The following is a 53,612-nucleotide window of genomic DNA, read 5'->3' on the forward strand; positions in this document are numbered from 1 at the left end:
GGTGCAAAATATGCCTAAGCACACTCATTAGGACTCTTTTAAAATATTTGTTGTTTTCATCTATGTTTTTTTGGTTTCAAATTTTACTTTTAAAAATCATTTTAGGCAAATTTGAGGTTTAATATGTCTTATTTGGCATCGGGCATATTAGGGGGTCACGGACCATTCCCGCATGTCTTGAAATACTTATTACGTTTGCGTGTACAATCGTTTTAGAACACAACTTCATATTCGGTCAAATGAACACTTGAAGCAATTCCATTTTTAGTTTTTTTGTCAAAACTGAGCATAAGGACATTTTGGGGATTTCACATTAAAAATAATTTTTTTATTTTTTATTTTTTTATATGGTCAACTAGAAAACTTGATTTTAAGTGGGGTTTTTTCTTTGTAATTTTCCAAAAAATTCATTTAAGGGTCCAAAACAATACACTGTTTTGAAAAATAAAAATAAAAAATTAAAAAATCAAATTTGTTGTTGTCAACACGTTGGGCGTGTGCACAGCATAGGGGCACTCGCGCATGGAAGGGGGCTGCCTTGGTGCCCTTTGCCGCCTTGACTCCGCTTTTGTTTTTGTCCGTTCTTCTTCATCCGGACTCCAAATCAAGTGATTTTTGAGTCTAACTTTATTAATTTTTCGTTGTCTAACCAATGGTGTGTTCGGTGGCACTTGCATCTTTTTATAAAATTACCAGTTTGCCCCTTGGGCTAAACTTGTCTATTTTTTTTTAAAACTTCGCTTTCGCACTTTGTCTCTTTGAGTTTCGTGACTTCATGGGAAGCCACGCTTGTGTCTTAGGGATGATGTACATCTCTAGAGACTTTTTTTCTGTGTGAAAAGTCCATTTTGCCCTTGGGGCCATACTTGGTCTATTTTTACCTTTATTCTTCCGCGTTCATTCTCATTGAGTTTCGTGGCCTCATGGAAGGTCACTTAGGTGTCTTTGGAATGATGTACATCCCTAGAGACCTTGATTTTGTTTTTTCTTCTGCATTTAAGATCCGTTTAGGGTCAAACTTCGGGTCATCATAGGACGCACTGACTTGAAAAACCAGGGCCATCACAGGTGGTATCAGATCTCTTAGGTTCGAAAACCTTAGGACAACAAGTTTTGGGTGTATATCATGCTTTTTTTTAACTTGCTTTGATATGTTTACGTACTTTTTGATAGCATATTTTGATTTGATAACACGTTTGCGTGCTTATGTGTTTAAGTGCTTAAAAGCTTTATTTTAACGGCCTTAGCATGTTGTATATGCTTGTCTGCCTTAGCATGTTGTATGTGCTTGTCCTCTTTAGTATGTTGTATATGTTTATCTATCTTAGCATGTTGCCTATACATATTTGTCTTAACGTGTTGTATATGTTTGTCTACCTTAGCATGCTGCGTATGCTTTAGAATCATGCTTAAGATATGTGCCTATGTGTTGGTTCGAATGATGATAGAAATGATACATTTCTTGCATGTAAAATTTGTTTATCAGATAGATACCCTTAGTAATACGTAGTATGTTGTTGTTTACTTATATTCCTATGTGGTTTTGTGATAGTGGTTGTTGGGATTGAGATGTGTGAGCTACGTAGTAGACTTGTGTTTTGAGGATTTAGTTGTCTACAATAGGGATTTTGATCCAGCGTTTTGTCTTCTGTATGTAGCCTTACGGTAGGTCTACTTCAGATCGGTGCTTAGGCTTTCGGTTTCGTGGGGTCTGATCCATTGGCTTGAGGGCACAGACTTGACAGGTTGTGGATTCGTGACTGGTGTTGTTGTTGCAGCATTTTAAGATATATGAGTTGTTAGTTTTGCCAGCATTGAGGATTTAAGGCCTTAAGCGTAATGGTATGTATGACATTGTTGTCAGAGTTTTGGGATTAGCTACCCTAACTCTCACAAAATGTCTGGTTCTCGTAGTGCTTTTGGTAATGATCATTTTCAATATTCATGTCATTTGTATCGAGAAGTTTTTCTGCATTGACTTGGTTGGTAGCAAGTTATGAACTAGTGCCTTATATTATCATATTACCGTACAAAGTTGTATGTTGTGGGCGAGTGCTAGTTGTCATTGATGCTACCTTACTGACGAGTAAGTATGGGTGGGCACCAGACACTGTCATTGTTACCACACACTTGATTACGTTGTGGATGGGTTCTGGTCACTACACTTTCTGCCATGTCGTTCTTAGCCATCTGTCTTGATTTGACATGTCGTTGTTTGGGAGTTCTTTCGGTGATTGACATTGGGTTAATATGCCGATTCGTTTGGAGAGGTGTCTCTCAGTTCTTGGTTTCCTATTCTTCGGACGATCTTAAGGTTTTTGGAGTTGTCCTTTAACACTTTATGATTTGTCCCTTGCTTTGATCTTGCGTTCGATCTTAGTTTGGTTCTCCTCAGTATGTTCCTGATTTCGGTGACGAAATCTCCTTAAGGAGAGTAGGTTGTAATAACCCTATCATTTTCATTCTTTTCTTTTTTCCTGCTTTTGCGGATAAATTTTTTTTGTTGATGTTTTCCTTTCTAAGTCCGAGTTTTCACCCTTCGGATCATTGTGAGTGCTCAGGAATAGTTCCCGACACTTATTCTTTTGGGAGATTGGTATCGTCTTGGTGAAGACTGTGTCGTTTCTTCTTTTCTTTTTCGGACATTTTCCTTTTTCGTCTTTTTCCCCGTTTGTCACTTTTTTCGCGTAACATTACTTTTTGTACTCGGATTTGATTTCTAACTTCACGTACCTTCATTTTAATTAGTTTCCACGAAATACATATCTTTACTTTTGTAGAAAAGTACGCTGGTTGTTCACTGTGTTTGTAGGGGCATGGATGCAAAGTTTCTTCAGAAACATTCTTCTTTCTTAAGGTATTTTTCGTAAATATCTTTTGAAGATATTTTATTTCGGAGATTTTTAAGAAAATATCTTTTGAAATATATTTTCATTCTGAGTCATTTGTGCAGTTATCCCTTTTTGTAGGGGCCGTTGTGTAATTAACGAAAGTTATTGCAAAATGCCTCGTTTTGGGCCTGGATCCTCGTACGGGATTCATTTTCACTTTTCATCGAGTCGCGTACTCTTAGAATTGTCTCCCGGTCATTTTTCCCATTTTTAGGATTTTCGGCCCCGGTTGCCACCGAACTTGTTCTGGGCATATCTTTTTGCTCGGGACTTGGTTTTCGACGCCGTTTCTTCCGTTGTTCATTTTTTCTCATTTAGGTTCTTTTTCATTCACAGTGTTTGTTTGAGCGCGTCTGCACAGATTTTGCTTTCGAGACCCATTCGGGCACTTTTTGAGATTTTCTATAAATAAGGGGTAGGAGAGAGAAAAAAATTAGATTTTCTCTCTCTCCCATGGCCGGTCAGAGCTCTCTCCATGGCTGCCACCCTTCTTTCCTTCTTTTAGTCTTCTTCCCCTTTGATTCTCCCTCCTCCGATGAAGGCTTTATCATCGGCCTTGAAGAGACCGTCATTTCCCTTTTTTTAGAATCTGGTTTCGACCATTTTTTAGTTCAGGTTTCCGCAAGAAGGATAGTTGTTCCCCTCGTTGTCCCCATCGTAACCCCGAAGTATCGTCGGATTCAGAGCAGTTTTATTTTGGTGTCTTTTAAGATTTTCATCTCAAAATAAGGTAGGGGATCGATGATTATAAGTTTATGTGCTTGGTGTTTAATTGTCTTTAAGGTTTATATAGCTTGTATACATGTTTTTGTATGAAATTTCGAATTTAATTTAATTATTCTTTGGATAAAATTTAATTTATATAGTTGTATCTAGTGTAGAATTAATTAAAGACTTAGTATTAAATTAGGCCTTGGCATGTTCCATAACATATATTAAATTGATAATTTTTGGATTAGTTTTGAAATCCAGAGATTTTAATTAAATAAATAAATTAAAATCTATTTAATGGTTCCATTGATTCAATTAAGTTTTTTACTTGATATATGGAATGATCTTGACTTGATCTTTGATATATATTAAATTAGAATGATTTTGAGTTGTTTTGAAATCTAGAGATTTAATTATTTTTAAGTTAATTAAATTCCATTCAACTATTCCAATGATGTAATTAAGTTTTTGACTTGATATTAGTGATGATCTTGACATATTCCTTAACATATATTAAATTGGGAATTTTTGGATGAGTAATTGAAATATAGAGAAATTAATTATTTTGCTTAATTAATTTCTATTTAATTTTTCAATAGCTTTAATTAAGTATCGATGGGATATATGTAATGACCATGATATGATCTTTGACATGTATTAATTGAAGCTAGTTGAAATTGATTTGAAAACTATAGAATTTAATTATTTAAATTCTATTTGGTTGTTTCCATTGATTTAATCATTTATTTGATGTTATTTTTGTGCTAAAACCATTGATTTAGACTTGTTGTATATTCATGTGATTATGATTTCAAAGCACGTGTAGCTTATGAATATTGCGTAGAGGTTATTTGATTTAACAACTTGTTAATTCCTAGAAATGTATCTTGTTGTGTACTACTATATTTACCTTGGAAGTTTGTTACTAAGTTATAGAATATTTAGTACTTGTACCTTACTTAATGGTAATTTGATTTAGTTGAATTATAATGTCACTATAGCATGTAACAAATCACACAATAATGATTCGACATTGTATATATTGGCATGTGTAACGAATCATACATTGAAGATTCGACATGGTGTATGTCAATGTAGACTTGAATCCTTAGGGCATGGTTTGTGTGGTTTCATCCTACTTATGCTTGGTAGATAGTTTCATGCATTGTACTTAGGTATATGTCATGAACTTATGTTTTTGGAAAACCTGTAAGGACTTGAGTATATGTTACGGCTAGGATTCGGCTCTAGTACGGGAGATAAGAGTTCTGCCTATAACATTAAGTGTGCACTAGGTAGTACCTTGTGGGTCGTAATAGCCCGGAATAACTTGTATGGTCTTAAGACCAAATGTCCTAGTCTTTCTACTACTAGATTTCGCATTCAATTTCAAGTTGTTAATCATTGATTACTTGTAACTTGTAATTTGGTGCATGCATTTTCAATTTCAATTAGTATACTTGTGCTTGTATACTTGTTTCGGTATATTAAAATTCTATTTAGTATACTTGTACCTTGTATACTCACTTTATGTGTTTTTCAACTCCGTTTAGTATACTTGTACCTTGTATACTTGCTTCGGTATATCTAAATTCCATTTAGTATACTTGTACCTTGTATACTCACTTTAGGTGTTTTTCAACTCCGTTTAGTATACTTATACCATGTATACTTATTTCGGTATATTTAAATTTCATTTAGCATGCTTGTACCTAGTATGCTTACATGTCGCGTATTTCATTTTCAATTGCATGAATATTATGGTTTATCGTAAAAATGCTCTAAGGTAGCTTAGGATGCTCCTTAAGTCTCACCTTGGACATAGACGTTAGGTGGCATGAGCCACGTGTATTGATTTAAATCAATTTAATAAACTTGTAAAACGTTAGTTCATTTGCATGTTCATCTTTTTATGAGTAACTTTGGTTGCTCATCCTCGTTGTTGGGATATTTTTCAGGTACGGAGATCATGTTTTGTGATACACAATATCCCTTGGTTGTCTTGTAAATTTGAAGTACTTTATTCATGCACTTGTTAATATGAAATGCCTTATTTTTGGTTTTATATGTCAAAACATGTATATTTGGTTTTAATTATGTAATGTGCACATAAGTGCACCTTTTGGAATGTATTTGATGTGTATGTAATCAAGCCAAGGGCCATTTACTTTTAAGTTATTTCTTTTAGGTACTTTTGGTTTTATGAATAATTATTGAAAAATGAAGAAATTGAAAGTTTTAAGTTAGTCATTTTCAATTCGGATGGTGCAAAGTGTGCCTAAGCACACTTATTAGGACTCTTTTAATATATTTGAGGTGTGGCCAAGGGCTAAACGCTTTTTATTTTCATTTATGTATTTTTGGTTTCAAGTTTTACTTTTAAAAGTCATTTTAGAGAAATTTGAGGTTTAATAAGTCGTATTTTGTATCGAGTATATTTGGTGGTCACGGACCATTTTCCCACACGTCTTAAAACACTTAGTACGTTTGCATGCACAATCGTTTTAGCGCACAGCTTCATATTTGGTTAAATGAACACTTGAAAAAATGCCATTTTTAGTCTCTTTTTTTTTTTTTTTTGGTCAAAACTGAGCATAATGGCATTTTGGGAATTTCACATCAAAAATAAAATTTTCTTATGACATGGTCAGCTAAAAAACTTGATTTTAAAGGAGGTTTTTTTATTTGTGTTTTTCTAAAAAAATTCATTTAAGGGTAAAAAACAGTACACTGTTTTAAAAAATTAGAAAAAAAAAAAATCAAATATGCTGCTGTCAGCAAGCTGGGTACGCGCACAGCGCGTGCGGTGCGCATCATTGCTCTCGCGCAACACAAGGGCGCGCGCGCGTGGAGGGGGCTTCCCTGGTGTCTTTGGTCGCCTTGACTCCGCTTTTGTTTTTGTCCGTTCTTTTTCATCCAGACTCCAAATCAAGTGACTTTTTAGTCTAACTTTATTAATTTTTCATTATCTATCCAATGGTGTTTTCGGTGGCACTTGCATCTTTTTGTAAAATTACCAATTTGCTCCTAGGGCTAATAAACTAGTCCCTCTTTTTTTTTTTTAAACTTTGCTTCCACACTTTGTCTCTTTGAGTCCCGTGACTTCATGGGAAGTCACGCTTGTGTCTTAGGGATGATGTATATCTCTAGAGGCTTTGTTTCTGTGTGAAAAAACCATTTTGCCTTTGGGGCCATATTTGGTCTATTTTTACCTTTTTTCTTCCGCGTTTGTTCTCGTTAAGTTCCGTGGCCTCGTGAAAGGTCACTTAGATGTCTTAGGGATGATGTACATCCCTAGAGACCTTGATTTTATTTTCGCTTCCGTATTTCGAATTTGTTTCTAGTCAAACTTTAAGTTATCACAAGATGCGCTGGCTTGAAAAACCAGGGCCGTCATAGATCAAAAGCTGAAAAGATTCGAATCAAGAGTGAATTTAATGGAACCAATGATACATGCGATTGAAGCGTTTGGCAGAGAATTTAACGTTCCCGAGGAAGAAACCAAAATGTTGACCGATCGTCAGCAAGAGTCCCAAAAGCTCATCGGCAGCTCGAAAACCCAGCGTTGGAAGATCCTCATGTGAAATTCTTTCAAACCTTTGGCAAGTTGTGTAGATAAGGGACAACAAAACAGTTTTGGCGAAGCTTAATGAGATATATTCAATATTAAATAGATGGGTTTGTGGTCCAAGTGCGTATGGAGCTCCAGCTCTAGAATTTACTAGTAGATTGGATGTGCCTCTTCAGGAATTAAGGACAATGATGTGTGAGTTTATGCAGCGGAAGATTAGAAAGTTTTGTATTTTTAGAAACAGATCTGTATCTTTCTAACTTTACTTATTTTAGCAATTAATTAATTAATCACATGTAAGATAAAATAAAGCAAAGTAATAGAGTTAGAGATGACATTAGTATTTTTAGCGAGGAAATCCTAATTGGTAAAATAGACTAACTATTTGCGTAGGAAAAACCACATGGACTGTGCAGTCCAGAGTAAACAGATCCACTATGTTTGAAATAAAGTACAATGGACTTTGACTCAGGCTCACCCCATATAGTTCTACCAAATACCAATAGCTAACAATCCTCTGACTTTACGACGTCTCGTCTAACAACACTTGACCTTAGGGTTACTTTTGATCTCTGTAGAAAGATTGCTGGTAGATCAAACAATACTCCTCGAATGCTTTGACCCTTTTAAAGTGTGATCGTTTCACCTCTGTTATTCAATATCTGGATTTGTAGAAGAAGTAATAGATTTGTTTTTCTGATCATTGTAGATGCAAGACTTTGATCACGATCAGGAATTGAATAACACTCTAAACACACTCTTGTGTTTATGTGTGTGTTCTAGAAAGAAAGACAGAAAAATCAACTTTGATTTTCTGCAAAAATATCTCTCTAATGCTTTTAATAATTATAAAGTTGTATTGCAAAATTCGTACAAACCTAGATGAAAATTAAGATTTATATAGAATATTTAAAGACCTAAACATGCATAAGAAAAGGGAACTTTCGTGCATAGGATTTTTGGTAGTATTCTAAACCAACTAGGAAGTTTGAGACAGAACAGGAAACTGAAATCCTAAACTGTATCAGAAGTTGGTACTGGTAACCACATTTGGAACCAATTTCCAAAGGGCAGAATGAATTCCTCAAAGCTAAGCTTCTTAAACCAGTTCCCAAACTTGGTACCCGTTCCCACTTGACAGAATTCTGAAGAAAGGTTGAAAACTAATTTGGAAAACCTCTGTTTTTGGAAACTTGGAGAATATACCATATAGGTATAAATGGGAAACAACTTCCTAATATGTTGTTTATTCCTGTTTTGTAGATCTCAGTATGAACAACCTTCCAATTCCGCAGCCAATCTCGATCTTGATATGGTAACTTGAAATTACAACCCAATCAGACTTGTTTTGACATCAAAATTTTTCAATTACAAAAATTATATCTCACAATCTCCCCCTTTGGTAATTTTGTGACAAAACTCTAAAACAAATATAATCTATCCAAGCAGAAAAAATAATAGATTACAAATTGTCAAGGACACGGAATTTTTCTTCTCTGTTCTCTTCTTCTCTTGGACAAAATTTTTACCTGATTTCCTGCACATGGATCAAGCAAAACTACCAGTAAAAGTTTAATAAAATAATTTATAAAAACTCCCCCTAAATAAATTATCCATTGTTCAAATTTTATCCCCCTTAATTAGCCATTGTTCTCCCCCTTTTTAGAACAAATTGACAAAGCAAATAAGAATGATTAAAGTGAAAAATATAGAAGAGAAACAATCAAAGCAGTTTATAACATGTCATTAAACCAAAAGAATAATATCCAAAAATAATGACAATGTATGAACTGAACAAAATATGATGCATGTATAATTAGAAAGTCAAGCATTAACATCTCCCTCAAAAGGAACAACAATTGTCGGAATATCCTCAGCATCACCACCATGACTACCACTACCATCCTCATCATCATCGTCATCGTCATCACCATCTTCAGTCTCATCATCATCATCCTTAGGAAGCTCAGACTAATCTAGAGGTGCAGGTCTGTAGACTTCCTGATAAGTACCACTTCCCTGCTATTCACGAAGAAATCTCATCTCAGCCTGAAGATCACATATGGCGTCAAGCATAACCTTCTGATTCTGAAGAATCAGAGAATATAATAGATTCCAATCATCCTTTGTGAAATTCCTTTTGGAGGGAAAGATCTGAGTAATCTGTGGAAGCTGAGAAGTAGCAGTTAATTAGAAACTTCCTATAGAGTCCCATGGTGATCATAGGGAACAGAAAGGACTTCCTCTTAGTATTGTTCTTGTAATGAGCTACCATCAAATTCACAATGGAAGAAACAATATGGATCTTTTCTCTAATAGCAAGAAGATATAATACTTGAGCCTGATCCAGCGTAATCACGTCATTCTTCCCAAAATAACCAAGATTGGCCATAACAAATAAGTTCAAAAACGCCGCCTCATCAGTGAGATAGCGAGAAGGGATGTGGTTGGCAAATCTCAGAGAACCCGAAACATATAAAGAGTCATAAATCTCTTGCCATTTAGGCCCTGACTCTGTAAGAGGTAGAACATAGCATGTACTGCTCACCCTCTTTAGAACGCCCAGGATACCATAAATAACATCTTCATTCATAATATAGTTAGTCCCAAAAATAGAAACCTCAAAATACTCATCGTCATGAACTCGACAGATATTGGAATAGAAATAGTGTACCATGTTAGGAGAGTAGCTGTGTTCCATGGTAGAGAAGAAAAGCCAACTGTTCTTCTCGATGTACTCAACGAGCTTATGACTCGCACTATTTCTGAGCTTCTTCAGATTCACATTCCTTTCAGATTTTATCAGCCTGCCTTTGTAAACTTTTGTGTACGTCTTCCAATCGTGCTCATTATAGAAGTGATCACGGGAGAACTCTACCTTCCCAATAGCAGAAACTGAAGGATACCCAACTGCTACCTCAACGATAGGAGAACTCGAGTCCATAGGAGACGATGAAGTGTCCCTAGGAGCATTTGAACCTCTTGAGGTTCACGGATATAGATCCCGGTTCTAGCTCTCTTTGGAGCCCTTGGAGCTTCAATTCCTTTTCCTTTGGCATCTTTAGAGATTCTCGGTGCCATGTGTAGTTCAGAAAAATTTGGTTTAAAGTTTCGAACTTCACTTGGTAATTGTGTCGAATACTTGGCGTACACCCCACAACTTGCTCTAGAGAAGGCTTGGATTGAATCTTCAAACTCCCCAAAAATTGACAAGACAATGATGCAATGTCATGACCAGAAAATTCTAATAAAATCCTCAATTTATACAAATCCAAATACATCAAATACAAAATCAATTTCCTCAAATATACATAAAAATTCTCTAAATAAATAAAATAAATCTTGCAACGCCAGCTCTTCCACCTAAGCCCAAATCTAGCAAATTCCGTTCATCTTCGGTACTTGAAACTGGAGGGTGGTGAGACAGAAAGTCTCAGTAGAAAAAACCATAACAAGAATTTTATGGAGGTTTAACAAAACAACTTCACAAAACATACATATTCATGTAAGGATATAAATAATACATATGCATTTAATTAAAACATTTAATAAAAAAACATTGAAGCAAAACCATCCCATGCCATTCAAGGTATAGAGAACCCTATACTGAAAAAGAATTTCCTCACTGGATCACCAAGTCTTCAAACCTCCGGCCTCCTCTGCAGACTCTCGGCTCACTCTCTGTCCCTCCTCAATCTCGGCCCTCTCTGAAATCTCTCTAATTTTCCTTCTGTCTTTGCATTCACTTAATCCACACACACATGAAATATATAAAGCAAATCCACCGACCTCACATAAATATCAGCCAACAAACCCACATGCGCATAAATAATTTTGGCCCAAAAAGTCTTCTGGTGGACCCCACTAAATCATTACATTTTTCTTTCTTTTCTTTTCAATTTTGTCAACCACTTGCCTTATTATCTCCTTTCTTCTTTCCATCATATCAAACAAACAACTAATAACGATATACACCACCAAAATAAGGCCACGTGAACAATTCAAAGCCAAGAAAAATTAGCCAAACAAATCCTAGTGGGTCCCGCCCCACTTTCTCTTTTCTTTCCTTCATTTGCTCCCTTCTTATCTCTATTTGGGCTGCACCCTTTTCCCCATCTAATAGATGCAATATATATATATATATATATATATATATATATATAATATATGCAACAAACTAATCAATTCCTTAAATATCAAGTGAGCCCACCAATACAACACATCATCACAATTTCATTTCCTTACCTACTTCGGCTAGTCCTTCCCATCATTAGACAACAATATATATATATATATATATATATATATATATATATATATATATATATATAATGTAATAAAACTAAACCAATAAGTATCCCTTTTGTGGGTCCCGCAAATACCCATTTCCATTATATATAGATACTTATTGGTTTAGTTTTATTACATTATATATATATATATATATATAAAATACGTAATCAAAAAATCAAATCAAATAAACTGAAACCCAAAATCTCCAATGGGTAAGTCTCTAATTAAAACAAAATAATCAATTTTGTCAACTTAAAAACATGAAATAAATATAATTTAAAATTTAAAAAAAATCCAAGTTATCACATGGAAAACAATTGACAATGTCATCCCCCAAGTCTTTAATCAAACCCGAAGATCTTCAACTCAATCTTAACCAATCCTCGAAATTTTTGTTTAAAACCCCAAACCTTCAAATTTTAGTCTTCAAACTTCAACTCAAAATTGATTTATGCAATGTATGATTTGTAATTATAGAGTGTAATTTGAAGCTATATATGAAGATATAGAGATGTATATACGTATGCAATATGTGTAGAGAAAGAGAGAGCAATATGGAGAGAGAAATGGGTTTGTTGAAATGCCTAACAACACATAAATAAAGCATTTAAAAGTCAAAACTCGCTACCAGGAACCGGTAGCCAAGTTGGGAACCGATTCCCAAGCGGTAGTGCACAATTGTGTAATGGAAAGCAGTCCTGTACCAGTAGCCAATCTTTGGTGCCGGTAGCAAATGGCCAGAGATGAATTTTTTCAATGGCTTGCATTACTGAACTGGTAGGGAATGTCAGAACCGGTAGCCAATGAACAGTGTGGTTGGCCTTACTATCTTTGCACCTTTGAACCGGTAGAAGCACTCTGTACCGGTAGCAACTAGGTAGTGAACTTCATAGACTTGAATTTTTCAACAAAAAATTTTCTTCTCAGAATTTTTAAATATTCAATGATCAAAGGAAAAAGAAAAAATCTATAACCTAAAAATCAAACTCTTTTTGAATTTTCAGAACTTTTCAAAAAAAAAAATTTTAACAAAAACAAAACATTGAGCATTTAATCTTCAAGTCCACACATGATCCAAATTTTCAGAGAATTTTCTGAGTATCTATGAACACAAATATTTGACTCCACAGAATCTTCATTTTATTTCAAATCTCATAAAATAATTACAACATGAAATTCAACTTGTAAATTTTACTGAGACATTTTGAAATTAATCTAGCAAGTTCATGTGTGTGTGTGTGTGAAATCCAATCTCATCAATTTTTAATCAAATTCAATAAATCATTGTCTAAATAATATGGATCTAAAAACATCAAGATAAGATTATTTTTGAGCAATTTTTTCTAAGTAAGATGGCTTTCACTATAAAGATCAGACAACAATTCCCCATGACAACTTGTCTCTACCTTTCTTTTTACTCAATTAGCTCCTCTTCAGAGTCTAATGGGAGCTTTCGATCCAAACTTAATAGGTAACCTTTTCCTAAACAAAGAATTCAGCAAAAAAAATTTTATGCTCCTATTTTTTTTTTCAGACAATAACTTTTATAGCGTTTATGATCAATATATCCTAGTCAATAATTCAAAGATAGTCAATCAAAATTTTCAGAGATAGACCAGTGCACAAAAACTATAAACTCAAGAGATTTAAATCTAAAACTCTCCTAATCAATGCAAATTATCTTTCATTGTATAGATTACAATCCAAGAATCTATTTTTATCAAATCATCATGTGTCATAATTTGAATTCAAAGATAGATCATAAATTCAATAAACGAATTTTCATACATATTATCATAAAGAATATGCTCAATGACTCAAAAACCTTAACGAAACCCAAGCAAGTGATCCAATGGCAACAAAATTTTCATTTAAGCATAAAATCATGACCACTAATCATCCTAGGACTCAGTTTACTTTAGGAAACTAGTTTCACAGACTCAACTGGCATATAATTGATCAAATCTTTCTTTTTGATCCACACAGTTCTCACTCTCACTTCCTGAAATTCTCTTTCATATTTTACCTCTTTCTTAGGCAAATTTCTAGCTTTAGAATTCATAGGTGCCACAACATTCTTCTTCTTCCTATAATGCACCTTTTTCTTAGCATTAACATCATGAGAATGAATTTTGAATTTTTTTTTTCCTGTGAAAACATGAATGATGGTTATGTCCATTCTTACCACAAAAAGTGCAATGCATCAATTTAGGCATATATGACATATCATAATGCAAATCATCAATCAAACTTAGATTAGGCATAGAATTATCAATAGGCTTCACAAAAACTATTTTTCCTTGACTACTAGATGAGTCTTTTTCAAAACCTAACCTAGTTTTATCATTCATATTCTTACCTATGTTGATCATCTTATTCAATTTGACTTAACCAATAGTGAACCTTTTCAGTTTATCTTGAGCAATTTTCAATTCAAGTTCAACATAACCAATTTTTAGAGCAAGATATTCTTTTAAAAAGTTAGCACTACTTACCTTATCTTCAAGAATGATGATCTTCCTGTTGAGATAAGAGATAATAGAATCGCTTTCAAAAGTTTTTATTTTTCCTTCATCAATCTGTTTTCTTAGATCTTTATTCTTTTCTTTTGCTTGGATAAGCTCCTTTGCTAACTTATTGACAGCTAATTTGACTTCAATAGTTTCTTCGAATATCTTCTTCAATCTTTCTTCATCATTTTCATCCTCTTAAACCTGTTCATTAAGAACTTCATTGGCTTCATCATATTACAATGCTCCCAAAGTTATGAGAAAGCATTTGAATTTTGGACAACTTCACTTTTGAAGTCCCTTCATGAATAACCTGCAAAATATCCCAAGTGTCTTTAAAAGTTTTACAATTAGAAATTCTAGCATATTCAGATGAAACAACGGAATTTATAATTACATATAAAGCTTTTCATCATTATTCTCATCAGTTTCAACAACAGTAAAAGTAAAAAAATCTTTCAAAACTTTGATTTCTTTACCATCCATAGTTTTATCCTATATAGGTGGTATATAACCTGTAATGACCCAGTCATTTCCCTCCTTTCTTTTTTTTTTCGGCAATTTTCTTTTTTTACCATTTTCGTCTTTTTCCAATTATGTCTTTTTCTCGTTTATCATTTTTCCTTACATAACCTCACTTTTTGTGCTCGGATTTGATTTCGGCCTTACATGCATCCGTGATATTTAAATTTCATGATATCTATATTTTTACTTTTGTAGAAAAACATATTAAATGTTTACTTTTCTTGTAAAGGGTATGAATGTATAACTTTTTGGTAATATTCATAACTTGAGGGGTTTTAGTGTAATTATGTAAAGTAATTATTTTTCGTCTTAGGAACCATTTTGCAATTTAATTTGGAAGATATATTCAAAAAGGACATTTTTGCAATTTTTAAAAAATGTGACAAGAGTCACACTCTCATTGTGCCACTTGTTGATCTTGTGGTGGAACCACTTGGAGGCTTAATCTCTTGACACATGGAGGGTGGAGATTCACCCATTTGTTGGCCTAGGATAGGAGCACTTGTTGACATGGATGGTTGACAAGTGTAGGCTCAATGTTAAGTCTTGAAAGTTTACATAGGATGGTGACAAGTGTAGGCTTCACAATTGGTCTTGCAATTGTGTGTGTGTGAGAGGTAGTGCAAGAGCACATAGTGAGTGGAGAATCCCACCACATTTAGTTTAGGGTTGCATTTCATTTTCATTTGACCTCTTTCCTCTCAAACCCTAATCTAGCCACCATTGAAGGAAAAACTTGGTTTAAAACTTTAAGCTTCATTTGGTACCCTTCCACTCACCTAAGACCTTTAAGCTTAGAATACTTTATCTTCCTCTCACTCTCATCTACAAAACCCTAGTTTGGTTTTTCATTTTAAGCTTGGTTGCTTTGGATTATAGAGATTCAATTCTCTATTGAGGTAGGGGTGGTTGTATGTTTATCCTCTTTAGGTTTTATATATATTGGAGCTTAATATATATTGATTACATGCTTTTTAAATTCTTGTATTTGCATGTAAATAGAGATTTTATATACTTGACTTAGGATTTGTGGATAAAAGCATGTATATGACTATTAAATTGTATAGGTAGATTATTGTCTAATAATTTGCCTAATACTTGTGATTTCATTGAGGGTTTATTATGAATATCTTGAAATTGCACTTGTATTGTTAAGTAATAGAGATTTCATTGAAAGTCTAGTATGAAAATCTTGTATATAGCACTTATAATTACTTATAGGTAAATTACTATATTGCATGGTTAGTAATTGTAGCCTACATTAATATTAAATTTATATGGCATAATGTGTAGTATCATTAGATTGCCACTTTAGACATGCAACCTTAGGGCATGGTTTGTGTGGTTTCACCCTACTTGTGCTTAGTAGGTAGTTTCATGCATTGAGATTATATAAATGTCATGGACTTGTTGATTTTTGGAAGCTTGTAAGGATATGAAATGTTTGATGGCTAAGGTTCGGCTCTAGTACGGAGGGTAATAATTCTCCTAAGTCATAGTGCACACTAGGTTGTACCTTGTGGGTTATAATTACCCGAAATAACTTGTATGGTCTCGTGGCCACATATCCTAGTCTTTTCATTATTTGATTTCGCATTACTTTCCAAGTTGTAAATTATGGATTTCTTTTAACTTATGATTTGGTAATCTTAGTTTAAATGTGGTTAGTGTACTTGTTTATGTATACTTGGATGCTATGTGTTTATCATTTCAAACATTTGTTTAGCTTGAGATGATCCCTTAGAGTACCATGGAAACATAGACGTTAGGTGGAATACACCCTTGTGATAGTCTATGTTTGGTTCACATTATACTTGAAACTATAGGGTATGCGCATGCACCACATCCTACGAGTAACTTGATTACTCACCCTAATTATTTGAGATATTTTACAGGTAAAGAAACTTTGTTTTGGGATGTATCACATCCCTAAGTTGCCTTGATACCTTGAAGTATTTTGATGTATTTTGGAAAACATGCAAGTGTTAGCATGTAGCATCTTTTAGTTGTAAAATGTTATTTTCGCCTAGAAATATGTAATGTGTACCTAAGTACACTTTTTGGATGCTTACTTTGTATGTATGCCATGAGGCCAAGAGTTATTAACTTTAAAGATTACAAGTATTCTTTCTTTAAAACTAAAATATTGCCATTGTAGCCTATTTGTGAGAATTTGAGGTTTGGTATGCCAAAACTTGTAAATGGATTGTAATGAGCCCGTAGACCATTGTAGTACATCTACTTTATAATATTACATATGCTTACATATTCACTTTGGCACACAATACCATTCTTGGTGAAACAAAAACTTAAAGTTGCATTTTTTTGAGTTTTTACCCTTTTCTATTCTAGGGGAATTTCGGGAAATTCACAGTGTGTTTTTTTTATTTTCGTCTACGTTGTCAGGTAGAAAACTTGATTTCGGGGGAGGGGGGGGGGGTTCTTCTTTGTGTTTTTCCAAAAAACGTCATCTTGGCTCTCAAAAACCCATTTTTTTTTTCAAAAAATCCTTGTTGCCAGGTTTTTGCTAAATTTTAATACAAGTGTACTTGGTACTATTCATCTACTTTTTCTTGAAAAGTGTGACGACTGATCCTAAACTTTCGGGGGTCTTGTAGGTGTATTTTATGATTTCATTTTTAATTTAGACAATTTAAAAACCTCCCGAAGCCCCATTTTCTTTTCTTGGGCAGTAGCTAGGACTGATTTTTACCCTCTTGACATGATTTTCTTGGGGGCATTCTGAGCATTTTACAGTGTATTTTTTTTGTTTTCGTCCACGATACTGGGTAGAAAACTTGATTTTAGGTAGGGTTTCTTCTTTGAGTTTTTCCAAAAAAATTCCGTTTTGATGCCCGTTTTTACTCTCAGTTGCAGCAGTAGTGGGTCGGCAGCACTGTAGCAGTCGTGACCCTCGTCGGGCCGCCGCAACATTGTTTTTGTTTTTGACCTTTCTCCTACGTCCGGACTCCAAATCGAGTAAATTTTTTTTTAAACTTGACTAATTTTTCGTCGTCTATCCAACGGTGTACTTGGTTAGGCTCAGATATTTCTGAATAATTGCCAGTTTACCCTTTTGCTTTATATGTCCATTTTTCTTTGTTTTGCCGTTTATCCCTCGTCCGAACTCCGAATCATGCGATTCTTGAATCTATCATGATTATTTTTCATTGTCTTTCCAGCGGTATGCTCAGTAGCACCCAAATCCATATTTTTACAAAATAACTATTTTACGCCTGGGAGCTTATTTGTCATATTTTTTATCTTTTACTTCCTCGTCAGTTCTCATTGAGTTCCACCACCTCATGGAAGGTCATCAAAACGTCTTAGAGGCATGTTATGCCTTGGGAGACCGTTGTTTTATTTCTTACTTCTGCATCTGGATCCGTTATCGAGTCAATCTTCGGTTCATCACTAGATGCACTGGCTTGAAGAACTAGGGCCGTCACATAACCAGATTCAACTATAGCCAAGTTTTACCTCCTAAATTTTGCAAATAGGCTCTCATCTTAGATTTTCAAAAATTATAATTGTTTCCTTCAAATAACGGACCACGTTGATTAAAACCATCTTCTTTCAACGCATAAGATATGATGAAAACAAATTTTTGAAAAATAATTAAAACTTTCCATAAGGATCAACTTAATGTGTAGAGATTGACTCTGATACCAATTTGTGAGTTTATGTTGCTGAAGATTAGAAAGTTTTGTATTTTTAGAAACAGATCTATGTCTTTCTACCTTTACTTATTTTAGTAATTAATAAATTAATCACATGTAAGATAAAATAAACCAAAGTAATAGAGTTAGAGATGAAACCAGGATTTTTAGCAAGGAAACCCCAATTGGTAAAATAGACCAACTGTTTGTGTACGAAAAATCTCGTGGACTGTACAGTCCAAAGTAAACCGATCCATTATATTTGACACAAAGTACAATGGACTTTGACTAAGACTCACACCCTATCATTCTACCAAACACCAATAGCTGATAATTCTTTGGTTTTGCGACGTCCCGTCCAACAATACGTGACCTTAGGCTTATTCTTGATCTCTGTAGAAGGATTGCTGGTAGATCAAACTACACTCCTCGAATGTTTTGACCCTTTCAAAGTGTGATCGCTTCACATCCGTTCTTTAAGATCTGGATTTGTAGAAGAAGTAATAGATCTATTTTTCTGATCGTTATAGATGCAAGACTTCAATCACGATCATGAATTAAAAAAAAACTCTAAACTCACTCTTGTGTTTATGTGTGTGTTCTAGAAAGAAAGATAGAAAAATCAACTTTGATTTTCTGTAAAAATATCTCTCTAAGGCTTTTAAGAATTATAAAGTTGTATTGCAAAATTCGTACAAACCTAAATGAAAATAAGGTTTTTATTGAATATTCAAAGACCTAAACATGCATAAGAAAAGGAAATTTCGTGCATAGGACTTTTGGTATTATTCTAAACCAACTAGGAAGTTTGAGAAAGAACAAGAAATCGGAATCCTAAACTATATCGGCACTTGGTACCAGTAACCACATTTGGAACCGGTTATTAAAGAACAAAATGAATTCCTCGAAGCTAAGGTTCTTGAACCGGTTCCCAAACTTGGTACCGGTTCCCACTTGACAGAATTTTAAAGAAATGTTGAAAACCAATTTGGAAAAACTCTGTTTTTGGAAACTTGAAGAATATACCATATATGTATAGTGTCCTAAGTGGGAAACAACTTCCTAAAGTGTTGTTCTTTCTTGTTTCGTAGATCTGTGTATGGACAACCTTCCAATTCCGTAGCCGTTCTCAATCTTGATATAGTAACTTGAAATTACAACTCGATCAGACTTATTTTGACATCGAAATTTGCCAATTACAAAAATTATATCTCACATGATGTTGCGAAAGGACCTAAAAAAAGAAGATACAAAGGTGGTTATGCTTTCGGCTCTAGGAGAAAATAAGAGAGAGAGAACTAGGGACATGACTTCACTACAAACGTCGCATCACCAGTCAATTGCATTAATTTATTGGAGATATATATAAAACATGCATAAGGAATTAATTATGCTTACAAGCACATATTAATTCAACTAGAAGATAATATAAATTAAAGCTAAGCATGGGCTATCTTCGATTAGAATAAACCATTTACCTAACTACTTTACTCTATGGTGTAGTATGGTCTATCTTCTCTAGGCACAATCCATCGAATCCCTAATATTATATTTAGTGAAAAATCATTGTATAACCATCTCATTCACAACCACAAGAAGTGAATGAGTTGTGTTCAATAACAAGATTTAAATATCTAAGACAAGATAAAAAAAATACTTTGTAATTGAATTAAAACTTTAAAATAAAGTTAATTAAAAGTCCTATATGTTACACAATCATGCATGAAAATAATTGTCTCTAATAAATAAATACAATAAAACCAGCGGTGCTAAGCTAGGGCTACATTACATCCCTAACAAAAGCTTTTAGCTAAGCATAATTGGAATGGTCTTCTTCATGGTTGATGAAGACAACTTCACCGCCATAGATTGATCCCTTCTTTCTTCTGAATGCTTCTCCTCTGGTCTCAGCCTCAAGCTCCTCTGTATGATGCCCCTAATGAGGTAGAAAACTCCCTTTAAATAATAGAATATCAGCCCCAAAGTTCCATTTTTCATATAGAAGACATATATGGAAATTTTGTCAAACAAGGATTCCAAAATTCGTACAGACTTCCAACCCAGTTTTGACAAGGTAAATATATGTTTTATGAAATCCTCGTGAAATACAAAATTATAGCTCTTCAAATTTCCTTTCAATTGTTGCGTGAATTTAGTTGTTTTGACACTCGAGGAGAGAGATATAGACGGATTACCAAAACTCAAGTTACCAATTTTGGAGAAAGTTTCCTAGTTGGAGAATGATTCTTCATTTTCTTCTTCTTTCCATTCTCATCAACTTGTGGCTTCTCTTGGACTCTTTTCTAAGTCTAATTAGACTCGGATGTTCATCACTGCTCTTTCCTATGGATGTGGTCTTCTAACCTCTTGGATATCATCTTTTAATGCCCGAAATCACTGGTCTTGACTGATATTTTCATTAAAGCCTTGAAATAAATAAAAACAATAAAATAATGTAAAATCACAAATAAAACTACTACTAGGAGAATAAAACATGCAAGTTAAGGGGTTAAAATGTATAGCATTCAGCGCCTAATACATGCTTTGTCATGATGCTGAAATTAAAGGTATCATCCCTTTGTTTTATCTCTAATTTAATTTGGTGATAGATTGGGGGTGTGTTCGGCTGCATGAAATTGTAGCATTGGAATTAGAATTGGTGGAATTTGAAATATGAGTGAAGGTGAAGGCAGAGGAGGGGTTACGGAGAAATGGTCTGGTGGTGAGGGGTTGTTGACCATATTGATGGGTTTGGTTTACTCGCTGTTGTGATGGACCGGATGGTTTGGGTGAGCCTAGCTCATGCCCGGTTTAGCAAATATATTAATATGTTGTCATGTTTCTATTGGACATTAAGAGTGTATTTGCCACATCAGCAATTGAAGTCAGATACGACTTCCAACGACGCCATTCAATTTAAAGGTTAAAAGGCCATTTTCTTTTTCTGTTAACTTTTACTGGTACTGTTCATATATTATTCAACAGAAAAGATGTTGAAAATTCTCATAAGAATCATGCTACCTTCATTGAACAGATGAGAAATCGAAGAATAGGTAATGCGTCGGAAGCCAAACAAACGGCCCATTGATGACATGCCCCTAAGTGTGACAAAATAATAGTTTAAGGAATTTTATATTAGAGGGATTTATTGCAATTGGATCATAATTTGAGGAGTTTAGTGCACTTTACCTATTCACAATAACTGTTTGTGGCATTGACGAGAGGTCAACGTCAACGTTGGAAGTTTTGACCCCATTTCACAGAGCAAGGCTTGCTTTATTGACTGATACAAATCAAAGTCTTTAGATTCCTTTTTTTCATTTTTGCTGTGTGTTTTCCAAGAATTTTCATTATATATTTTGCTCTCACAGAGTTCACACCCCAACTTTACTAAAGAGTAGACAATCAAAAACAAAAACACAAGATTAGGAAACCCAATTCAATTCCTCTTGATTTTCAGTGATCGAATTTGGTTTTTTCTTTCCCTGCAGATGGCGGATGTTGCTTTGGGAGTAGTATTTGATAGATTACTGAAAGCTGTTCTTGATTTTAAAGACAAAACCATCTACTTCAAGTCCATCCTCAAGAAACTCGAATCTAGACTGAGATCAATTGAACCAACTGTACGTGAAATTGTGAGTTTGGACAGAGTATTGAACAATCCGGAGGCAGAAATGAAAATGTTGACCGACTGGTTGATAGAGGCCGAGGAGCTGGTCCACAAGTGCTCGAAAATCCAGTGGTGGAATTGCTTCGCGAAGGTTTCCCACTCAACGAAGCTCCAAAAATTGGATGATAAGCTCAGGGACTTCTTTGAGACCGGTATGCAAGTTGTGCAGGCAAGAGACAGCAAGAAGATGCTTGTGACAGTGAATAAAATTGATGAGAAATTGGATAGAATGTATTCGTTTGTAGGTTCATGTGGAGCTCCAGGAGTTCCAGAATTTATTGTTGGATTGGAAGAGCCTCTTCAAGAATTGAAGACGAGATTGCTACGAGATGATGGACAGGTGATTGTGCTTTCGGCTCCTGGAGGATGTGGGAAGACTACGTTGGCGAAAATGCTCTGTCATGATGTTCAAATCAAAGGTATCAATGTAAAGATTGTCTCTTTGTTTTGTGTCTAATTTAATTTGGTGAATTTCATGTGCATTAGGAACCAGTGGTAGATTTTGATGAAAGGGAGTTGATTTTAGATTAGTGGTAGGGAATATATAAAGAATTTGATATCCACACTTGTAAAGCTCTCAAAATTGGTATATGGATCTTGTTGGAGGCTTACTCTAAATGATTAAATCTAAATTTAAGTTATACTCCTTAAAAAAAAAAAAAAAAAAAATTAAACTTGAATCCGTTCATTTTAGATCTCTCAGTGCTAATGAGACCTAATAGTTTTCAAACTGGCAAATGCTTTGACGTGCCTGTATCAAATTGAGCCGTGCTAGCTAAATTTATCTATGTCATGAATGAAAATAAATTCTTCTAAAGTTTAGCAACATTGATTCGAATTAAGTGGTTATATAATTTCTGCAGGGGCCATACTTGTCTGATTCACCATGAACTGGTCGTTTCTTTTTTTCTTAAAATCAAATTTTAACTGCAAAAGATACAGTTGTTGACAGACTTCCCAAGCTTTGGTGCAGAACTTTTATGTATGAAATTTCTAAACTTATAATGATGTTTTACTTCGTCCTTCTAGCCGATTTTACAGTGCCTTCTTTTGACAGAGAAATTTATGGACAATATTTTCTTTGTCACGGTTTCGAAGACACCCATCCTCAGGGTCATTGTTCAGAATATGTTTCGACATAAGTCTGATACAGTGCCCGAGTTTCAAAACGATGATGATGCTCTCAACCAACTAGAGATCTTGCTGAAGCAAATACAAACTATACAATCAAGTCCCATATTGTTGGTCTTGGATGATGTGTGGACTGAATCAGAATCCCTTATTCATAACTTCAAGTTCCAAATACCAGGATACAAAATATTGGTTACATCAAGATCTGAATTTCCAGGATTTAATTCTACATATAAATTGGAACTATTGAGTGATCAAGATGCCATGGCTCTTTTTCGTCACTCAGCATTTCCGCAAGGTGGGAGCATGAGCGTGCCAGAGGATCTTGTCCACAAGGTAGAATACAGACACTCGTATTTATTTATTATTTTGGTTGTTATTCATCTGTTAAAATCAGATGTTTGCACATATAGATGTGCAGTTATGCTTGCATGTTTTACTATTGTATCGCCAATTTTTACACACAAACTGATCTAAAAGTATTTTCCTTTTCTGCAACTGTCATTGGTTAAATTCAATTAATTGTAGATCAAGAAGTAGAGCCTTTTGTTACTTGTCTGCAAATCTGCATTAGTTCCATCCACTTAAGTGAATATCAAGAAGTAGAGCTTGTATTTACTTATCTGCAATTACACATTACTTTGTTTTTGTTGCAAAAAACTGAAACTGATTTAGTTTGCCACATCAAATTGAAGATAGTGAGAGGCTGTAGGAGATTCCCGCTTGCCCTTATAGTGGTTGGTAAATCACTCTGTGGAGAACCGGAGGTGATCTGGAGAGATACACTGGAGCAATGGTCTGAAGGACAATCTGTTTTAGATTCCAACAATGTTCTGCTTACTCGTCTCAAAACTAGCATAGATGCCTTGGACAATAGGTATTCTATCAAGGAGTGTTTCATGGACCTAGGTTCATTTCCTGAAGATCAAAGGATCCCTGCCATGACTCTTATGGATATATGGGTGGAACTGTACAACCTGGATGAAGGCGGCATACATGCCGTTGCAAACATCCACAAACTAGCCTCCCGAAATTTGGTTAATCGCGTGTTTACAAGGTAATCCCCATTTATCTATTGTAATTCCCATTTATCTAGATGTTGGAAGGGATGTAGTGGAAATAGTCCTAAACTAACATTTTGTGTTATTTGCACAATTTGGCTGCTTTCCCCTAAGCATGCAAACCCATCCCTGTCAGCAATCTTTACATGTATTCTAAAGGTTAACAAAAAGGCTTTGGTCATCCCTTTAAGTGAAAGATCTTTCTAGAATAACGGATTTACAGGGTCTCTATGGCCGTTCTTGTGGAACAATTAATGGCAAGGACTTGGTTGAGAAGAGAGGGCAGCAGGTCTGTATACGTCTGCTCCGTCTAGCCTGGCCAATGGAGCTACTTGAACCCGTGGTCTTACTTTATAGTTCAACTTGCTGTCCTTGGCTCATTTGACATGCTAGCAATCAACATATTATTATTATTATTTATTAGTTTTTCCCAAACTGGAGTAGGAATGGCACTACGATATTTGCTATTACTGCATACCTAAAAATTGAATTTATTCACAAGGTATCTGTTTTACTAGCTTATTCACAGGGAAGATGCAAATGAGATTGATGGGTTGAATGAGCATTTTGTCATGCAGCATGATCTGCTCAGAGAGCTGGCTATCCACCTGAGCAGCCGAGAGCCCATAGAACAGAGGCAAAGATTAATTATGGACATAAGAGGATATGACTTCCCCGAGTGGTTTGTTGAACCAATACAACCGTTTCATGCCCGCCTCTTGTCTATCTCTACAGGTTTGATTCTCTTATGTTTTCAATTTGAAACCCCTCAGACAATATTGTATTTATTTCTTTTTCTCCCCAATTCACAATGTGTGCAATATTGCTTGCAGATGAAACATTCTCCTCAAGGTGGGGCAGCATGCTACCACCTGAAGTTGAAGTTTTAATATTGAACTTCCGGACAAGGAACTACAGCCTGCCCAAATTCATGGAGAAAATGGATCAACTGAAGGTTCTCATCATCACAAATTATGGTTTCTGCCCAGCTGAACTAAGCAACTTTCAGCTACTTGGTTTTTTATCCAGTCTAAAGAGAATCAGACTAGAGCATGTTTCAATTTCTTTCCTTAGTGAAACCACATTACAGTTGACGAATTTGCGGAAGATTTCCTTGATTATGTGTCAAATTGGGGAGACCTTTAAGAACTGTACCTTCGAGTTTGCCCATATGTTCCCAAATCTTGTAGAGATTAACATTCACTGTTGCAGTGATCTAGTGGAACTTCCTGATAGGCTCTGTGATATTATCTGCCTTAAGAAGCTCAGCATCACTAAATGTCATGGTCTGGATGCACTTCCCGAAAGACTTGGAAGGCTAACAAATTTAGAAGTGCTGAGGCTTCATTCTTGTACAGGACTAAAGGGTTTGCCAGAGTCAGTTGTAAGCCTCCATAAATTAAGGATCCTTGACATATCTGACTGCCTAAACATCAGTGAATTGCCAATACGGATAGGTGAGCTGCGTGGTCTGGAAACGCTCAACATGAGAGGTTGTGAAATGCATCAGTTGCCACCATCAGTAAAGGATCTTGGGGATTTAAAGGATGTGATATGCGATGAAGAGACTGTCAATCTCTGGGAACCTTTTAAGATTCATCTCAACAATGCAAGGATAACTGTTCTTAAAGAAGACAAAAATCTAAACTGGCTTTCCGGTCTCTACCATTGAGAAACCTTAGTGTGAGAAAATGGTGTAGAACCTCAGGTATGCTTATAACTTTATTTGTTTTTGTTTTCTTCTTCTGAGACGAAATACAGATGGAAAAAAAATATAGATACAACCCATTCTACTGCCACTTACAAGACATTCAATGCAATTAGAACATAACATTTGCTACAATTATGGTTTTTGCCACTGCCACAGTTTTGATCCAAGTAATTACTAGTTGCCACTTTTCACAGCAGCGCCACTTCCGTCAACCCTCACCAAATTGTGACATCCCACTACTACCACCATTGCCATTTGACAGCTGACATTCAACCCACAATAATATGATTGTGCCTTTGCCAGATCCACCCCATTTGGGCAACTTTGCCGCTTCCGCTTCCGCCTCCACTTTCACTTTAACTGCACTGATAAAATTCAAACTGAAACACTGCTCACTACCTCTGTTTGCCTGTTGAGCAACACTATCGCTTCTTATCATTGCGTGATTTCCTTGATGCTGCCCACACATGTTAGTTACGATAAGTTAATGATAAGTGGACTTGTGTAACACTGTTTATGCCTCCTTAGGTTTTAAAAATGAATTTTGGCAATGTAGTCTGCTTGGGCATCTGTTACTTTGTTGTGGATAACTAGTGGGATTTGAACAGCTGCTGAAGTATTATTATTGTTGTTGTTATTATTATTTTATTTTTATGGGTAAATTAGTCATACACCCAAGTCACAAATACATTCACAATAACCTTAACAAGGTTTGAATCCTCAATCTTTCATTTAGAAAGTAGTAGATACAACGTGAGCAGGGCGGCTCAATATAATTTGAGGCAAAAAATATAATAGTGACCTTTTAATATCTAATATATAGTCAATCCAATTAATTTTTCTTGTCACATAATTGATCTTAGAGTTATACAATTTATACTTAAATTTAATGAAAAAGGAGGAAAAATATGTAAGAAAAAAGAAGTAAAAAAAAAAAAAAAAAACAAAGAAGATAAAAGTTAAAAGAAGAATATGGGAAGTTTTACAAATACCAGGGGAAAAAAAATGTGAATAAGGAGGAGAAAGGGGAAAAAAAAAGGGTGGGATAAAGATAGAAATTTTTTGGGCCCACTATTAAATCTCTTTTGGTCACGCCTCACTGTTGATGTGGACCAATAAAAAATGGACATGTCTTTTTTCATTACCAAATCAGTGATGGTATATTTACCTACCATATCTAATTTGGTAAATAAAGATGCACCCCACCATATCTGATTTGATAATTAAAGATAAGTATCTATTTTTTATTAATTCACATCAGCCGTGAGGATGGTGTACATGAAGACCTAAGTATTGTCCATATGAGAAAATAAAAATTTTTGGGGCTTTCCATTCGGTATAGTTTAATAATGGGAAGAAAATAAAAATTTTAAATGTTATAATATAAACAAATAAAAAAAATTGAAAGGTTATAATATAAGGAAATAAAAATTATTGGGCCTTTCTATTGGCTAGAGTTTGATAATAGGAAGGAAATAAAAATTTTAGGAAGCTTATAATATAAACAAATAAAAAAAAATTTGAGGCCTTCCTATTGGTTTGGGGCCTTAGGCGACCGAATAAATCGTCTAAGGGTGGAGCTGGCCCTGAACATGAGCTATCTCGTGAATTACATTATAAGTATTATTGTACATCTTTCATGTGGTTTTCTTGGACAGCACCACCATCAAATTCTTAGCTTCTTAATTTGAAATTTAGAGGATAAAACTATGCAAATATTTTCAGATTATTTGTACAAAAGTAATTTGGTAAAATTGATGTACTCAATTTGAGAGCCTGACTATCATTATATATGAGAGGAAAATTATAAATATGGGAAAGAGAATAAAAATCAAATCAGAATAAAAATTAAATCCTTAAACAAAAGCCTAAACATTAGCCTATAATGAAGACCCAATAAATCTGTCACAATCATTGAGTCAACTTATAGATATGATTTCCAACACTCCCCTTCAAGTTGGAGCAAATATGTTGACTAAGCCCAGCTTGACTATGGAAGACTGGAGAAGAAAATGCCAAACAGACTTTGTGAACACATCTGCAGTCTGTTATGAAAAGGGAACAAAAATAGGATTAATGATACCTGATCGAACCTTCTCTCGAATGAAGTGAGTGTCTCCTTCAATATGTTTCGACCTTTCATGTAAGACAGAATCGGAAGCAAGCATAATGGCTGATTTATTGTCACAAAATAGCCTTGAAGAACCTTTCTCTACAAGACCCAACTCTCCCAAAATTGATTGAAGCCAAAGGAGCTCACAAGTATCTTGGTATTCAACTTCATTAGAGGATCTGGAGACGATAGCTGGCTTCTTACTTTTCCACAATATGAGATGATTATCATAGAAAGTACAAAAGCCAGAGGTAGAACGTTTATCTGTCTTACATCCAACATAGTCTGCATCAGTAAAGCATGAGAGTCCAGACTGATTTCCTGAGGCATAGAACTAACTTAGGCCAGTGCACGACTTAAGATACCTCAAAATATGATAGACTTCATCCATATGATCTATGCGAGGGCATGCGTGAATTAACTAACCACACTAACAACAAATGTCAAATCGGGCCTTGTGTTAGTTAAGTAGATAAGACGACCTACCAAACGTTGATACACGGACGGATCTGGAAGTAATTCCCCCGACTCAACAGAGAGTTTAAGATTGGGCTCCATAGGAGTGGAAGCGGGTCGACACCCAAGCATGCTAGTGTCTTGAAGATCCAAAACGTATTTATTTGAGATAAGGAAATTCCATGACGGGATCTAACAACCTTAATTCCAAGAAAATATCGAAGGGAGCCTAAGTCCTTCACATCAAAGGACTTTTGAAAATGAAGTTTCGCCTGAGCAATCCCTAAAGCATTATCACCTGTGACAATGATATCATCCACATATACTAATAACATAATGCAGCGACTATCATAGCGACGTCGAATAAAGCAAGTATGGTCTAAGTGGCAGCGTACAAAGCCCATGGATAGAACAACATCGTTGAAATGACTAAACCAAGCTCTAGGAGATTGCTTTAGACCATAAAGAGACTTCTGCAGCCAACAGACTTTCCCAGCATACTCCCCCTCAGCCCGAAATCTAGGGGGTGGATCCATATATATAGTCTCAAGTAAATCTCCATTAAGAAATGCATTCTTGACATCTAACTGATGCAGAGGCCTAGAATGGGCAGCAGACAAGGTGATAAGCAGTCGCACAGACGTCAACTTTGCCACAGGAGCAAAGGTAGCACCAAAGTCTTTGCCCAGAATTTGAGTAAAGCCTTTTGCCACAAACCGAGCCTTATACCGATCAATAGAACCATCGGCTAAGTACTTCACAGTAAAGACCCATTTGCAGCCAACCGTTTTCTCCCCAGTAGGTAAAGCAACAAGTTCCTATGTATTATTACACTGTAAAGCATTCATTTCTGTTGTCATGGCAGACACTCAATTGGGATCCTGGAGGGCCTCTGACACTGATCAAGGAATAGAAACGGTCCCAATCTTGCCCAGGAAGGATTATATGCACCTGAAAGACCATCATAGGAGACATATTGGGAAATAGGGTGGTTAGTGTTACTAGAGAAACCATGCCAATTAGGAGGGTGACGATCACGGGTAGGATAACGGGATGTATGTTCAGGAATGGTAGGAGCCACAGGAGAAGGAGAGTTACCTGGACCTGGTTCTGAAGATGATTCTGGCAAGCATGGTTGTCAAAAGCGCGCCTTGGCGCGCGCCTGGGCGCAACGCAGCAACTGCGCCTCACAATAGCCCAGGCGCAGCGACCTCCACTAGGCACGCGCCTGGGCTGCGCCTTGAAGGTTGTATGAGGGCACGCCTCATGTATTATGCAGCATATATTTTGTGTTTGACTGATTATAGTTTATATTATTATATTTAGTATATAAATATAGCTTTGGAAACTTAAAAGTAAAAATTGGAATTTTGTCATCTTGTGAGGCAACATATCCAATCAATAAAAATCTGCAGAAGAAACGTGATGATGGAGTGGGAAAGTCAACAAGGCAAAAGTGGGAAAGAGAATAGAGAGAAAGAAAGAAAAAAAGAAAAGAAAAGAGAAGAGAAAAGAAGAGAAGAGAGGAATCTGGAATCTGAATCTGTTGCTCTGACGATGCCACAACCTAGGTCAGTAATTTCATTTAAGTTTTTTTTCTTCCTCCTCCTCTTCTTTTCTCTTCTCCTCTTCTCTCTCTCATCTGTTTTTTTTTTTTTTCTTTTTTCTGGCTCTCCTATTTTTCTTCTTTCTCAATTTTTTTTTTCTTCTTTCTGGGTCCCTGTTTTTCTTTCTTTTTCTTCAAGCTCTGTTTAGGGGCTCTATTTTTTTTCCCCCCTCATTTACTAGTTTCAGATTACTCCTTTCTCTGTCTTCTCTCCGGCCAAACTGGCCTTTAATTTTTTTTTTTTTTTTTTTTTTTTCCCTTCATCCATAGTCTACTCCAGTACTCTATTTTTTTTTTTTTTGCCCTCCTCCTCCTCTTCTCTTCTCTTCTCCTCTCCTCTCCTCTCCTCTTCTCTCTCTCATCTAGTTTATTTTATTTTTTATTTTTATTTTTTTCTGGGTCTCTGTTTTTCTTCGTGTCTGTAATTTTTTTTTTTTTGCCTCTTTTTTGAGTCTTCTCTCTAGCCTAAAATGCTGATGTGCTATGATGGACTAAATATATGCCCTTCAATTTTTTTTTTCCCTTCATCTACAGTCTACTCCAGTACTCTGCTTTTTTTTTTTTTCCTCCTCCTCCTCTTCTCTTCTCTTCTCCTCTCCTCTTCTCTCTCTCATCTGATTTATTTTATTTTATTTTTTTCTGGGTCTCTGTTTTTCTTCGTGTTTGTAATTTTTTTTTTTCCTCCTTTCTGAGCCTTCTCTCTAGCCTAAAATGCTGATGTGCTATGATGGACTAAATATATGCCCTTCGTCTAGCCGCTGATCATGCCAATGGTAAAAGAAAATTGGACTAAAATTGGACTCCTTAGCACGCAATTAATTCTATATAATTATGTATATAAGTTATATAACATTACCCTGTATATATATATCTATCATCAGTTTCTACTCCTCTGTGTTTGCTTTCTTTCTTTCTTTTCTTCATCTACTTTATCTCTTTATTATTATTTCAATCTCTGCTTCTCATTTTTTTCGGATCTCTATCTCTCATTTTTTTCTCCCTTCTTAGCTTCTTTTGAATGCAATTTGCTGAAATTTGCTGCATGCTATTTGCTGGAATTTGCTAGATTATTTAAATTTTGAATGTTTGTGCCTGAATGTTGTTTGCTGCATTGCCTGAATGCTTGTTTGGTGAATGCTTGTTGCTGAATTTAACTTGGTCCATTGACTTCATTCTATTTCTCGTTGTAAATAGATAGGAAAAATGTCAAAGGATCTAGGTTGGAATTATTGTCACCTGCAAAACCCACAAGATAGGAATGCAATAACGTGTAATTTTTGTGAAAAAGTTATGAAAGGAGGTATTTATAGGGCTAAGCAACACATTGTAGGGGGATATAGAAATGTACAAGCATGTAAAAAGTGCCCTGAACATGTGAAAGAAGAGATTAGAGAATACACGAGCAAGAAGAAAGAAGAAAAGGAACACACAAATTTGTTGTCTGATTTTGATGACATGGATGATCAAGATGAGGATGATGTAACAATCATTGATGTTAAAGGTAAAAGAGTGGCAAGTGGAACTGGAAGCAGTAATATTCAATCAAAAAAGCAAAAACAGAAAGGTCCTATTGATTTGTACTTCACCCCTCCTCCGGAAGTAGTTGTGCAAAATAGAAAAAATGACAAGAGTAAGCAAACAACAATTGATAATGCTTGCAAGAAAGAACTTAGAAACCGAGCATGTCAACGGTTTGCAAGATGGATGTATGATGCTGGGATATCATTCAATGCCCTTAATTATGATAGTTTTGCACCAGTTGTTGAAGCTATTGGCCAACATAGTCCAGGAATGAAACCTTCTTCTTATCATGAGGTGAGAGTTCCCCTCCTCAAGAAAAAACTGGAGCATACAGACAATTTAATGCGGGATCATAAAGAGGAATGGGCAAAATACGGATGCACAATTATGGCAGATGGATGGGAGGATAAAAGACACAGGTGTTTGATTAATTTTCTGGTGAATTGTCCTAAAGGGACAATGTTCATTCAATCTGTTAATGCTTCCTCTTATTCAAAGACCGATGAAAAAATGTTTGACTTGCTTAACAAGTTCGTGCAGCAAATTAGAGCATAAAATGTGATTCAAGTAGTCACTGATAGTGCCTCTTCTAATGTTGTGGCAGGTATAAATTTAAATATGTACTTGATGTGGAAATTTTAGGTTTATTGCTTCTAGCCTTCTATTAATCCATATTTTCTTTCTTTACAATAGGGAGAATGTTGGAGGGAAGGCACCGACATTTGTATTGGTCACCTTGTGCTGCACATTGTGTGGACCTGATGTTGGAGGACATTGCTAAGATCCCAAATATAATGAGGACCATAAAGAGAGCTATAATGTTAAATGGTTATATTTATAACCGTTCGGGTTTGTTGAACATGATGAGGCGTTATACTGAACATAAAGAGTTGCTCAGACCTGCAACGACTCGATTTACCACTTCATTTATCACGTTATCAAGCATCCATCATCAAAAGGATTGCTTGAGGAAGATGCTCACTTCATAAGAATGGATCTCCAGTAAATGGGCGAAAGAGATAGAAGGGAAAAATGTAGCACAGATTGTGTTGATGCCTACATTTTGGACAAGCATTGTGTACTCTCTCAAAGTAGCAAGCCCTCTTGTTCGTGTACTTAAGTTGGTTGATGGTGAGAGAAGGCCTCCAATAGGATATATTTACGAGGCTATGGAAAGGGCTAAAGAAGCGATAGCTAAAGCTTTTGGTGGGAATGAGGAGAAGTATAAGGACATCTTTAAGATCATTGATACTAGGTGGAATATCCAACTCCATCGCCCTTTGCATGCAGTTGGGCATTTCTTGAACCCAGAATAATTTTATAACAATCTAAATATTGAGCAAGGTGATGGGTGGTTTATATCAATGCATAGAAAGATTGGTTCCAACCACTGAAGAGCAAGATAAAATTTCTTTGGAGTTGAGTAGATATATGAAAGCTGATGATTTATTTGGCTCATCAATTGCTGTTAGACAAAGAAAGTCAAGGGCACCAGGTAAACAAGTCAATTAATCATTTTTTAGTATATTTGAATTTTAATTTTGTTAATTTTTTACTAATAATATGTAAATAACAGCCGATTGGTGGTCTGCATATGGTTCTACAACTCCTAATTTGCAAAAGTTTGCTATTAAAGTGTTTAGCCTCACATGTAGCGCATCTAGGTGTGAACGAAATTGGAGTGTATTTGAACATGTAAGTTTGTAGTATTAGTAATTCAATGATAAAAAATTAGATTATAAACAGTTATACACTTATACTTATTAATTATTTGAATTAATGCAGCTTTATAGCAAGAAGAGGAACTGGCTAACTCAATGTCGATTGAATGATTTGGTTTTCATCAAGTATAATAGAGCACTAAAACGATGATATGACATACGTGATTGGATCGATCCCATCCTTTTAAATGATATTAATGATAGCAATGAGTGGTTGGTTGGAGTAATGGATGAAGATGTAGATGCCGAAAATGAGTTGGTGTTTGAAGATGACTCTTTGACATGGGGTGCAGTTGCTAGAGCTACCGGGGCTGGAGAGTCCAGCCATGATTTAAGATCAAGATCAGCTCCAAGGGCAACAAAGAAGACAACACCTTCATGCTCGCCTTCACTACGAATCATAGATGATGACGAGGCAAACTCTGAGGAGACAGAAGAAGAAGAAGATGCTGAGGGTTACAAATCTTTTGATGGGGACGATGATGAGACTATGTTGTTTGGTGAAGAGGATGATATTTAGGTCCCTTAGGATTGTTTGGTAACTTTGGTTTTAGGAGTCCTTGTCAAAACTCAAAACTGAAACTAATATTTTGTTGCTTGGTTTATAGATTTGGTAGGCTACTAAGTATTGACTATGATACTTTATAGATTTGGTAGGCTACTAAGTATCTTTTGATAGATCTGTTTTGGAGTCAAATGATAGCTTTTGCTTAAGACATCAAGTATAAATTTATAATATATGGTTAATTGGTTTATGCTTTGCTTCTTTTGAATCTTTCTTATGAATAAATAGCTTTCTTAGTTTAATTGTTCTATTTTACTGGTTGCTTTATTGGTTTAATTGTGATATATTTAGATTAATTTAGTGTTTTTATTATTGGATGTTCATTGTTTAATTGTGTTAGTTTTGCTAAGAATTATTGTTTTAAAATTGTACTTGTGTGCCTCACATAACTCAGGCTCGCGCCTCGCCATGCGCCTCGCACCTAGGCTCCAAGGGACCTCTAGCGCCTTAGTGCGCCTTGGGCTTTTAATAAGTATGCTGGCAGAGGAGGTTGAGTGTGATGGCGACAAAAGTAGACCTGCAAAGGCGGAGGGGAACCCTGCATGGATGGAGAAGGAGATTCCAGGACAGTGTGATTTTTAAAGAGAGGAATAGGATGGGTAATAAGAGAGATCTCCTTCTCCAGACCACAAGAAAGAGAATCCTATACCACATAATTAGTACTATAAAAAGGAACAGTTTCATGAAATGTCATATCAAGAGAATGATACATATGTTATAGGATCATAAAACGATAACCCTTTGACATAGCAAAATACCTGAAGAAAATACACCTAATAGATTTATCATCAAGTTTATGATAAGAAGGACTACGGTTATGAACAAAACAAGTACAGCCGAAAACACGAGGTAGAAGGTGAAACAATGTATAATCAGGCTGGAGAATCTGAAGTGGGGCTTTACCACCCAAAACTCGATTGGGAGTACGATTAATCAGAAAAGCAGTTGTAAGAACAGCCATATGCCAATAGAATTTAGGCACATGCATACCACTTAGAAGACATCAGACCACAGACATAAGATGACGGTTTTTGCGTTTAGCCACGCCATTTTGCTCAGGAGTGTAGGGGCAAGTGAGTTGATGTAAAATATCCTTTTTATTAAGTTCAGTCCGGAACTCATTCGAAACATATTCACGTCCATTATCAGAACGAATATTACGGATAACAGTGTTATACTGAGTTTTGATCATTTAAAGAAACTGGGCAAATAAAAGAAGCACATCATATTTCTTTTTCAATAAATAAACCCAAGTACAACGAGAATAATCATCAATAAACAGTAATTGGGGATAGTATAGCTTTTGCAGCCAATGAGCCTTAACATGTCCAACCCCTCCATAATGGTGACATATAATCTGACCTCCAGAAGTACGTGATCCAAAGTTGGCTGCAAAAGCCATACTATCCCCAGCAAGCTCAAATACTAGTAGAGGAATAAGTGAGGGCTGAATTAAACGGTGCCTGCATTCTTCACCATTAACAGTAGCAAAGGCTTCCAACAGGGATGGCATTGGTGATGCATTCAAGATCTGAGACTTAAGTGGTTCAAATTCTGGGCATAATTCCATAAAAAACTAATAGGTATGCTGACGATTAAGACGTTTGAGAAGAAGAGAGGCTGCTGCGGGAGGAAATTCACTGAGAGGCTCATATTGAGCCAGTTCCTCCCAATGAGATCTCAAATACCCAAAGTAATCAGCTACAGACAAATTCATGCCTTCCTACGAGGCCTTACCAATACCTTGGTATAACTAAAAAATACGAGCATTATTCCTAGAATGAGCATACATTTGATTCAAAGCAGTCCACAAGTCATGAACAAAGTCATAAAACATGAATATAGTATAAATTCGTTCCTCCAAAGAATGAAACATCCATCCTAAAATGGTGCAATTATCCATATTCCACTGAGCATATTTAGGATCTTTAATATCTAATATCTTTTCAGTGCCAAAAAACCACCCTGATTTGCCTTTTCCACCAACATAAAGGCGGAGGGAACGAGCCCAGGATCCAAAATTACGGCCATTCAACAGTACACTAGTAACTCGTTGAGCCAGTGTGTGTTGCGCCGAAGAGAGAGTTTCTTTATTATTACTTGAATCAGCCATAATATTAAATAGAACAATTCAATAGATCACCAATAATTTCAAATAAAGGAGGTATAAACCTGATTTTGATCAAACCAAGAAGCCGGAGACACGGCGGTCCGATCCGAAAATGCTGCCAAATATCCCGGCAGCCCCAAAAAATTGCAAACACGTTTTCTGATCCTAGTGCATGACATAGACTAAGGAAATACCCTTTACAGGGATCGAACCTAGAGGAGATTGGCTCCCCCTAGGACTGTCGCAACAGTGGCCTGAAGAAGAGAGGATCTGTGAAGAAAAGAAAGAAAAAGGGAAGGGGCTGTGACAAGACAGAGAAAAAGAGAGATGAAAAGATGCGGTGAAAGAGAGAGAGAGTAGGGAGACGTAGGTTTGAGACTTTGATACCAAAAAGTAATTTAGTAAAATTGACGTACTCAATTTGAGAGTCTGACTATCATTATATACAAGAGGAAAATTACAAATAAGGAAAGAGAATAAAAATCAAATTAGAATAAAAATCAAATCCCTAAACAATTGCCTATAATAAAGACCCAATAAATCTGCCACAATCATTGAGTCAACCTACAAATATGATTTCCAACAAGTACATATCTTGGGACTGATGTGTTGATTTGAAACCATTCTTCTTTGCTTTAGACTGAACCATGAATCCATGCTTGATTACTCTCGTTACTACCCCTCTCGAAAGTAGCCAACTCCCCTGCTCCTATTTTTCATCCACCACAGCAGATGGGAAATTGTCTTTTGCTTTATTTAAATAGTCACTGTTTGCTTTAGTGCTAGTCGTTTTTTCCTTTACACTCCACTTGAAAGGTTGTCATGTAAAACCGATGCTTTAGGAGAATTGTCATTTTATCCTCATGTTGTAGAACTTTGCCATTCTGATTTCTTGTGCTCCATTGTGAATATTGTAGCTGATCGTATCATGTAAAACCATATCATATTTGTTGTTCAATAATATACTCATTTCCGAAATACCCAATCTTATTCAACGACATGTCTATCTATTCTGATTTGAGTTAGAATCTGTAATTCTTGTCCTGATGCTGGATCTCATCTAGGAAGCTTATTTTCAAGTTCTGTAGAAATATTTTTTATTTTGAACTCAGCTGATACAAGTTATTAGTGTGTTTCATCCAAACTTGAGGGTTGTGTTCCTGACTGGAATCTAACTAGAATGATTACAACACACAGCATTATCCTACAGTATGCAGCTTGCAACTAATATCTATTTGCATAGAAGTGGAGTCATTATCATGCTTAACTCTCAAAAGACCTAGGACATAAGTAGAAGCTATCATTGTAGCACACGAGTAGAAGTCTGTTTCATGCACGTAAACATGTTTTGGAACCGTTGCACGATTAGTTACACACCTTGGCTATATATTGTGAAACCATCCCGAAAAGACAAAATATATAACTTTCTTCGAAAAGAACCTTTAACTAGGAAGCGTGGAAGAGAAATTCTACTGAGACCAGAGAGTGAAACCATTTTAGGAAACTAACAAGCAAGTGGAACTATGACCTATAACATCAACGATTGTGTAACATGTTAGATGAATTATATTAGATAGGTTCGTATCCCAGGTTGATAAAGCTGATTGACTTTGATTACATGATACATCATTTAATTAGAATCTGGTTGAAATTGGTATAACATGGAGTAGAGCAGTAGAGTATAATTTATATATGTCTACATACGTTCTCATATGAATATGTGTATGCACAGTGACATGTTGTAATAGACCAGTAAATCTGTGTTGTGCTTATATATTTTATACATTTCTTAATAGATGTAAGAATTATCTTGAGTTAATATTGAATTTATATGCATCTTCCATGATTAACTTTATGTTCAAAGATATGTGTTCAGCAAGTTGCTTGAATTATAGAATGTGTTTGGGCCTTCTGGTTATACCATGATGACATGAACATAAGTATGTATTATTACGGGTGGACTAAAATAGACTTATTTCATTTAACAGTTAGTTAGTAGAGTTATTTCATAATATATTGAACCAAGATGTAAATTATACTAGTAATGCATCCACATTATTATGATATATGTCTATTAATATATCGTACAATTATTATTGTGGTATGGTACAAGTTTACTCGTTGAGAGCTATATGATTGCTGGGCTGTGACACTCTCTTTTCAATGTTTTAGGTAAGGCACCAATGGAGTAAGATTGAGATTTCAGCGGATGCTCGTTGTACTTGCTTTAGTCTTGTTTCTTTGATTCTAGTAAGATAAAATTGATTTGTGAGGAATAATGTAATTTTGGACGTGTGTTTTCATAACAATGTAATTAGGAACTTGTTTGTTTTCTTGTTATTTAACATATTTTTGTTGGGGATTGAAGGGGCATAAAACCCTGCTGGGCCAAGTCCAGCCCAGCCCAGCCCAGCACTTAAGAAGGAAGCCCAGCAACCTCCCAGTCCATCCTTTCTCATGTAAGGCCTGTTTTGACCTAGGGATCAGCCCAAGCGAAGGAGGAGCCCGTTGAGGAAGGACTAAGCGCATATTATCTTAGGGACTAGAAAGGCCCAAGAGGTTATTAGGGCAAGAAAAGACTTCTATAAATAGAAGGAGCAAAAATGTAAGGCATTTGATTGAAATGTATCAGATTTACTTTCTGAATATAAAGAACAATTTATTGCACTATCAGGGATGTTTCTAAGTGGAATAATGTAATTATGGACTCGTATTTTATCTGTTATTGTTATTGAGAATGTTTTGAAAACCTTTATGTTCATCCATGTAAGGCTTGATTTGATTTAGTTATTTTAAATTAATCATTCGATATTTTGCAATGGATGGTGAATATGAATTTGGTAATGCCAATTGTGGTGGGGTGGGATGAGTGGTCCCATTGTAGAGATTAGGGCATGACGAATCATCTTCTCAAATTTAAATGATAGGCTCAATCTCAGAACAACTCATATAGAAGTTTATTTGCGTTGTTGTTTTGATGTATTTATTTATTTATTTTTTTTTTTGACTCCATTGTTTGAGTTCAGATGGGCAATGAAATTTTTTGTTTTCCCTTTTTCTTGGCAGAAATAAGCTATATTACTGTTTTTTTCTGAAGTAGATTAACAATCATTCAGAACCTTAATTTGATTTTTTAAATTTTTTTTTCTCTGGCGACTAAAAGATCTTAACTGTGCTAATTTCTTTACATTTAAAATATATATATATATATACCTAAATTAAAGATAGAGAAGGAAAACAAAGATATTGTCAGCGTATTGTTGAATAAGATTGTTTGTGGAACAAAGATCATTGAAATTTAAGAACAATATTCAAAAAATCAACTTTACATGTGAAAGTGGCAGGACAAGAGTTCTCTATATTTTGTTAGGTAGCGGTTGGATTCGTCGGAATAGGAAGAAAAAAAAGAGATGATATCTTGTTGGAAAACAAATGCAGCAAGAAAATAGCAAGAAAAAAAAAAAAAAAAAAGGATTCTTGCTTGGCAAACAGAGAGATCTAAAATATGACCTGCGATGTTTTTTTAAAAAAGAATAAATGTCAAATCCTATACCAAATTATAAAAAAAGTTTAAAGGTAAATTCCACCAACACCTCTGATTTTTTATTATATTTCACCTACACTTCCATTAAGTTTCAATATTTTATGTACACCCATGAATGTCACGGCCGTGAACCAAATAACATTGGCTCTCTATCATAATGTTCTTTAATTTAATAGAGAATGGCAAGAGAGATTGACTCAGGACTATAACGAAATGACGTCATTCTCTTTAATAAGTTAAGCTCCCCATTATTTAATTTCCTTTCTTTAAAAATTTAATTATTTTTAATAAAAAGGATATTTTTGTCATTTTAAAATACAACTAACTGTTTGTCCCAGATTTGGCCTTATTTGTGTACTTTTGTTAGTGGGTAATGCTATAAGAGAACCAGCTCTCCTTGTTTAATCAATAAATTAAAAAATTTATTAAATAACTTATTTAATTTTTTATATATCTCAAAATATTATCTCAGATTAAATAATCTTGTCACCAGACAGCTTTCAGAATAACATTGCTTTTTTATTAGTTTAGATGAGAGAGAAAAAAATGATTAATTGGAGATCCGTAAACCCAATTCTCCTTTGAGATAGTCTACACCCTTAATCAACTTCCCTTCATTATTTACTCTTGGTTTGGAGTTGCAGCCCATTTATTGAGCTGCATTCTTAGAGGTGATAATTCATATTGGCATCTCGTGTTAAGGCATAACTATCCTAGACACAAATACAACATATGATACAATTATATATGAATAAATGTAAACACAATAGGAATATTTCATGATAAGACATAGTGTAATCTATTTAATAGATGAATCGGTACGATAAGTTTAATTAAAATTTTATTCAAATCAATATCAACTTGACAAGTTTTTTTTCAATGTGTTAAATTAAACGGCTCTAATTGAATTATAAATAAATTGTCAGATTAAATACAAACTAATAAACGTGTCAATTCAAATCAACAAAACTTTAACATAATAAAACAAAACTCATACTCACGTTTCATATTAGCATGACATGTCAAATATTGCGGCTCCCCGCCATAACATAGAGAAAAGGTTTGTTGTAGTCATACTTTTCCACAGGTCATGGATTAAGGAAGTTTCGGCCTCTACTAACAAATGTTTTTATTTCTTTTTATTTTTTCTTGAATTATTGAATTTCGGGGAAATGTCAGAGAAACTTCTGAAACATAAGATTCAGAATTATTCATTTTATTTTTTCTCGAATTATTCAATTCCTCATGATTTTTAGTGAATTGGGTTTTTCTTTCTGTGAAGAGTAAGTCAATCATATAAATCTTTCTTGTAATAGTACATCAAACAAGAATGCATTTATTTCAGTATTTTTTCTCCAAAAATACCATCTATTTTCTAGTTTTATTACTTGTGAAAAAAATAAATGAAATAGTAATAAATGAAATAGTTTATGATTAAGATTAACAAGCAAAAGACTTGATATTTGTTAGAGATTGACATGAAGTCTTAACTTAGAGCAAAAATTCTCAATCCTATTTAGTGACTGACCAAAAAAGATTAAATGGGTTTCAAAATTAGACATTGTATACATGTATATGTATGTATACTTCGTAAGAAAAATAATAATAATAATAATAATAAAATTACGTTAAGTATGTTTCTGCTATTACAAAAGTGACTTTTTATTCCACGTGACTTCTTATTTGTTGGAATATTAGATGAGGTGATTTTACCGTCTACCAACTGTAATAATAATAATAATAATAATAATAATAATAATCAAAGTGCTAATTGGCCCAATAGTATTACCATTGGGGTTCGAATCTCGGTGGAAATAAAGTGTGTACGTAATTATGTTAACTTTAAAATAATAATAATAAATAATAATGAGAGTTTTTTTTTTTGTGCAAATAAAATTTTCAATTGCTTTAACTTTCAAATAATAATAATAATACTAAATAATGAGAGGTTTTCTGTGTAAATAAACTTTTCAATTTGAACTAGTGTAGAGCTAGGACTGCAATTCAAGTAAAAATTCGAATTCATTTATGAAATGTTGAATTCCAATAATTTTAACTTGACCCTAAACTCAAGTTTAACTATATCTTAAATTTGGATTTACTTGAATTGATATTTCAAATTAAAAAGTCGGATTAATTCACAACTACTTCAACAAAATAATTGACAAATATATTAAGCTCAAGTTATGCCCAACTTGTCGAAAATTCACCTCCTTTGTCGGCTTCCCTTCATTTTTTGCTGTTTCAAATAAAACTAAAGCTGCCCAAACCCAAAAAATTTGGGTTGACTTTGGGTTAAAGCCCACCTGAGTTGTTCCCACAAATATTTCGGTTCCCTCCAAATTGCCCATAAAATATAGAAAAGGTTTGTCAACAGTCATAATATTTCTCCAGACTAGGAAGTTTCCCTGGAAAAATAAGAGCAACTTCTGAAATTGCAACCAAAAAACAAGAACAGAAACCTAAATTCAATTCAATTCCTCTTGATTTTCAGAAACCTACCCGTTTTCAAATCAATTCCTCCTGATTTTCAAAAAACCTTTTTTCAATTCCTCTTGAAGATTCAGAAACCCATTTCAAATCCTCTTGAAGGTTTAGTGAATTGGGTTTTTTCTTTCTCTGCAGAGAGAAAAACGATCGAGTCGATGGCGGGTCTCGTTGAAGGGGCTCTTTTGGGAGCATCAACTGGTGTGTTACTGAAAGCTGTTCTGGAGTACATAGACGAAGTCATGGAGTACGATCAAAACCTCGAAGGTTTCGAATCAAGAGTGAATTTAATGGAACCAATGATACGTGAGATTGAGGAGTTTGGCAGAGAATTGGACGTTCCCGAGGAAGAAACCAAAATGTTGACCGATCGTCAGCAAGAGTCCCAAAATCTCATCGGCAGCTGCTCGAAAACCCGGCGTTGGAATATCTTCAAGAGGGCTTCCAAGTCGAAAAAAATAAAAAAATTGGAAGATTCTCTTGTGAAATTCTTTCAAACCTCTGGGCAAGTTGTGCAGATAAGGGACAACAAAAAAATTCTGGTGAAGCTTAATGAGATATATTCAATATTGAACAGACGGGTTTGTGGTCCGAGTGCGTGTGGAGCTCCAGCTCCAGAATTTACAGTTGGATTGGATGTGCCTCTTCACGAATTGAGGACGATGGTGTTGCGAAAGGACCTAAAAGAAGAAGATGCAAAGGTGGTTGTGCTTTCGGGTCCGGGAGGATGTGGGAAGACAACATTAGCGAGCATGCTCTGTCAGGATGCTGAAATTAAAGGTATCGTCCCTTTGTTTTATGTCTAATTTGGTGATAGACTCAAATGTACTTTGAAATGAAAGGGAGATGATGCTAGTTTAGTGATAGGGGAAGATATATAATTTATTAGGATCTTAAATTCAAGGTAGCCTAAATCTAAATTAGGTTAAAGTGCTTAAAGAATTAAACTTGAATCCATTCATTTTAAAACCCTCAGTCCAAATGAGATCTAATAGTTTGCAAATAAATTCTTTGATGTGCCTGTATCAAATTGAGCCATCCTAGCTAAATTTATCGAAAAACTTTTAAATCTATGTCATGATTGAAAAATAAATCCTTTGTAAGTTTAGCTGCATTTATTTGAATGAAGTGGTTGTATAGTTTCTGCCGGGACACATACTTGTATTGTTCTTCATCAGTTTTAAAGATGAAATTGTTGACAAACTTCCAAGCTTAGTGCAGAAATTTTTATCTATGAACTTTCCAAAACTTATAATGATGTTTTACTTTCTCCTTCTAGCTGATTTTGTAATGCCATCTTTTGACAGGCATATTTAGGAACAATATTTTCTTTGTCACTTTTTCAAAGACACCCAACCTCAACGTCATTGTTCAGAAAATGTTTCAACATAGGAGTTTTCCGGTGCCCAATTTTCAAAGTGATGATGACACAATCATCCAACTAGAAAACTTGTTGAAGGAAATAGGACCAGATCCTATATTGTTGGTCTTGGATGATGCATGGCCTGGATCAGAATCCCTTATTGAGAAGTTCGAGAAAAAAATTCCTGGATACCGAATATTGGTTACATCAAGATCTGAATTTCCTAGATTCGATTCAACATATAAATTGAAACCATTGAATGATGAAGATGCCATGGCTCTTTTTCGTCACTCAGCATTTCGGCATGGTAGGAGCATCACCATACAAGACAATCTTGTCCACGAGGTAAAATACAGACGATGGTGGGCATGAGTTACTATTTTTGTTTTTTCTCATCTGTTAAAATCACGTGTTTGCACATATAGATGTGTAGTTATGCTTGCATGTTTTACTAATGTATTTTCAACTTTTCCACACAAACTAATATAAAAATATTTTATTTTCTGCAACTGTGAATTGGTTAAATCCATTTAATTGAAAATCAAGAAGTAGAACCTTTGGCTACTTGTCCGCAAATCAGCATTAGTTACATCTCTTAAGTGAAGATCAAGAAGTAGAGCTTGTATTTACTTATCTGAAATTCTGCATTACATTTTGTTCTTTACAAAAAACTGCAACTGATTTAATTTGTCACATCGAATTGAAGATTGTGAGAAGCTGTAGGGGATCCCCACTAGCCCTTACAGTGGTTGGTGGATCACTCCGTGGACAAGAGGAGGTGATCTGGGAACGTACACTGGAGCAATGGTCTAAAGGACAATCCATTTTTGATTCCCACGGTGATCTGCTTATTCGTCTCGCAACCAGCATAGATGCCTTGAACAAAAAGACTGATGTCAAGGAGTATTTCCTGGACCTATGTTTATTTCCTGAAGATCAGAGGATCCCTGCAACGGCTCTAATGGATATGTGGATGGAACTGTACAACCCGGATGAAATTAGCATAGATGCCCTTTCCAAAATCCATGAACTAGCCTCCCGTAATTTGGTTAATCTTTTGTTGACAAGGTATTTTAGGCTCCTATTTTTCTGTAAAGTGATCACATTATGTTTATTTGATGATTTTTGCATGTTAGTTTGTGAATGCCCATCACCCAGTGATGGACCAGCCTATGCATGGTGTTGGGGGGGTGGAAGCGTGGAATCCCGGACATCTGCCAGTTCACCAGAGCAATAGGACCTGCATGTTAGTTTGTAGTTTGAGCATGTGCTTATTGCTAAGACCTAAGATGAATAAGACATCAATGTAATTGTGATAAAGCAGCGGTAGCACCCAGTTGAGGCAAGATTAGAGGAAGTCATTTAAGATGGGTTAAGATGGCCTAGTTGATGATATGACCCTAGATAGTGATGCATTGCAAAATAGGATAAATTTAGCTTTTTCAAGTGGCTGGAAAAACAACACCTTGTTATTCAAAAAGGCAAGCACCTATTGTAATCCCCGTTCATCTAGATGTTGGGAAGGATGTAGTGGAAATAGACCTAAACTAACATTTTGTCTTATTTGCACAATTTGGCTGGTCTCTGACTTGAACCTTTGGTCTTACTTTATAGATCAACTTGCTGTTAACTTGGTAAATAATAATGTCCTTAGCTTTTATGACGTGTTATCAATCAACATATTATTATTAGTATTATTGTTATGATGATGATGATGGTAGTCTTTTATGAACTTTCATACATAAGGTAATTGATAGAATATCATGATATGAGTGATTTGTGGGATTGATTTTAGGAATCCTCCAAATTGTAAACAAAACCAATAGAGAATATAATAGAAGTGATGGAGCACTTTGGGCATTGTTGTCTTGGATGTAGGCTGTAGTGGCCAAACCACTTATATCCTTGTGTTGTTTCTTCTTAATTTCTCCATTCAATCTTTTACGGAGTAGTTTTTTATCAACTATATTTGGAGAGAATTTCATAAGAGGAAATGTATCAGAATTTTGAACTGTTGGGATATTCCAGCAACTATTTATCCTTATTTTGTTGTCAGTCATCTCTTGGATGCCTGAATTTCTTTGTTCTTAGTTTTTCCCAAACTGGAGTAGAAATGACACTAGATATTTGCTATTACTGTATTCCTAAAAATTGAATTCCTTCATAAGCCATCTATTTTACTCCCATTCACAGGAAAGATGCAAGTGGGATTGATGGATACTATAATGAGCATTTTGTCACGCAGCATGATCTGCTCAGAGATCTGGCCATCTACCAGAACAACCAAGAGTGCACTGAACAGAGGAAAAGATTAATTATGGACATAAGAGGAAATGACCCCCCCAAGTGGTCCATTGAACAAATACAGCCGTTTCATGCCCGCCTCTTGTCTATCTCGACAATGCGTGCAGATGAAACATTCTCCTCAAGCTGGAACAACATGTTCTCCTCAAGATGGTTCACTTTTCTATACAAATCATTGCTTTACGGCAAAAAATACAAGCATCTACCTGAAGTTGAAGTTTTAATATTGAACTTCCAGACAAAGAACTACAGCCTGCCCAAATTCATGGAGGAAATGGATCACCTGAAGGTTCTCATCATCACAAATTATGGTTTCTACCCAGCTGAACTAAGCAACTTTCAGCTACTTGGTCTTTTATCCAGTCTAAAGAGAATCAGACTAGAGCATGTTTCAGTTTCTTTCCTTAGTGATTCCAGATTACAGTTCAGGAATTTGAGGAAGATATCTTTGGATATGTGTAAAATTGGGGAGACCTTTACGAACTGTACCTTCAACTTCGCCCATATGTTCCCAAATCTTGTGGAGATTGATATTCACTGTTGCAATGATCTGGTGGAACTGCCTGAGGGGCTTTGTGATCTTATCGGCCTTACGAAGCTCAGCATCACTAAATGTAATGACCTGGTTGCTCTTCCCCCAAAACTTGGAATGCTAACAAATTTAGAAGTGCTGAGGCTTCATTACTGTACTGGACTAAAGGGTTTGCCAGAGTCAGTTGTAAGCCTCCATAAATTAAGGATCCTTGACATATCTGATTGCCTAAACATCAGTGAATTGCCAATACGGATAGGTGAGCTGCGTGGTCTGGAAACGCTCAACATGAGAGGTTGTGAAATGGATCACTTGCCACCATCAGTAAAGGATCTTGAGGATTTAAAGGATGTGATATGCGATGAAGAGACTGTCAATCTTTGGGAACCTTTTAAGATTCATCTCAACAATGGAAAGATAACTGTTCTTAAAGAAGACAAAAATCTTAACTGGCTTTCCAGTCTCCACCATTGAGAAACCTTGGTGTGAGAAAATGGTGTAGAACCTCAGGTATGTTTATAACTTTATTTGTTTTTGTTTTCTTCTTCTGAGAAGAAATACAGATGGAAAAAAAGATATAGATACAACCCATTCTACTGCCACTTACAAGACATTCAATTGCAATTATAACATAACATTTGCTACAATTATGGTTTTTGCCACTGCCACAGTTTTGATCCAAGTAATTACTAGCTGCCACTTTTCACAGCAGAGCCACTTCCGTCAACCCTCACCAAATTGTGACATCCCACTACTACCACCATTGCCATTTGACAGATGACATTTAACCCACAATAATATGATTGTGCCTTTGCCAGATCCACCTCATTTAGGCAACTTTGCCGCTTCTGCCTCCACTTTCACTTCACCTGCATTGTTAAAATTCAAAGTGAAACACTACTCACTACCTCTGTTAGCATGTTAAGCAACACTATCGCTTCTTATCATTGTGTGATTTCCTTAATGCTGCCCACACATGTTAGTACAATAAATTAATGATAAGTGGACTTGTGTAACACTGTTCATGCCTCCTTAGGTTTAAAAAATGGATTTTGGCTATGTAGTCTGCTTGGGCATCTGTTACTTCGTTGTGGATAACTAGTGGGATTTGAACAGCTCTTGAAGTATTATTATTGTTGTTGTTATTATTATTTTATTTTTATGGGTAAATTAGTCATGCACCCAAGTCACAAATACATTCACAATAACCTTTACAAGGTTTGAATCCTCAATCTTTCATTTAAAAAGTAGGAGATACAACGTGAGCTATCTCGTGAAATACAGTATAACTGTACATCTTTAATGTGGTTTTCTTGGACAGCACCACCATCAAATTCTTAGCTTCTTAATTTGAAATTTAGAGGATAAAACTATGCAAACATTTTCATATTATTAGTACATATCTCGGGACTGATGTGTTGATTTGAAACCATTCTTCTTTGCTTTAGACTGAACCATGAATCCATGCTTGATTACTCGTTACTAACCCTCTGGAAAGTAGCCAACTCTCCTACTCCTATTTTTCATCCACCACAGCAGATGGGAAATTGTCTTTTGCTTTATTTAAATAGTCACTGTTTGCTTTTGAGCTAGTCTTTTTTCCTTTACACTCCACTTAAAAGGTTGTCATGTAAAACCGATGCTTTAGGAGAATTGTCATTGTATCCTCATGTTGTAGAACTTTGCCATTCTGCTTTCTTGTGCTCCATTGTGAGTATTGTAGCTGATCATATCATGTAAAACCATATCATATTTGTGTTTGGCCTGAAAAGAGCCGGTGCCGGTTTCGATGGAATCAGATGGGCGTGTCAGAAACTGCAATAGTTCCAAAGAGAGATCCAAACAATATTGCAGAAGGAAGACTGCGAGATCAGGCGATTGTGAAGAGGTCTGGAATGAACACCTCTGGGTTCTTTTTGCCTTTGATAAAGGACTTCGGGATAGTTAACTAGCTAGGAAGAATTGAGAAAGTAATTGGAAAGACTGTAAAATTATTTAATGAAAAGTAAAGTGCAGGACTAAGACTAACATATTGAAAGTGCATTGCAATGTAAAGTAAAGATTGTATTGAAATGCATAGTTGTTTGGCGTTGAGTAGGCCTTCTAAGTTACAATATCATGCTCTATTTATAGAATATAGTAATAGTAGCTTGCATGTAACCGCTTGCTTCCTAAGCTTCCATGTGTCCCATGACTTTGCATGTAACCGTTTGTAACCGCTTACTTCCTTGGCTGCCATGTGTCCCAAGACTTTCTACTGGAACGTCGTAGTACCTTTCCATTGGACCGACCAGCTTCTTAGGCTGCCATGTGTCTCATGATTTTGCATGTAACCGCTCACTTCCTAGGATGTGTTCCATGACTTTGCATGTAACCACTTGTAACCATTTACTTCCTTGCATGTAACTACTTGCTTCCTTGGCTGCCATGTGTCCCAAGACTTTCCACTGAAATGTCGTAGTAACTTTCCATTGGAATCGACCAGCTTCCTAGACTGTAATATGTCCCATGACTTTGCATGTAACCGCTCACTTTCTAGGCTGCCATGTGTCCCATGACTTTGCATATAACCACTGGTAACCACTCACTTCCTAGGCTGCCATGTGTCCCATGACTTTGCATGTAACCACTTGTAACCACTTGCTTCCTTGATTGCCATGTGTCCCAAGACTTTCCACTAGAATGTGGTAGTACCTTTCCATTGAAGTCGACCAGGGTAATCTCCGACTGGAAAGTGGAAAATAAGGGTGTAAACAATTTGTTGTTCAATAATATACTTATTTCCGAAATACCCTATCTTATTCAACATGTCTATCTATTCTGATTTGAGTTAGAATCTGCAGTTCTTGTCCTGATGATGGATCTAGTCTAGGAAGCTTACTTTCAAGTTCTGCAGAAATTTATTTTATTTTGAACCCAGCTGACATACTTTCTGATATGAATATGTGTATGCACAGTGGCATGTTGTAATAGACCAGTAAATCTGTGTTGTGCTTATATATTTTATACATTTCTTAGTAGATGTAAGAATTATCTTGAGTTGATATTGAATTTATATGCATCTTCCATGATTAACCTCAAGTTTAAATATATGTATGCAGCAAGTTGCTTGAATTATAGAATGTGTTTGGGCCTTCTGGTTATACCATGACATGAATATAAGTATGTATTATTACGGGTGGACTACAATAGACTTGTTTCATTTAACAGTTAGTCAATAGACTTATTTCATAATATATTGAACCAAGATGTAAATTATACTAGTAACGCATCCACATTATTATGATATATGTGTATTAATATATCGTACAATTATTATTCTGGTATGGTACGAGTTTACTTGTGAGAGCTATGATTGCTGGGCTGTGACACTCTCTTTTCAATGTTCCAGGTAAGGCACCAATGAAGTAAGATTGAGATTTCAGCGAATGTTCGTCGTACTTGCTTTAGTCTTTGCTTTAGTCTTGTTTCTCTGATTCTAGTATGATAAACTTGATTTGTGAAGAATAATGTAATTATGGACTTGTGTTTTCATAACAATGTAATTACGAACTTGTGCTTTTTCCTGTTATTGTTGTTGTGGATGTTTTGAAGTGAGAGGAATAATGTAGTTATGAACTCGTGTTTTCCCTGTTATTGTTATTGAGAATGTTTTGAAAACCTTTATGCTGGTTCTTGTAAGGCTTGATTTGATGTAGATAATTTAAATTAATCATTCGATATTTTGCAATGGATGGTGAATATCAAATTGGTCATGCCAAGTATGGTGTGGTGGGATGAGTGGTCCCATTGCAGAGATTAGGGCATTACAAAACATCTCAAATTTAAATGACACTTTCAATCTAGAACAACTGATACAGAAGTTTATTTCCGTTGTTGTTTTGCAGTGTTTTTATTTGTTTTTATTCCACTGTTTGAGTTCAAATGGGGAATCAAATTTTTTGTTTCCCTTTCTCTTGGCAAAAATAAGTTATATTATTGTTTTTCTGAAACAGATTAACAATCATTCAGAACCTTAATTTTGATTTTTTAAATTTTTTTCTCTCTAGCGACCAAGAGATCTCAACTGTGCTAATTTCTTTACATTTAAAAAATAAAAAAAAATACATGTACGTAAATGGAGAAAGGAAATAAAGACATTGTCAATGTATTGTTGAATAAGATTGTTTGTGGAACAAAGATCATTACAATTTAAGAATAACATTCATAAAATCAACTTTACACAGTGGAAGGGGAAGAACAAGAGGTATCTAAACAAAAGCAGCGAAAAATATAGGAAGACAAAAAAGGGATGATGGCCAAGTACAGGTAACTTTTTTTAAAAAATATTCTTTTAAGTTGTTTGGTGTAGGGCGGACTGTTGCTCGGCAAACAGAGAGATCTAAAAGCATCTCCAATGTTAAAAGTTATTTTCGCATGTCAAATTTATATTTTGACAAGTGTTATCAGTGTCAAAATGTTATATTTTAGTAATTCTGTTTCAATGGTGTATTTCATACAAAATGTTATTTTTTAACACAACCATCATTCTTTTTTAACTAACATTCCCACCATTCATATTCGTATCACTAATATTAATATTAGGCATATTCCAAGTCAAGTTCTAAAAATTAGAAGGAAGCTAAAATTAAACCTAATTAAAAAATATATATATATATATATATATATATATATATATATATATATAAATATCTTGTCAAAAAAGGACCAAAAAAAAAAAAAAAAACAAATCATTGGCACACTAAATCCTCATGCAGCTGCATCACACCGAATGAACCCACTTTATACTAACACAATCCAATGGCCCAGATCTTTTTAAAAAAATTAGGGCAAATCATTTCAGCCTCCCCAATCGCCTCTATCTCTATTTTTGTTCTCTGATATGAACTTGCGCCCTCTCTCTCTCTCTCTCTCCAACTGCAAACTACAAAATCTACAAGAATCAGGAGTTCAAAACCCATATATTTAAGTTTATCTATCTGTATGCAAGAATCAAAAGTTCAAAACCTATTAGCTATATCAAAACCCATATCGGCCATATAATTTCAGATTGTTCAAAAAATAAAAACCCATATCTTTTAGTTTCCATCGCCTGCTTTTCCAGTTCGGGTTCGCCATTCGCAAGCTTAAGCCGCTGTCTCTCAACTCTCAAGCTTGCCCTCCTCTCTCTCTGCAATTGCTATTAATTTTTTTTTTTCTGTAATTCTATTTTATGATCAAGGTCTGTAATTCTATTTTTATTTTTATTTATTTATTAAATTTTTTTTTTCTATAAACAAGGTCTGTAATTCTTGTTTTGCAAACTAAATTCTATTTGGTGAAATTTTTTATGATCTTTTTAATATATATATATATATATATATATATATATATATATATCTGAACCTCCCCCCTCTCTCTCTCTCTCTCTGAAATAACTTGTGTTACAATTGATATAAGAAATAGCAAAATTAAAAAATAGCGACCAAAATAGCAACGCATTAAAGAGCCTGTTTTTAAGCCAAACGGCTATATTTTGAATTGAAAGCCCATAATCCAAACGTGACCTATACCAAATATGACCTCCAAATGATCTAAAATATGACCATTTTCTTAAAAAAGAATAAATGTCAAATCAATCCTATACCAAAAAAAAAAAAAAAAAAAAAAAAAAAAAAAAAAAAAAAAGCCTATTAAAAGACGAGTCTCTGGGCAAAAAAATTGATAGGGCCCCACTATCTCTGCGGGCCAAGGTTGAGGTCGCAATGTATTAAATTTTCCAATTATAAGGGGATTTTTTAAAACAACGGGCCCGTTAGGTGAAACGAGACTCAGGTAATGGTCGTCCCAACTCAGCAGTCGTATTTTCCAAGAGCTCAACGACCTGAGACTCACACATGCTCTATTGACTGATTCAAAATGACAATTTCATTCCTTTGAATTTTCTGAAATTTCAGAAGATACATTGTGTCACGCCCCAAAGTCCTAAATACATGTACTCTTATCTCGTATTAAGATTTGACATGACTTTTCTTACACATCCACAACTTTACAATAGAAATAATTAAATAAAGAAGTAGATGAAAACCACCTTCTAATTTATTAAATCCATACAACCATAATATCAAACAACCTTGTCAAAAATAATCCATGATAACTGGACAAAATGAACTAACTCTCAAAAAAAAAAAAATATCGTCATTTTTATTACAATGCGAAAATTGAACTAAACCAAAGAATGCAACAAACAAGCCAAAATCCATCACCATCATGTAATCCCATCACGTTCCTACTCAACGTGTACCTGAAATGTGATAATGGGGTGAGCTCACAAGCTCAGTAATAAATGCTAAACACAATCATCGTTCAGCAAATTAACCTTACCTTATATTCCTATATATATAAGCAACTCAAATAAGTTCATTATTCAAATGTGTATAACCCAGTTAATTATAAACTTAATAAATAATCATCTTTTATTTTTTAATAAATCGGCATATCTCACATGAGCCCCGGGCTCTCGTCCAATAAAAATGGTGTGAATCGTATAGTTCCTGACTACCAAAAGCACACGTGTGGCTGGATTGTACGTCTACTCCCCAGATGATCCCTGATCACGTCCACACAATAAGGACTCATTAGACCCATGGCCATAATAAAAGGGTAGTGCACTCCCAAATAGATAGGTCCTTGACCATACCCAAAAGTCATAGGATCAGTCCCTGACTACCCTCCGACTAATCCAAACTCATCCTTTAATCATTAATTATAATGAACTAGTATAGAAAAGAATATTTCATAATTCTATTTTACTGATTATTGTGTAATTTATATATAACACCTGATCAGTGAGAAAACAAAATCTATACTCTTAATATCTTACACAACACGTTCCATTCTTAGTTCAATCTCTAATATTATTTTAAACAACTAATCATGAAAATTTTAGTGTTTAAATGAATTTCAATGCTCACAAGTAATTGAAACCCATAGCAGCCCTTAAACGCATTAATTGTTTTTTTTTTTTTTTTTACACATTCATATAGACAAATTAAATCATAAATACTCATCAATCAAATTATTATATACCAGTGTATATATAAATATCTTAGATGCTATAATAATATATTAATACTGTATATTTAACAAATGTGCCAAGAAACCCATATATATTTACATATGATTAACAAACAGAATTAATCAATTAATATATATATATACACATTTTACAATATGTTTTAATTTCTATCTTAAGAAGTTGACCCAACAGCCTATATAAACAGTAACTACTTCAATTCCTATTTCCATGTATAATCAATCTCAACTGATCAAATCTAAACATATATACAAGTGTGCATATAAAGATGTTTGCTTTCGTTACACCTCCAAAAATTATCATACATATATATATAGATCCAAAGTTTATATATATACACACAATATACAATTCTCCAATCTAATCCTCCAACCATACATCATAGATTACAACAGACCAATAGTTGACAACAGTAACAAAACAGTTAATGATCATTCTGATTCTTTGAGTGAGATCAGTAAATCGCAACATAAAAACAAAAA

General features: G+C 35.0%; 3 protein-coding genes across 8 annotated transcripts; all 3 read left to right on the plus strand.

Annotated features, from left to right (window-relative positions):
• The first annotated feature begins 21,455 nt into the window (after window positions 1-21,455).
• LOC132266819 (probable disease resistance protein At5g66900) lies at window positions 21,456-38,545 on the plus strand. 6 transcript variants are annotated; one of them, XR_009468723.1, is made up of 7 exons: window positions 21,456-22,249; window positions 22,888-23,297; window positions 23,657-24,018; window positions 24,552-24,757; window positions 24,856-25,730; window positions 32,123-33,124; window positions 33,215-33,891. XR_009468723.1 is itself a non-coding variant. In XM_059767802.1 (6 exons), the coding sequence occupies exons 1-5, from the start codon at window positions 21,652-21,654 to the stop codon at window positions 25,692-25,694; spliced, it is 2,415 nt and encodes an 804-aa protein (XP_059623785.1). In that variant the 5' UTR covers window positions 21,456-21,651; the 3' UTR covers window positions 25,695-25,730; window positions 38,194-38,545. The 6 variants fall into 6 exon arrangements, 4 of the variants coding, with proteins under 4 accessions (XP_059623785.1, XP_059623784.1, XP_059623786.1 ...); XR_009468722.1 differs by lacking the exons at window positions 32,123-33,124; window positions 33,215-33,891 and adding exons at window positions 37,998-38,075; window positions 38,194-38,545 and having other exon boundaries at window positions 21,457-22,249; XM_059767802.1 differs by lacking the exons at window positions 32,123-33,124; window positions 33,215-33,891 and adding an exon at window positions 38,194-38,545.
• LOC132316448 (uncharacterized) lies at window positions 29,370-32,745 on the plus strand. The gene is made up of 3 exons (XM_059814921.1): window positions 29,370-29,436; window positions 31,206-31,848; window positions 32,433-32,745. The coding sequence occupies exons 1-3, from the start codon at window positions 29,370-29,372 to the stop codon at window positions 32,743-32,745; spliced, it is 1,023 nt and encodes a 340-aa protein (XP_059670904.1).
• Window positions 38,546-41,726: 3,181 nt separating the features above from the next.
• On the plus strand, window positions 41,727-49,715 carry LOC132266822 (probable disease resistance protein At5g66900). The gene is made up of 5 exons (XM_059767805.1): window positions 41,727-42,636; window positions 43,164-43,564; window positions 43,926-44,287; window positions 45,413-46,565; window positions 49,447-49,715. The coding sequence occupies exons 1-4, from the start codon at window positions 42,015-42,017 to the stop codon at window positions 46,527-46,529; spliced, it is 2,502 nt and encodes an 833-aa protein (XP_059623788.1). The 5' UTR covers window positions 41,727-42,014; the 3' UTR covers window positions 46,530-46,565; window positions 49,447-49,715.
• The last annotated feature ends 3,897 nt before the right edge of the window (window positions 49,716-53,612 follow it).

This window comes from Cornus florida, unplaced genomic scaffold (genome assembly GCF_030987335.1).
Source record: "Cornus florida cultivar Cherokee Brave unplaced genomic scaffold, ASM3098733v1 CherokeeBrave_3.0.0_Hap2_Chr07, whole genome shotgun sequence".
Taxonomy (NCBI): domain Eukaryota; kingdom Viridiplantae; phylum Streptophyta; class Magnoliopsida; order Cornales; family Cornaceae; genus Cornus; species Cornus florida.

Excerpts from the sequence above, each read along its gene's own strand:
- LOC132266819 (XM_059767802.1), top strand. The coding sequence starts at position 21,652 with ATGGCGGATGTTGCTTTGGGAGTAGTATTTGATAGATTACTGAAAGCT. Across the intron at positions 22,250-22,887 it reads TCATGATGTTCAAATCAAAG|AGAAATTTATGGACAATATT; the intron begins GTATCAATGTAA and ends TTCTTTTGACAG. Across the intron at positions 24,758-24,855 it reads CCTCTTGTCTATCTCTACAG|ATGAAACATTCTCCTCAAGG; the intron begins GTTTGATTCTCT and ends TATTGCTTGCAG.
- LOC132316448 (XM_059814921.1), top strand. The coding sequence starts at position 29,370 with ATGGTAGGAGCCACAGGAGAAGGAGAGTTACCTGGACCTGGTTCTGAA. Across the intron at positions 29,437-31,205 it reads AGATGATTCTGGCAAGCATG|GAGGTATTTATAGGGCTAAG; the intron begins GTTGTCAAAAGC and ends AAGTTATGAAAG. Across the intron at positions 31,849-32,432 it reads TGGGAGGATAAAAGACACAG|TAAATGGGCGAAAGAGATAG; the intron begins GTGTTTGATTAA and ends ATGGATCTCCAG.
- LOC132266822 (XM_059767805.1), top strand. The coding sequence starts at position 42,015 with ATGGCGGGTCTCGTTGAAGGGGCTCTTTTGGGAGCATCAACTGGTGTG. Across the intron at positions 42,637-43,163 it reads TCAGGATGCTGAAATTAAAG|GCATATTTAGGAACAATATT; the intron begins GTATCGTCCCTT and ends ATCTTTTGACAG. Across the intron at positions 44,288-45,412 it reads GTTAATCTTTTGTTGACAAG|GAAAGATGCAAGTGGGATTG; the intron begins GTATTTTAGGCT and ends TCCCATTCACAG.